We start from the raw sequence: 72089 nt of genomic DNA, 5'->3' as shown, positions 1-72089 counted from the left end.
AAACAAGATGTGTTCGAGAATTCTCGGTCATTTCTGTCTGAACGGGCGTTCATGTCCGAGCGGCTCCAAGCCCCGCGCGCGTGTGTGCATTCAAAACTAAATATTTTCGTTTAAATTCAAAAAATCATAACTAATTCATAAAAAATCCAAATTAGGTTCTATAAAAGCCAAAATTTATTAATTTTTTTGTCTAATTTCCAGTAAAAATAATTCCAGATCGAAATAAAAAATATTTCATTAACATACATTGAGATTTCTAAACTATCATCTAATAAGCACATAAACCATCATGAAACTATCCAAATCATCACAAGACATCGTTTTAATTCATATTTCATGAAAGTAAATCATTACCATGGCTCTGAGGCTAGTTGTTGGAATTATTTTATTAGGATCTCGATTTACTAACAAGTATGTTTCATTAACATCCTAATATGAATTTTTAAAACAATGAAATAAACACATAGAAAGTTTAGGAAACCTTACATTGGGTACAGCGGAATAAGAATGGCTCCTTCCGCTCAGATCTCTAACCCTTGTATCCTAGAAAGTTTAGGAAACCTTACATTGGGTACAGCGGAATAATAATGGCTCCTTCCGCTCAGATCTCTAACCCTTGTATCCTATCTGTCGCAGAGTATCACCAAGATCTAAGCCCGAATGTCCTTCTCTTGATTCTGGATTCTTCACATCCTTCCCCACTATGATTGAGATACCACTTGATGTGTGTGGGCACTCACTCTATCACTCAAGGTATGACAATAAGATGAAGAAAAGAGAGGGGCTGGTTCAAATTCTATAGAAGGAATAGATGGCTCAATTTTTCCTAAAGGCAAGAATTTTCATCATCTTTTAATGTGAGCCATCACTATCTATTTATAGGTAACCACTAGGTTTAGGTTAGGAATTATTAGACATTAAAATAATGAAAATATTAAGTGGAAAATTCCCTTTAAGTGGCCGGCCATATAGTGGGCCCCACTTGGGTAATTTTCCAATTTTGATAATTTTTCCTTATTTTCTCAAAAATGTCATTTTTCCAATTCTAACCATTTAAATGCCAAAACTAATTATTTAATAACTAAAAGTAATTATCAAATAAAATTGTCATTTAATATATTTATTAATTAGACATAATAAAGTCTTTTAATTAATAAATAAAATCTAGAATCTCTTTTCTTCACAATTTAGCCCTTGCTTAGTAAAAATAAATAAACTAGACACTGTCTAATTTTTGAATTATAATTGATTATTTAAAATTAATTATCTGAGTCTTACAAGTGGTATGGTCTCAACTAGTATGGGGACCATGGGCCTATACAACCGTACTTCCAATAAGCCGAACAAGAATTTACCAAGTAAATTCCCTAACTTATTAATTCCTTGTTGCATCCACTCATAGAACTTGGAATTGCACTCTCACTCATATAGAACGCTCTATATATATGTTCCACGATATAGATAAGCTATCAACATTTAACCATCGTTCTAATCTCAATAATCAAAGATCCTCTATAGATGATTTACACCGAGTAAGGATAAATTTACCGTTTCACTCCTCAATGTATTGTATCCTTAAAACACTTAGCTTCCTGTAAATGATATTTCAGTGAACTAAAATATAATCACTGAAAAATGAGCTCTTCTATTTACCTCTATTAAGCCAAGCTCAAAGGAAATTATCGTTTCACTTCTATGTCTTGAAAGAAGCTATAGATTCCATATTATATTTAGCGCTCCCACTCAATCATACTACCATGTTCACAAAATATATGTATCACCCTGACCAGAAAGTAGGCTTAACTAACAAATCAAAGAACATGAATCACTCCTGAGATTGAACCTAAGCATGTCAGGATTAAGATCTTTTGATCTAAGATCAACTAGTGATATTGACTTAGAAAGATACAACGGTAAGATTATAATATCTATACCAAGATCAATATCGGTCCCAGTCCAATGTATACTCCATACATTCGAAAATAGTATACTTTGCCAATGTTCTGGAAAGAACATAACACTTATGCAAAGTGTAAGTACACTTCATCGTTGATTATCACATCAGTGTAAATCCAATGCACTGATAAAGCAGAGACTTTGTCTTTTGAAGAATATAATCACAATCACATTCCACTGTATTTTCATCACTGTAATTGTAAATGACTATATGTTCTGGACTTAACAGATTTTTGTATATATTAAACATAAACATGAAAACTACATGTAAACATAAATGACTTCTAATCTTTTATTGATAACAAATTAGATTAGATTGAAATGGGTTTTATTTTGGGCATAAAATCCCAACATGAAAGTCATACACGCTCTTCTCGACATAAACCAACATATACAACATTGAGGAACATATACAATGTTAAGGTTATATTGTTTCTATTTTTTGATTTCAAATAATTTCAATTTTTAAGGTGAGTTGTTTCTATTTTTTATGATATATGAGGTTAAATGGTAGTTGTTTCTATTTTGTAAATTATAATTTCTGGTTCGAAGTTAAATTATTTCTATTTTGTTGTTTTTATTTTCTATGTGGGTTGTTCCTATTTCGAGATTAAATTGTTTTCATTTTCAATATGAGTTGTTTCTATTTCACATACACATATATTTTGAGGTTAAATATTTCTATTTTCAATGTAAGTTGTTTCTATTTTTATGATACATGAGCTTAAATGTTGATTGCTTCTATTTCGCAAACTTTAGTTTTCATTTGTTTCCATTTTTATGTGAGTTTTTTTTTTCGAGTTTAAATTGTTCACATTTTTAATGTGAGTTGTTTCTATTTTTTATGATATATGAGATTAAGTGTTAGTTGTTTCCATTTCACAAATTATAGTTTCTATTTTAAAGTTAAATTGTTTCTATTTTTTATAATATTTATTTTCATTTCACACACATATATATGCGGTTAAATGCTTTCGATTTTATTGTTCTCATTTTTAATTTTTAATGTGAGTTTTCATTTTTTATAATATATGAGGTTAAATGTTATAGTTGCTCCCATTTCGAAGTTAAATTGTTTCAATTTTCATGTGAGTTGTTTCTATTTCGAGAGTAAATTGTTTCTATTTTCATGTGAGTTGTTTCTATTTCGAGATTAAGTTGTTTCTATGTTTTATAATATTTTGTTTCTTTTTACATATATGTATGCGCTTAATTGCTAGTTGTTTCTATTTCACAAATTATAGTTTCTATTTTGAGCTTTAATTGTTTCTATTTCTTGAGGTTAAATGATTTTCATTTTCAATGTGAATCGTTTTTGTTTTTATTTTTATCATATATGAGGTTAGATGCTAGTTGTTTCCATTTCACAAACTATAGTTTCCATTTCATGGTTAAATTGTTTCTATTTTTTAGTTGTTTTCATTTCACAAACTATATTTTGAGGTTAAATGCTAGTTATTTTTTTTTCACATAAAATGCTAGTTGTTTCCATTTCAGAAATTATATTTTCCATCTTAAGGTTATATTGTTTCTATTTTTTGAGATTAAATTAAATATAACTTAATGTTAGTTATTTCTATTTTTTATGATATTTGTTTCTATTTAACACATATAAGGTTGTTAAAAAAAATATATATGAGGTTAAATGCTTGTTGTTTCCATTTCACAAGCTATAGTTTTCATTTCAAGGTTAAATTGTTTTTATTTTTTAGGTTAAATTTTTTCCATTTTCAATTTTATTTATTTATATTTTTTATGATATTTGTTTCAATTTCAAATATACAAGGTTAAATGATATTTGTTTTCATTTCGAGGTTAAATTATTTCTATTTTTAATGTGAGTTGCTTCTATTTTTTATTATATTTGTTCCATTTTACATATATGATATTAAATGCTAGTCATTTCTATTTTACATACTATAGTTTCCATTTCGTGATTAAATTGTTTCCATTTCAAGATTAAATGCTAGTTGTTTCCATTTCACAAACTATACTTTCCATTCCGAAGTTAAATGGTTTCTATTTTGTGAGATCAAATGTTAGTTGTTTCCATTTCACAAACTATAGTTTTTATTTTGAGATTAAATGCTAGTTGTTTCTATTTCACACAAATGAGGTTAAATGTTAGTTGTTTCTATTTCAGAAACTATAGTTTCGATTTTGAGGTTATATTGTTTCTATTTTTTATTATATTTGTTTCCATTTCACATATATGATGTTAAATGCTACACTACTACAATTTATACATTTAGTGACACAATTTAGTGACACGCACAAAAAGTGCATGTCACTAAATGTTTTAACCAATATTTAGTGACACGCATTGGATGACAGTAAAAAATTTACATTATGTTTCATAATGCGAGTCACTAAAACTTAAGAGTGTAACTAAAAGCTTATTTAATTATCTATTTATTTTTTAAAAATATAAATATACAGTGACTCGTACTGTATAACTCTAAAAGTATTTAGAATCACACAATGCATGTCACTAAAGACTCAATATATAATTAAAAAAATAAATAAATAAAAAAATAAAGGACATGTACTGAAATGGGGCCGGCCACGGTATTCTACCTATAGGTTTTCTTTTTTTTTTTTCTATTAATTTATTTATTAAAGAAAATCAAAGAAAAAGAAAATAAAAAAATAAATATAGTATAAAAAGAATGTGTTGAAACCCTAACTCAATTCCCAATAACTTTTTCTTACAAACAAACTTAAATTTCCTCTCTCTATCTTGTCCAGATCTCTATCTCTCCCTCTCCTTTCTTTTTGGTGTCGCGATGGTAAGCCACAGCTGGCTCTAGCCATCAACAACCCTCCTCTACCGCAAAAAATATTTCTCTCTTCCCTTGCACAACGGCACTGCCAGCCACGATGGCCACCCTAGTGCTCGCACAAACTCGAACGGTGACCAGTGGCCAATCGCAGACCTCAGCCTATTTGTTTGCATCTATCGACGGAGGACGACTTCGGACGTGACAGTTCATTCTCTCCCTCTGGTTCCCGGGGTGAGCTTCACGCAAACCTCTACCTCCGGTCCCCAACGACAGGTTACCATCGTCCACGAGCCATCATCATCAATGTATGTTTCATTAACATTCTAATATGAATTCTAAAACAATGAAATGAACACATATAAAATTCAAGAAACCTTACATTGGGTGCAGCGGAATATAATGACTCCTTCCGGTCAGATCTCTAGCCCTTGATTCCTTTCTGTAGCAGAGAATAATCAAGATCTGAACCTGGATCTCTTTCTCTCCTTCCTTTGATGCTGATTCTCCTTCTTGTTGATTGGATTCTACACGATCTTCCACACTATGATTGAGATACCACTTGATGTGTGTGGACACTCACTCATTCACTCAAGGTTCGAAAAACTAGAGAAGAAAAGAGAAGAAGAGGGTGGCGGCTATGTATAGAATAGGAGGCTAAGATTTTTCTATGAAAGGAATAAGATGCATGTCATTATTTCCTAAACCATCACTATCTATTTATAGTAAGCCACATAGGGTTAGGTTTGAATTATATGTCATTAAAATAATGAGAATATTAAATGATAAATCCTATACAAGTGGACGACCATATTAGTGGATAATGGGCCTCACTTTTGCAATCTGCTGTTTTATCATTTCTGCATCTCATTTTCTCAAAAACGCCAATTTTTAAATTCAACCATTTAAATGTCAATTCTAATTATTTAATAACTAAAAATTAATTATTAAATAATATTGTCATTTAATATATTTATTAATTAGACATATAAAGTCTCTTCATTAATAAATAAAACCTAGAATCTCTTTTCTTCACAATTTTGCCCTTGCTTAGTGAAAATTCATAAAGTAGACATAGTCTAACTTTAGAATTATAATTGATTAATTAAAATCAATTAACTGAGTCTAACATGCAGTATGGTCTCAACTAGTATGGGGATCATGTTTGGAATTATTTTACCAGGATCTTAGATCTACTCACAAGTATGTTGTTTAAACATCCTAAATATGAACTTTCTAAAACGATAAAATAAACACATATAAAGTTAAGAAAACCTTACATTGATGCAGCAGAATTAATGTCTCCTTCCACTCAGATCTCTAACCCTTGATTCCTTTCTGTAGCAGAGTATAATCAAGATCTGAGCCCGAATCTCCTTCTTCTTCAAGCTTTGATCCTTCACAGTCTTCCAATCTATGATTGAGTTACTGCTTGCTGTGTGTGGGCACTTACTCTTTCACTAGGGTCACGAAAAAGCTGAAGGGAAAAGAGAGAGAGAGATTTCGGCCAAGGTAGAGAGTGAGGAAGGCTCAGTTTTCTGAAGAGAGAAATTTCTGTCAGAAAGCTTTGTTGAAAACTTGTGTTTTGACTGAGCCATCACTTTTTATTTATAGGCAACTACTAGGATTAGGTTAGGATTTATTTGGCATTAAAATAATGAAAATATTAATTTGAAAAATCATATTAAGTGGCCGGCCACATGGTGTTATTGGGCCTTACTTAATTTTGCAATTTTATCAAATTTTATCTCTATTTTCTCAAAAATGCCAATTTTCCAATTCTAACCTTTTAATGCCAAAACTAATTATTTAATAACTAAAATACATTATTAAATAATATTATCATTTATTTTAATTATTAATTAGACATATAAAGTCTATTAATAAATAAATAAACCGAGAAAACTCTTTTCCTTACAATTTCACCCCTGCTTAGTGAAAATTCATAAAATTAGACATAGTCTAACTTTAGAATTATAATTGATCAATCACGAATCAATTAATGAGTCTTACAAGCAGAATGTTCTCAACTAGAATGGGGACCATGGATCTATATGCTGAGCTTCCAATAAGTGAACCAAATTTACCAAGTAAATTCCTACTTATTAATTCTTCGTTGAATCCACTCTTAGAACTTAGAATTGCACTCTCAGACTTATATAGAGCATATTGTATGTTTCACGATACCAATATACTATCTCATTTAACCATTGTTATAATCTTATTGTGATTTAAAGATCCTCTATATAGATGATTTACATCGAGATGGGATTTCTTTACCGTTCTCACCCCTCAATGTATTTTGCCCCTTAAAACACTTAGCTACCTGTAAATGGTGTTTAGTGATCTAATAATTAGTCAGTTAAACAAGAGCTCATCCATTTACTTCTATTTGCTAAGCTCGAAGGGAATCATCACTTAACTTCTACACACCAGTAGAAGCTATAGATTCCATATTTATGTTCAGCACTCCCACTCAATCATACTATCATGTTCCCAAAATATACGTATCACCCTGACCCGAAAGTAGGCTTAACTAATAAATCTAAGAACATGAATAGCACTCCTGAGTTGAGCCCAAGCATATCAGGATTTAGATTCTTTTAATCTTAAGATCAACTACTGATATTGACTTGGAAAGATATGTATAACGGTAAGTTTGTAATATCTTAACTTAGTTGCAATATCGGTCCAGTCCAATGTATACTCCATACATTCGAAACTAGTATACTTTACTAATGTCCTGGAAAGAACATAACACTTACTCCAAGTGTAAGTACACATCATCGCCGATTATCACATTAGTGTAAATCCAATAACAACGATGAAACAGGGACCAAAACTTTTGATTCATATGATCACAATCACATTCCACTGTGTTGACGATACTGTAATTGTGAATAAACATATGATCTGGATTTAACTGATTTTGTGTGTATGAATGTAATAAACATATTAAACATATTAAACCATTAGCATGTAAAATTCATGCAAACATCAATCACTTCAAATTTCTTATATTGATAACTAATCAGATTGAAAGGAGTTTTATTTAGGGCATAAAACCCAACAAACTCCCACTTGCACTAATATAAAACAAACTGTGCAAATAGGTCAATCTGATGTCTTGATCTTCAGATCAAGTGTAGTATATTTGAATCCACCCAAACTTCTGGAAACTAGTTCATAAATGCACTTATGAAACATCCTTTACTATATGCTTTACTCATCAAGGGATACTGAAATCTTTACTGTTTTAAAAGTACATCTGAATTAACAGAGGACATATCTCTCATATTTTAAAATATGTAATTGAGATAATACAGTGTAGACTTTTCTTCAGTGATATAACTTTCTGGTATTTTCGAATAGACCAAGTTACAATTCTTCTCTGGTAGAGCTTGAATTATTATACAATAATTCCTCCACCCCCAAAGTAAGCACCATCTCATATAAATCGAAATTAGATGGTGAGATACAAAGACAACTGATACACAGTTCCTTAATATCTGACATATAGATCACTTTCATAAATCCTTCTTGAATATCTTCTAACGTTCCCTATTTGATTACATCTCAAATAGCTCCCACTCAATAGCAGATGTCTGGTTAAATAATACTTTTAACCTCTGATTGTTTAGAGAGTTACCTAGTTGTGACTTTTGTGTTAGTCTGAAACTTTAAGTTTAGACTAAGTCATCAACATAGCAGACTAGTATTTGAAGTGAAAAATACATGCCAGAGATAAAGTAATCAAAATTAAGATACCATCAAATTTTATGAGGATTAAGAATTCTTGGTTCAAGTCAGTCGAATCGACTGAACTAGAGTTCTTTATCTTATTCTCATAATTCTGATAAGCTATACCTATCCATGTAAATGGTTAGATTTGCTTTTCAGTAGTGTTCTTAAGTACCTATCACAAGTATCAACCTAATGAAGATGGGTATAGAACTTTAAAATTCTCCCACTCAATTAAGGTAGTATGAAACTTTAACAAAGAACTTTCAAAGGTATCAAACTTTTACTTATTACAGTAAAATCGAAATGGAACATACAATCAAGATCAAGAATTTATATTGACACTAGCTGACTCATTATATTACTTCTATGTTTAAACAAGATATGTGTTTCATAGGGAATTGTGGAATAGACTCCACCCCTAAGATTATACATATAGGGTACTATGGATAATCTCCACCCCTAAGTATATAGAGATTATGATCCACCCCTAAAGATTGTAAAGATCATGATTCTCTAAGTGTGATAGAGTTTATGTGGAGTTGAATACTATCCAGAGTTCATTAGATATAAAAGATCATTGAACTGCATAGTTTTCTTAACTTTTCTCCACCCCTATCAGATCATAAGATCCTTTTATTAAACAAATTCTTAATAATTGTATGAGAATTAACAATTATTGATAAACATAGAAATAATTTCTAGTGTTTATATAATATAACTCTATGAAGAGTTGTAAATATTATACAATTTGCATCAATAATAAAAACACTTACACATACAAACATATAAATATAATGTGGTAATAATTGATGAAGATAAATTAAATGAAGCTCAATCCCATAAAGTGCAATAGTGAATTTCAAAAAAAAATAAAACTTTATTAATAAAAAAAATGTATTGCAACAATATGAGAAAAACAGGGATAAATATCCCTAACTAAAATTTGAAATCCAAATTGTTTTAAACCAAAACAATTAATTCAAAAATTGAAAAGCTTCATCTTCATCTAGACGATTTCACTCTTGGTCCAGCTTTCTGATCCAACTCAATTGAGTTCAAGTAGCTTGGCCTATAAGAAGAAGAAAACAAATAAACAAAGTTTAGTCCAGAATCATAAATCAAATTGGATAATAATTCACTAAAACTCTTAAAGTTCATTAATGGAAATACCTTGTTTCTTTGCAAGAAGTTTAGGACACTGGGGTCTCCAATGACCTTTTTCATTGCAGTAGAAACACTTTCCTTTAAGTGTAGCATCACCAGAAGGAGCAGCCTTTTTCATGGCTTTTGTTTGCTTCTTGGTGTTCTTCCACTTCTTCTTCGATTTGGGCTTTGAAGCAAAGGCAACATTTGCTTCAGGTTTTTTCGTCCCATTACCATTCCCAGGATGAGGTTTACTCCCTTTCTTCTTGGGTCCTCCAATCAAATTTTCATAAGTTTGAAGGTCATTGACTAATTCATGAAAGTCAATTTCCTTCTTATTCATGACATAATTTGATGTATATGGTAGAAATGCTGGAGTCAGGCTATTCAAGATAAGACTAACTTGAGTAGCACTGTCCATTTCAGCACCATGATCCTGGGCTTCTTGGAAATAACTGGACATGAGGAGAACATGATCACGCACGTTTTGATGAGGTTCCATCCGTGCATTAATGTACTTCTTAGTCGCGTCAAAGCATGACTGAAGTGATGCCTTACCGAATAGCTCATTTAACTTCGTCATAACTTCAGCAACCTTCTCAGTTTTAGAAAACCGAGTTTTGAGGGTGTCAACCATGCTAGAAAGCATAAAGTATAGAGCTTTGTCATTTGCTTTCTGCCAACGCTCATATTTTTCTTTCACAGCTTTGGATGCATTATCCCCAGGCACTTCAGGTGACGGCTCAGTTAAAACAAACAAGGCACTTTCTCCTATGAGAGCAATATTAATGTTCTCATTCCATTTATTAAAGTTAGATCCATTCAGCTTATTTTCAGTCAACAGTGATAACATGGGATTCATTTTGACAAAACAAGATACTACAAAATAATAGAAATCAACAAATAGAAATTAAATAATGGTTTAACACACAAAATTAATTCAGAAATTATAAGCACATAGCAAGTAGGAATGATATGAGAAAATACTTAAAAAATTCAATCCTAAATAATTTCCAAGGTTTTCAACAAACTGATATCAGTGTCCCGTTTAGGCGAGAGTCAAAGCTACCATCCATTGAATAGAGTTGTCAGCTCATCTAAAATGTTAAACATTCTAGCAACCTTTTTTTCGATCAAGATCAGAATCCAGCGTTGTCCCGTTTAGGCGAGGGTCAAGGCTATTCTATCTCATGAGCTTCTACCATTGTTTCGCAATTTGCAAGTCAAATATGATCGCCACCATTAGAGTGATCTATACCATATAAAACACTTACAAACCACTTATCATGCGAGATTAAACGGTGCGAAATTGCTAATGAACGTTCCTCCATTAGGAAGGATTACTCACTAAAACAAACGCGGTGTAAAACCCACAATGGAGATCGAATATCTTAATAATAATAAAGCTCATTGTTTAAAATGTATTTTCTTTATTATTCTAATAGATAAATCTCATTAAATTCTAAATTAAGAATTAAAATTCAAAAAATAAGAATTTAATATAATATTTATAAAATTATACTTAGATGGTGATTGAAATAAAATTAATTATTTCCATCTTAGTAATAATCTTAAATATAAATATTAAGGAAATTAATTTAAGTTGAATTAAATAAATAATTAGCAACTTAAAAATTTCCTTTGAGAATATATTTATTGGATTCGAAAATTTAAAGTATATAAAAATACAATTTTCGAAAATAATAAAAAATAGAAAAGAAATACTTCAAGCAAAAATATCACCTATCTAGATTTTCTTTTGACTAGTTAATTCAATTTCTAATAATATATATATTTTAAATTCATTTATTTTAAATTAATCAATTAAATGAAAAAAATCATTGATTGTAGTTGGTCCAAGAATTAATTAAAATAAATAATTAATTTACAACTCAATCTATTTTTCAAGATTAAAAAATTCGAAAATATTGCATAATTAAAATGCGAATTTCGAAATTGATTAATAAAATAAAGAAAAATATATACATTGAAAATTATTTAAATTTAAGTTGAAAAATTAAATTTCAACCTAAAAATAATTTTCTATTTAATTAAGTGTCATGAAAAATCAATAAATATTTAAGTATCATGATGAAAATCAACTTACATATTTAGATTTTTCAAGTTAATTAAATGTATTAAATTCAAGAAATAAATAATTAAGTGTAGAGAAGGCTTAATTATTAATTTCTATTTAATACTAGGAAAAATATACTTAATAAAATTGTACCAAAATTAATTATTTAAATAATTAATTTCACAAAAGTATAATATTTTCCTATATAAATATTAGAAATAATAAGTAGTCTAGAAATTACTATCTAGAAAATATCTTATTTGACTAAGTATCTTTTCAAAATTTGAAAAATATCTAATTTAAGTTATATAGAAAAAATCTAAAACTTAAATAATTTCAAATCTAGATTTAATTAAATATCACAAATTAAGTTGTAACCACTTAATTTGAAGATATCTTTTAAAGTTAATATTTGAAAAGATATTAACCAAAAAATATCTAAGATATTCCATTTCAAGTTAATATTTGAAAAGATATTAACTTAAAAAATTTCTTAAGAATCTTTAATAACTAATGCCTAAGATTCCTCAACTTGATTTAAAATTTAAATCAAATATTCAAATTAAAGTTAAATAAGAAAAATCAGTTGATACAACTAATTTATATAGGAATATTTAATTAAATAAGCTCCAGAAAGAATCTTAGTTAGTTAAAATTCTATATTTAATTAAATACAAGAAAAATACAAATAGTTTATCTAGAAATAATATCTAAAACTAAAAGTGTTTTTCTTAAAATTAACTTTAAAATATTAAAATGAAAATAAATTTTCATATATTTTAAAAGTTAATTATGTTGCTAATTCAATTTTATTAGGTCAAACTAATATAATTAACCTAGTACAGTTATTTAAATCAGGCAAATGGGCCTTCACAATTGGGGTAGTTCATGTGAGGGGGTGCTGGGTTCAGTATGTCGTACCCACTTCTATGGCACCCAACTCTCACACAAGGCCCAAAAGAGAGGAATTTAAACTTAAAATAAATAACTGTTATTAATTGAATAGGTCCAATAACTAAATGGACCTAAATAAAATCTATCATGGTGTGACATTTTATTTAGCAACAACCTATATGCATCTATATAAAAACAAAATAAACATATAGGCTCACACAGGCACACTTTGGATGGGTCCTATCATGTTGCTAGGTCATACACAGATGAAAGAAGATTGTAAAATTTACCTGTTACAAATTATTAACTTGACCAAGGGAGCCATCAGATCATTAGATCTGGCAAAAAGTAACCATGGCTATTTGCAATCAAGTAATAATAGGTTTTTAAAACTTACACACAAGCTAAAAACACATACTCCTGCAACAAGGTTAGCTGGATAGATGGAAGTAGGATTTATTTAATTTTAAATAAATAATTTCGAAAAATAAATAATTAAAAAAAAATTAATTTTCGAAAAATAAAATAAAATTAAAAAAATTTAATTTCGGAAATAAAAAAAAAATTAAATTTCGAAATTTTAAAAAAATATTTAAAATTAAACCTACTTTTTGAAAAATTAGGTTTCAACCAACCTAAATATCATTTCAAAATTTGCTAACTACTTTTAAAAATTAAATGTTATTTTAAAAATAAAAATTAAATAAAAATTAGAAAAGATAAATAAAATATCTTTTCAGATTTTTAAATTTAATTTAAATAAATAAAATAACAAAATTTAAAAGTTAGCAAAATATCTTATATCTATTTAAAATTACATGATTATAAATATCTTATTTTAAATTTAAATATGGTCAAAATATATAAAAAGATTTAATTTTAAAAAAAATCTTAAAAGATAAGATATTATTAAAAACATATCTTAAAAGATAAGATATTTTAAAATATCTTAAAAGATTTTATAAATATCTTATAAAATCTGACCTTAAATTTAAAAAAAAAACAAGATATAATCAAATTTAAAAATAAGATAGATTTTTAAGCAAGAATATAGATACTAATTCTATTCAAATTCAAATTACACTAATATCTTGAATTAAATTTAAAAAATATTAAATTAATTCAAAATGATAATTAGAATTGAATTAGGAATAGTAATAGTATATATACAAAACCATACAAAAAATCGGAAGTTAATTACATGAAAAAGCATGAAAAATCGAAGAAAAACGAAAACATTCGAAACTGTACGGACAGATTTGCGATCGCAGGAAAAAATCAGCACAGCCCCGATTTTTACAAATCTTCAAAAAATCATAACTAATTCAAATAAAATCCAAATTAAGTTCTGTAAAAGGCTAACTTGCTTAATTTTTTCCATACTATCCAATAAAAATAATTCCAAAGATAAAATCGCAATTATTGTTCACGAAAATTTAACAAACATCAATCAATCATCAAATAACACTCAATACGACATGATACCATCCAAAGAACATACAAACAATAGTTTTAAAGTCCAAATTTCATGTAAGTAAATCAATTACCATGGCTCTGAGGCCAGTTGTTGGGAATTATTTTACCAGGATCTTACATCTACTCACAAGCATGTTGTTTAAACATCCTAAATATGAACTTTCTAAAACGATAAAATAAACACATATAAAGTTAAGAAAACCTTACATTGATGCAGCTGAATTAATGTCTCCTTCCACTCAGATCTCTAACCCTTGATTCCTTTCTGTAGCAGAGTATAATCAAGATCTGAGCCCGAATCTCCTTCTTCTTCAAGCTTTGATCCTTCACAGTCTTCCAATCTATGATTGAGTTACTGCTTGCTGTGTGTGGGCACTTACTCTTTCACTAGGGTCACGAAAAAGCTGAAGGGAAAAGAGAGAGAGAGATTTCGGCCAAGGTAGAGAGTGAGGAAGGCTCAGTTTTCTGAAGAGAGAAATTTCTGTCAGAAAGCTTTGTTGAAAACTTGTGTTTTGACTGAGCCATCACTTTCTATTTATAGGCAACTACTAGGTTTAGGTTAGGATTTATTTGGCATTAAAATAATGAAAATATTAATTTGAAAAATCATATTAAGTGGCCGGCTACATGGTGTTATTGGGCCTTACTTAATTTTGCAATTTTATCAAATTTTATCTCTATTTTCTCAAAAATGCCAATTTTCCAATTCTAACCTTTTAAATGCCAAAACTAATTATTTAATAACTAAAATACATTATTAAATAATATTGTCATTTAATTTAATTATTAATTAGACATATAAAGTCTATTAATAAATAAATAAACCTAGAAAACTCTTTTCCTTACAATTTCACCCCTGCTTAGTGAAAATTCATAAAATTAGACATAGTCTAACTTTAGAATTATAATTGATCAATCACGAATCAATTAATGAGTCTTACAAGCAGAATGTTCTCAACTAGAATGGGGACCATGGATCTATATGCTGAGCTTCCAATAAGTGAACCAAATTTACCAAGTAAATTCCTACTTATTAATTCTTCGTTGAATCCACTCTTAGAACTTAGAATTGCACTCTCAGACTTATATAGAGCATATTGTATGTTTCACGATACCAATATACTATCTCATTTAACCATTGTTATAATCTTATTGTGATTTAAAGATCCTCTACATAGATGATTTACATCGAGATGGGATTTCTTTACCGTTCTCACCCCTCAATGTATTTTGCCCCTTAAAACACTTAGCTACCTGTAAATGGTGTTTAGTGATCTAATAATTAGTCAGTTAAACAAGAGCTCATCCATTTACTTCTATTTGCTAAGCTCGAAGGGAATCATCACTTAACTTCTATACACCAGTAGAAGCTATAGATTCCATATTTATGTTCAGCACTCCCACTCAATCATACTATCATGTTCCCAAAATATAGGTATCACCCTGACCTGAAAGTAGGCTTAACTAATAAATCTAAGAACATGAATAGCACTCCTGAGTTGAGCCCAAGCATATCAGGATTTAGATTCTTTTAATCTTAAGATCAACTACTGATATTGACTTGGAAAGATATGTATAACGGTAAGTTTGTAATATCTTAACTTAGTTGCAATATCGGTCCAGTCCAATGTATACTCCATACATTCGAAACTAGTATACTTTACTAATGTCCTGGAAAGAACATAACACTTACTCCAAGTGTAAGTACACATCATCGCTGATTATCACATTAGTGTAAATCCAATAACACTGATGAAACAGGGACCAAAACTTTTGATTCATATGATCACAATCACATTCCACTGTGTTGACGATACTGTAATTGTGAATAAACATATGATCTGGATTTAACTGATTTTGTGTGTATGAATGTAATAAACATATTAAACATATTAAACCATTAGCATGTAAAATTCATGCAAACATCAATCATTTCAAATTTCTTATATTGATAACTAATCAGATTGAAAGGAGTTTTATTTAGGGCATAAAACCCAACAGATCATGGGCCTATATAAACGAGCTTCCAATAAGCCGAACCGAATTTACCAAGTAAACTCCCTAACTTATTAATTCCTTATTGAATCCACACTTAGAACTTGGAATTGCACTCTCAGTCATATAGAACGCTCTATATGTTCCACGATATAGATACGTTATTAATTATCCATTGTTATAATCCTATTTTGATCAATGACCCTCTAATAGATGATCTACACTTAATAGGAACTAAATTACCGTTACACCTTTAATGTATTTTATCCTTAAAACACTTAGCTCCGTATAAATGATATTTCAGCGAAGTGAACGAGATCTCAACCATTTATCTCTGTTTAGCCAAGCTCGAAGGATATTATCTTTTCACTTCTAAATTCCTATAGAAGTTATAGACTCCATATTTATGTTAGCGCTCGCACTCAATTATACTATCATGTTCCCAAAATGTACGTATCACCCTGACTGTCAAAAGTAGGCTTAACTAACAAATCAAAGAACATGTATAATACTCTTGAGATCGAACATAACCATATCAGGATTAAGATCATTTAATCTAGGATCAACGGGTGATATTGAATTGAATAGATATTACGGTAAATTTTAATATATCTAATCAAAGTTCAATATCGATCACTTCCGATGTATACTATATACATCCGATGCTGGTAAACTTTGCCAATACCCTGGAAAGGACATAACACTTATCCAAGGTGTAAGCATACCTAGCACTGATTATCATGCCAGTGTAAATCCAGTGAACTGACAAATCAGGGAATAATCTTTTGAACATATAATCAAGATTATATTCCACTGTGCTGACAACACTATAATCATTAACAAATTCATATGTTCTGGACTTAAATAGAATTTATACATTGTATATATAATCATGAAATAAATCATGTGAACCATGCAACATAAAATGTTATTTCTGATCTTTATTAATAAGTAAATCAGATTATATTGAAATGGGTTTTATTTAGGGCACAAAACCCAACAAACTCCCACTTGCACTAATATAAAATAAAATGTGCATTTCAAATAATCTCAACACCTGGATATACAAATCAAGTGTAGTAGTATACTCCTCGTAATAGGATCTGTCAGGTTCTATTAACCACAACCTTTTCTCCACCATTACTCTTCCTTAATCACAAAATCCTTGATATTGTGAAATTCCTCTCTATACGTCTACTCTCTTGGGATACTGGATTTATACTTTCGGCAACTACTTTTTGGTTAATCAGGAAGTAACACTTTCCTTTAAGTGTAGCATCACTAGTAGTAATGTTGGAACGGTGCAAAAAATGTATAGAACTTTCCTTAGACTGAATAAGTACCTTTCCTGCAACTTTAACATTCAGTCTCTCTCTTGTAGACTTAGAGACTTCAGATAGGTTTTTACACTTCTCCAAAATCACTACTCCACCCCCAGATTAATCACCATCTCATCAGCAGACCTTCTAGCACTAAGGCAAGTCTAGAAATCTGATTTGGTGTAGTCTAAGAGTATTAAATACACCCTTATCAACTAACATATAGTTCCTCTTCTTAATCTTAAGATTTACTTGATTGTCTTCCAATGTTCCTTTCCTGGAATAATCTGATACCTACTCATTACTCCCACTCAACAGCAGGTGTCTGGTCTAAGGCATACTAAAGCATATCTGAGACTTCTCACTGTTGATTTAAGAAATTTAATAAGTTACTAAAAAATATTTTTTTAAAATTTTCTATTTAAACATTACAAAATTAAATAAAAATAAACTTATTTTTATAAAATTATTTGTAAATAAAGTGAATAGTATCTGAAATATTATATGAGTTACATTAAAAAAAAAGGCAACCTCAAAGTATCTTAAATAATAAAATAACACAATATAGCCTAAAAATATAAAAAAGAAACAAAGAAGCTTCTTTTAATAATAGTCCATTTTTTGGAGACAAAAAATATATGTTTCTTACATATTAAAATAATTATTTTTATTATTTATATATGTATAAATTCTGAAATAATTTTTTTAATAGAAAAGTAACTAATTGATATCTTATTCACATCAAAAGCACTTAAATAGTTGCTTTTTTTCAAAACTCAGAAAAAGCGAAAATTTCTAGAAATGACATTTTTCCAATTTTTTCCAATTTCGGCAATTGTTTTGAATTTCGTTATATATATGCTGACGTGGCACAACGGTATTTGTGCAAATAATTCTCTTAAAAGTATTTTTATAAATAAAATTAATTTTAGGTGTAATATTGAAAAAATACCTAATTTTTAAGGAAATATAATATTTATATTAGTATTATAATTTAAAATAAAATTATTAATTTATAAAATACATATAATTATTCTTAAGATATAGGATATTTAAAAAATGTATAACTAGTTACAATTTAAAAATTATTTCCTTATTTATAAGTAATTAAATTGTGACATCACATATTTTTTTTAATAGTAAATTAAAAATTATTCTTAATATTTACATAGAGATTCTATTATATATGATAATTTTTTTTTTAGAATATTTACAGAAACTAACTAAAAGCTTTTTTTATTTACTTTTTTATTTGTTTCTTTAGTATTTTACATTTATACGGTTGATAGCTATTTTGAGGACAACGGTCTGACGCGTGCCGACCCCACTTGCTATTGGTAGGAGGAGAACGCGCCAAATAGCGCGTTTTGGAGTTTTTTTTTTTTTTTAACATGGTGGATGTGTTTTGGTCAATGTCACATTTATCTTTCTTTTTCTCAAGATTGAAAAGACAAAATAATAAGGCTATATTTTTTTATGAATTAAATTAGTAATTAAAGACAAAAAATTAACGCGTGCTAGTGGTTGAATTAGGCAAGTAGCATAGTATTAGTATAGTAATGATAAAAAATTAAGAAAAATTTACTTTCAAAAATGTTAGATTGACATGCAATGATATTATTCTTAGTTTAAGATTTTGTTATTTATTTTTTTAAAAAAATAAGTTTTATTTATTTGCTTTTTTAAAAATGACATTTATCTATTTTTTTTCAAATGTGCCACAATGTTTTTTTTTATACTAAAATAACTCGATACAAATATTTCAATAAAAACATATTAAATTAATTTTATGCAAATTTTAGAAAAAAATAATTTAATTTGAGATTTTTACATAAATAAATATGTCTTGATGAGTACTTAACAAACTCTTAACTAGCTTATTCCTAATCCTTAGCAATTCAAGTGAATAAAAGATATTACCAAGATAAAATATCAAATAAAATTTTATATATTTTGGGTCTGTATTGGGTACGACGAATTTCAACCTCCCATCTATGCTACGATCCTAAAATGGGTTTGAAAGACATTGCGAAGAAGGGAATGGGTGATGCTGCAGAGCCATCTGGTTCTAAAAAAAGATTTTTCCAGCTAAGATTGAATCTCGTAAGGCAAAGAGAACCAAATCTTTGAGATTTTTCAAGGATGTAAGTTAGGTTGTTTTTCGATTTTTTTTTTAGTTTTTTTCTTGTTGTTTTATTTTTCGTTTGCTGTTTTGTGTTTCAATTTTTTTCTCCATAATGTTTTAGGTTCTCTCCGATTTTGACTTCGAGGATGAAGTTCCTAATTTTGAAGTGAAGCCTAAAGTTAAACCCAAGGGTTGTTTACCTTGAATTTTTTTATTTTTTTAAGTTGAAATTTTTAATCAACCGTTATTTTTCATTTTGTTTTTGTTCTCATTTTTGTTTTTTTAGGGTTTTTTTTGATTTTGTTACTGCTATTAAATAGTTTTTAGCATCACTTAACCAAACTACACTATTATTTTTTTGTCAGTTTGGGTTTTCTTATTAGTTGTTTTTAAGTTTTAAATGCGTTTTTTTAGGGTTTATTGTTGTTTTTGTTCTCATTTTTTGTACGAAGGTTTTGTGTTTTCATAACATTTTTTTCTTATTTTTAATTCGTTGTTTGATTGTTCTTTTAGTGTTCTATTGGCATTTTCTAAACAGTTGTTTTAATGTTTATTTTTAGTAGTTTTAGTGTTGTTTAATTTTATTTCACAGTGAACAATTTTTTTAGTAATTTCATGTTTTGTAGATTGTTGTTAATATGTTTTTTCCCGGTTGTTCATCTTTTAGGCTGTTTATGTCTGGGTGTTTTTAAAATGTTATTTTGTGGTTGCTTTCTGGTTTTTTTTTGGAAGCTTAGATGATGTTTTTTTTTCTCATATTTTATTACCTTCAATTCTTTCTCTGATTCAATCATGGGTCAGTTTCAATGATTTCCAGATCTCCTTCTATTCGATTCTTCACCTCTAAACGCGATTTGCTTTTTTGACTGAATGTTATTTTTGAGTTTTTTTTTACAGCAATGGAGGTTGGATGATTTTTTTTTCTTTCCGTTTTTGTATTTGGATTTTCGGGATTAAAGTTGTTTTCCCTTAAGATCTACATTTTTTTTAGATCTGATTTTCTTGGTTTTGGAAGGAAAATGGTTGACAATGGGTTGTTGGGGTTCGTCGGCTGGGTCACGAAGAAGATGGAGGCTTCCGTTTTCCTTGGCTGGTATTTCTGTAATTAACAACTTTCAGTTTCTATTTTTATACTTAGAAATTATCTCTCCATGTATTAATGTTGTGTATGTATTGTGTTTATGTTTTTTCCCGGTTGTTCATCTTTTAGGTTGTTTATGTCAAATTAATTTACATATATTTAAGTAGTGTTGTTATCTCGTTGTGTTTTAGTTGTTATTTAGTTGTTTAACTAATAGAAAAATAAGTATATAAATATTTATTTATGGGTACATATATTTTTGAGTTGTTGCACACGTATTTTGTAGTTGTTTTTAATTGTTTAAATTATTAGTGTGTTTTTTTTCAGTTCTATTTGACTTGACATAATGTGTTGATGTCTAATAATTTTTTACTTTACCCTAGGGTTGTTGTCCAATTATTTGTTCATTGTTATTTAATTGTTTGTTGTTATTTAATGTTTAATTTAGAAAAAAAATGAATATCTATATATATGTTTTATTTTTTTTATGGGTACATATAATATAAGATTATTTTTATATTATTTTCTTGGGTACTTTAAATTGTCGATACAATATAAGTTTTTTTTATTAGTATTTAGTTGTCAACTTATTTATATATATATATATATATATATAAATTAGAATACATTTAGTTTTTTATGTTTTAGTTGATTATATACATTATTTTTTTTTTATTATTTTTAGTTGACGTCTAAATCAGATCACGTGTTGTTATTTTCATGATTATGTGTACCACTATAAAAAAATATATTATCAAATAACAATAATAAGAGAGAGAAATAATTATTTAATTGAGAAATAACAATAAAAAATACATTATTTTTTATATTTTATTACTTTAGCTTGGTCAGATCACACCGTCTTTTCATAATTTTATTAGTTTAAACATTTTTTGGAGAAAATTAGTATTTTTTTTTAAAAAAAAATGAATAATATAAGTAGTACTAGTGATGACGTGGCAGTATTTGAGGCAGTATTGTGGACTTGTAAGAAGATTGTCCCCCACTCGCGCCTCCCTTTCACATAACTGTTTAGTTTTGTTTTTTTTTTTTTTCCAATTTTATACCTCAAAAATATTTTTGTAATTATTAAACTTTAGAAATAATATGTTTGTAAATATAAATAGTATGTAAATATAAATAGTATAAATGTTTATTTTTCTTTGTATTGCTATAAATGTTTATTTTAAGTAATTGTATCCTAAAATAGAAAAAACCCTGTTTATTTTTAATAGTATTAACCACCAAATAGAAAAAAATCATGGGAATCCGTGTGGCGTAAGTGTAGCGTAAAGAAATATGTTGTATTAATTAATAGTATAATATAATAAATGCAATGTGCAAAAGCATGTAATGCAATGGCATAAACAAGTTTTAGTGTGAAGGGAAGACAAAATCCTTACCTCTTGTATTCTTAATTTGACCAAAGAGAGCGAGACCTGGGAGTCTTCTCAAACAAGATCGAGAGAGACCATCTCAAATCAGGCGATCACATCTATTCATGGAGGCATGCCTATATCTATGCTCATCACGGTAGTTCCTTCCCTCTTCTCTTTCTTCAATTTTATTCGTTGCTTCATTCTAGTATTTCTTAACTCTAGTCCCTTCTCAATTTAGCCCCAAAGTTGGCTAATTTGGCTCATATTTCTTTTGTTCAAATCATAGTAAATATGACCTAGATTTAAAATTCAATAGTGAAAATGTAACTTATCATCTCAAGACAAAACGGGTTTTGTTCGAATTTTAAAAAACAACAGAAATCAATTTTGTTTCTTTCGAAGTAGTTTTTGGATTTTAAATTAGAAAAAACTGCAGTAATATATTTTTTGTTCTTCAGGAATATATGTTGGAGAGGGAGAGGTGATCTACTTCACCAGAGGAAGAGGCCAAGAAATTGGGACAGGAACTGTTCTGGACCGCTTCATTTTCAGCTCCTCACCCTCTCATTCTGAGGATATTCCCTGTCCAAGATGCGGAGATCAGTCGATGGTGAACGGTGTCATCTCTTCTTGCCTAGACTGTTTCCTCTGGGGTGGAGAATTGTATCGATTTGAGTATGGAGTCAACCCCATTTTCTTTGTAGCCAAAGCTCGAGGAGGGACCTGCACGCTAGCCTCATCCGATCTACCAGAAGATGTTCTCTACCATGCCTCTTACCTAATTGAAAATGGGTTTGGTGTTTATGATCTTTTCAAGAACAACTGCGAGGACTTCGCCATATATTGTAAGACAGGGTTGCTTGTGTTCACTAGCATCAGCGTGGGTAGGAGTGGACAGGCTACTTCTTTCTTGGCTGCAGCCGATACCATTGTTTCGTCACCACTTCAGTTTCTGACTTTTGCCGGCTTCCCTGGCCTTGCAGTTGTTGGTTGTGGAATGTACTGTGCTAGCCGTGTGCTTTCTGATATTGGAATTCGTCGAGATGTCACTAAAGTTTCAGTTGAGACGCTTGTTGCTCGTGACGCCTCTACTGAAACTGTCACTGTTAGTAAAAAAGACTAAGGTATTATACATACATACATATATATATATATATTCATGTGGAGACACTGAACCGATTACTCTCTCTCTCTCTTTAAAATGTCAAAGAGGACTGAGCTGGAGTGGAGACTGGCACTTATGTTTGTTTCGATTTGTTTAATTTTCTAAAGGGGAGTTTGTTGTGTGCATGCAGTGCATTTGCCTTTTGATAAAAATGTTCATCTGATATAATACCTGAATTTGTGCATTTGCTGAATTGTGTTAATTAGATTATTAAATCTTCATAATCTGGCTCTCTTTCTTTCTCTACCTTCCTGGGGATTATAAGCATCTAGGTCATAAAACCCTTTAATTAATATTAACTGGGGAAAACGCCATAGGAACAAATTTTTGAGCCAATTGCTCGACTCATTGGTGGGGATAACTATTGACCCAAATCTCCATTTTCTCTTCTTCCAATAAATCGTTGAATCACTCGTTCAGAAGGGTGTTTCCCACGACTACATCTCTATCATATGACCATCATAGTTAAACAATGTGCTTACTTAATTGTCATTATAATATTCACCTGGTTTATTCACGAAAAATTGTACTATAGGACAAAAAAAAAAGGATTTTTTCTATTTTAGGATAAAATTACTTACAATAAACATTTATAGTAATACAAGGAAAAATAAACATTTATACTATTTATATTTACAAACATACTATTTTTAAAGTTTCATAATTACAAAAATACTATTGAGGTATAAAATTGGAAAAAAAAAAACAAAACTAAATAGTTATGTGAAAGGCACGCACGAGTGGGGGACAATCTTCCCACAGGTCCACAATACTGCCTCAAATACTGCCACGTCAGTCACTAGTACTACTTATATTATTCATTTTTTTTTTAAAAAAATACTAATTTTCTCCAAAAAATGTTTAAACTAATAAAATTATGAAAAGACTGTCCGATACTACTTTTGACCAAGCTAAAGTAATAAAATATAAAAACATAATGTATTTTTTATTGTTATTTCTCAATTAAATAATTATTTCTCTCTCTTATTATTATTATTTGATAATATATATTTTTATAGTGGTACACATAATCATGAAAATAACAACACGTGATCTGATCTAAACGTCAACTAAAAATAACAAAAAAAAAATAATGTATATAATCAACTAAAACATAAAAAACTAAATGTATTCTAATTTATATAAATCTTTATATATTAAAAGTGCCTATCTAACGGCAATTCTTGGTTCTTGGTTTAACAGAATATTCTTTTCTCATTCTGTTAAATTTAACAGAATATTCTTTTTTCATTCTGTTAAATTTAACGATACACTTTAACATCAACGTTAACTCCAATAAAAAAAATATATAAAAAACGTTAACTCCAAAAAAAAAATAAAAATATATTAAAATTAAAACGATAGTAAGCCTAATTTCCTAAAAAATTGTAATTTTTTTATTATTTTTTATGAAATTATAAGTTTGATATATGGTGATGATGAAACTAATTCCACTAAAATCTTAAGTTTGTTGATGGCAATGAGAAAATTATGATTTCTTTATTGAAAAAAATGGTGAAATTCGTAGATGTATATTTCTTTTTTGTAGGACTTGTACTCTATCTTTGGCTCCGAATCGGAATGAGGACGAGGAAGAACTAGAAGATTACGCTCATCTGTGTGAGTGGAGGAGCACTACTACAAAATACACTTTTAGTGTCAGTTTGAGTTTCGTTTAATTTAAAAAACTGACACTATAGAGTATCTTTAATTTTTGGTGTCGGTTTAAAACTGACATTTAAAAAGTATAATAGTATCGGTCAATAAACTGACACCAAAGCCAAAACTGAGACTTAAAAAATTTAAAAAGAAAAAATTAAAAACAAAATACTCCTTTGGTCTCAATTTAAAACTGACACTTAAAAGAAATTATAAATCTTAAGTCTCGGTTTTAAACCGAGACCATAGAGGATATAAAAATCAAAACCTTTGGGCTTGCAAAAAATTAAAATAAAAGCGGGATGCTTTGCGAAATATTAAGGCGGTAAAAAAAAGTTTCGTCTCTTCAATTTCAAAGAAAAACAAACATATTATCTCATAAGCTTATCATTCTCAATTCTGGTTTGCGGAATATTAAGGCTGTAAGAATTTTTTTTTTCAATTCTCCATCTTGTTTTTGCTCTGGTCTTTAACTCTAATCTCATTCCTGCTTCACTCTCTATTTGGTCAAAAGATCCATGAGACAAAGGAAGGAACAATTTTTCGAATTTTCCACTGAAATCTGGTATGTGTATATGTTTAGATTTAAGTTTTGGATCTTCCTTTGTCTCCATTACTCTGGTAGGGTTTTAATTTTTTATGGATATTTTTGCCCAATATTCTATAGATTTGAACTGTAATAATCTTTCTCATCGTACATATTATAAATCTTTTTCTTGTTCTTTATTTCTGTTTCATGAATTTTGCATATACAAAACTTCATTGTACGTTCATTGTTAGTGTATTTCAAGTTTTAATTTTGGATATTTATTGTGTTGATATTGATTTGATATTTCTTCGGCAACTTTGACTTTACTTAACACTGGAAGGATCAGCAGCAGTGGATTATATACAACTTATGATTAAGAAGGTGATTTTCTTTTTTGGGTGCTCATTTGAATTGTGGAAGACTTTTAGATTTTAACTAAATGTTAGGAAATTTAGGTAGAGAAAGAAAATAGATTTAGAAATAGAAATTTTTGATGTGGCGAGCTTACAATTTCTTGTCGCAGTTCTCTTTATTTGATTGAGATGTATTACTTTTGACTGAGTATATTTAATTTGAGATCACTTAAGTTAAGCAAAATGTTAGAGTTTTGAGTTGAATGAGTATATTTAATTTGAGATTGTAAAGAAATGAACCTATTTCCCTCTGCTGCATTTTTCCTCTACTGATGGCTGCTGTGGCTGCTGTGTGGTCCAGGTTTTAGGACAGGTGTCCTCTGCTCTGTCATTTGAAGATCCCTAGATTGATTTAGCCGTTATTTTACAATGATGAGGCAATGATTGCCTTTGTACAATTTTATTCCCTGGTTGTTACATTTTGCATACAGCTGTAATCAAGCCATTGGCTTTCTATTGTATTGGTCTTTATCGACCCTGCCTATAAATTGAATTCACTCAGTCTCTTGTAAAAGAGCTGAGATTTCACAAAACCTTTCTGCATTTATTTTCACTTGGTATCAGAGCGTACGGCTTTTCTATCCTCTCACCATGTCTGCAGAACCCCAAAACACAGGAAACAACAACCCTGCACAATCTACCCCAGCTACAGCAGCATCCACAGTAATGGGTGCTGGTTCAAGCTTTTCTCAGCCCCAAAACCCAGTATCAAACCACTTCAGCACCCTCAATCAGCCCTTTTCTCTCAAGCTTGATAGACACAATTATAGTCTATGGAAAACGATGGTCTCAACCATTGTTAGAGGCCATAGACTTGATGGTTTTCTTAATGGAACTAACATCTGTCCACCTGAGTTTGTTGATGCAGGAACTGTCATGGAAAGCTTGGATACTGCTGATTCTCAAGTTATAAATCCAGCGTATGAGAACTGGATCATTAACGATCAACTCTTGATGGGGTGGTTGTATAGCTCGATGACTGAGACTATAGCAACCGAAGTTATGGGAGTGGCTACAGCTGCAAAATTATGGAAGGCTCTTGAACAACTTTATGGAGCTCATTCCAAGTCCAAAATGGATGAAACTAGAACCTTGATTCAGGTTAATAGAAAGGGAAACACACCTATGACAGAATATCTTAGGCAAAAGAAGAACTGGGCAGATCTTCTTGCCTTGGCTGGAGAGCCTTATCCCGAGTCTCAACTCATCACGAATGTCTTATCTGGCCTAGATGTGAACTATCTCACTATAGTTCTTCAAATCGAAGCCAGATCTAAGACATCTTGGCAAGAACTACAAGAGTTGCTGCTGAGTTTTGACAGCAAGATAGAGAGGTTACAAGCTATGTCTTCGAATGGAAAGAGTTTCAACTCATTGATGGATCCCCAAGCCAACTTTGTTCAAAAACCACATGTTGGAGGACAAGGAAGAAGCACTGCCAACCATCCTCAAAGCCACGGTGGCAGGAACTCAGGAAGAGGTGGTGGAAATCGTGCTAGAGGTAGAGGAAGGTTCAATGGCAGATCTGGAGGGCCAAAACCTACTTGCCAAGTTTGTGGCAAGTACGGTCATTCAGCAGCAGTTTGTTACAACAGATTTGATGAGCAGTACATGGGATCTGATCCAAATAACCCGACACACAACAAGAACAGCAACAGCAACAACCCATCAGCCTATATTGCAACACCAGAAACTGTGGAGAGTGATGCGTGGTTCGCTGATAGTGGAGCAAGCAACCACATCACATCTGAATCCTCATCAATGACACAGAAACAAGAGTATGGGGGTAAGGAAAAAGTCACCATTGGTAATGGTACTCAACTCTCTATCTCTCACATAGGAAATGGTATTTTATATACTGATTCGGGCCAATGTTTAAAGCTTAAAGAGATGTTGCTTGTTCCTGAAATTGCTAAGAACTTGTTGAGTGTATCTAAGTTAACCCATGATAACAATGTGCTCATTGAGTTTTATGCTGATTGTTGTGTTGTGAAGGACAAGCTAACAAGGAAAGTGCTTCTTCAAGGGATGCTTAAGGATGGCCTCTACCAACTTCAAGCTCCAAACACAAAGCCAACCCCTCTGTTTTCAAGAAAAATCGAGTCAAATAAGCCTAAAGAGCAACTGTTTACTGGTGTTGCTGTCAAGTCCAAGTCTAGTGTCAATCGGTCTAAAACCAATGTGTCTTGTGTTTCTAAGAGTGATGTGTGGCATAGGAGGTTAGGCCACCCATCACACAAAGTATTGAGTCAAGTTTTAAATTGTTGTCAAGTTAAAATTCCCAAGTATGAAATGAATCATTTCTGTGATGCATGTCAATTTGGCAAATCACATGCTCTCCCTTTTAAACCTTCAAATAATAAAGCTAGCAACATACTTGATTTAATACATAGTGACCTATGGGGACCTTCTCCTATTGTTTCTAACAATGGTTATAGGTTCTACATACACTTTATTGATGATTGCACTAGATTCACTTGGATTTACCCTTTAAAAACCAAAGCTGAAGCAATAAATGCCTTCCTTCAGTTCAAAACCTTTGCTGAAACTCAGTTTGAAAGAAAAATAAAAAGGCTTAGAACCGATGGAGGAGGTGAATACCAAGCACTACAAGACACTGCTTTAGCCCATGGAATTGATTTCCATCATTCATGTCCTCATACCTCAGCTCAAAATGGTAGAGCTAAGAGAAAACATAGACACATTGTTGAAATGGGTCTCACTCTTTTAGCACAAGCACACATGCCCTTGAAATATTGGTGGGAGGCTTTTCAAACATCTGTGTATTTAATTAACAGATTGCCAACACCAATTCTTGACCATAAATCTCCATTTGAGGCTGTTCATGGTAAGAAACCTGATTATGCCTTCTTAAAAGTTTTTGGTGTTGCTTGTTTTCCTTGCATAAGGCCTTATCAAGCACACAAGTTTCAGTTTCACTCTTTAAAATGTGTCAACCTTGGTTATAGTGAAGTTCACAAAGGTTACAAGTGTTTAACTCCCACAGGTAAAATCTATATCTCAAGGAATGTTGTGTTTAATGAGTTAGAATTTCCATTTGAACTTGGCTTTCTAAACAATTACCAAGCTGAAAAACCAGTTATAATTCAAAGTTCCACTTGGTCAGTTCTGCCATCTTTTCAACCTCCTGCTGGTTTTTCTGCTCCCAAACCAGCAACACCCTCATCATCCTCAATCATACCTGAAGAAGCACTCTCCACACCAACACAATCTCAGGTAAATACTCACTTATTTAACTCTCTGCATTCTTCACCTGTTGCTTCACATGAGTCTCCAATTTCAGAAAATGAGAGGGGACTTGCCATCAGCCCTGCTGCTATTTTTCAGGATGAATTCATAGTTCAGTCTGCTGATTCAGAACAGTCAGCAAACACCTCTCCAGTTCCAGTTCAGACTACAGTTCATCCTCAAACAACTGGCCATCCCATGGTTACTCGGGCAAAAGCTGGAATATTCAAGCCTCGAGTATTCATGGGACACACCTACTGTAATACAGAACCTGGTAGTCACTGCAATACTGAGCCTGGCAGTGTAGAGGAAGCTCTCTCTCATCCCGGTTGGAACAAAGCGATGCAAAGTGAAAACAAAGCTCTTAAGGATAATCACACCTGGGTGCTGGTTCCTCCCAAACCAGATCAGAATTTAATAGGCAACAAGTGGGTTTTTCGGGAAAAATTAAATTCAGATGGCTCACATCAAAGGTTCAAAGCTCGCTTGGTTGCTAAGGGTTTTCATCAAAGGCCTGGAATTGATTTTGGAGAGACTTTCAGTCCGGTTATTAAAGCCACCACAGTTAGGATTATATTGACCATTGCTGTCACTCGAGGATGGGAAATCAAGCAGCTGGATATAAACAATGCCTTCTTAAATGGCACTCTCAAAGAAGAGGTTTACATGCTCCAACCTCAAGGCTTTGAAGAACCAGGGAAAGAGCACTTTGTGTGCAAGCTAAATAAGTCATTATATGGCTTAAAACAAGCACCAAGAGCCTGGTTTGACAAGCTAAGATCCACCTTGGTTAGCTGGAACTTCAAGAATTCAAAATCAGACACATCCTTGTTCTTCTACAAACATGGTACTGATGTAATCTTTGTGTTGATATATGTTGATGACATTGTTGTGACAGGGAACAATAACAACAAGTTGAAAGGCTTCATTTCAGAATTGAATAGAAGATTTACTCTCAAAGACCTCGGGTCTCTACATTATTTTTTGGGAATCGAAGTCTATAGGGATGTAACAGGCTTGTATTTGACACAAACAAAATACATAGAAGACTTGCTTCGAAGACACAACCTCACTAACCTGAAGCCGTGTCCAACACCTGCTACTGCAGGAAGGCCAATGTCAATAACAGAAGGTGAACTACTATCTAATCCCACAATTTACAGAAGTGTAATTGGTGGATTGCAGTATTTGTCTCACACCAGGCCCGATATCTCTTACGCCGTTAATAAACTAAGCCAATTTCTAAAAGCACCGACTACAGTTCACTGGAATGGAGCCAAGAGAGTCCTAAGATACTTAAAGGGAACCATGCACAAGGGACTTCATATCAGTTGTGATGAGCCACTGAACTTGACTGGATATTCAGATGCTGATTGGGCATGTTGTCCTGATGACAGACGATCTATAGCAGGTTATTGTGTCTTCTTTGGTAACACACTTGTGTCATGGTCTTCCAAGAAGCAACCGGTTGTTGCAAGATCAAGTACGGAGTCAGAGTATCGTGCCTTAGCTCATGTGGCAGCAGAAATTTCATGGATTGAATCTATACTCAAGGAAATTAGCTTCAAAACACCAACTGCCATTACTTGGTGTGACAATATGGGAGCAAATGCTTTGGCCTCTAACCCAGTTTTTCATGCAAGGACAAAGCATATTGAAGTTGATGTTCATTTTATCCGAGACAAAGTCTTAAACAAAGAGTTGGACATCAGATATGTGCCATCGTCTGATCAAATTGCTGATTGCTTGACAAAGGGACTGTCGAGTTCAAGGTTCAATTTCTTAATCGACAAACTTGGTGTGCAAAATTCACCCCTGCATTTGAGAGGGGATGTAAAGAAATGAACCTATTTCCCTCTGCTGCATTTTTCCTCTACTGATGGCTGCTGTGGCTGCTGTGTGGTCCAGGTCTAGGACAGGTGTCCTTCTCTCTGTCAATTGAAGATCCCTAGATTGATTTAGCCGTTATTCTTGTAATGATGTGGCAATGATTGCATTTGTACAATTTATTCCTTGTTTGTTACAATTTGCCTACAGCTGTAACCAAGCCATTGGCTTTTCTCTGTATTGGTCATTATCGACCCTGCTTATAAATATATTCACTCAGTCTCTTGAATTATTGAGCTGAGATTTCACAAAACACTCTTGCATTAATTTTCACTGAGATCACTAATTCTTTTTAATTCTTCTAGTCATGTGTTTGTTTCCTGAGAAAAAAGGACTAGAAAGATATAGAAAATTTAGTTTTGGAACATTGTGTTTGTTGCATGTTGTAGGAAATTAGAAAAAGTAAAGAAATTTGAGTAAAAAATTTGTGCTTTTCATTTTCCTCTGTTGTTTGATGATTCATTCTGTTGCTCAATATCATCATTTTGAGTTATCATTAGGAAAAAGGGAAAGGATTTTATCTGAGTTTATTGAGTGAAAGGAATGATCTAATATTTAAAGAACTGATTTTTGTTTTCTTTTTTTAAGTTTCATGTTTGCTTGTAGAGAATTTTTGGTTCTGGCTGGATTCACTTCTTATTAGCTTAGGTTGATCAGCTGGTAATGCTGTAAATGTCACTCTTTGCTTTACATGAAGAAAGCTGATGACATAGTAATTGGCTCACATCACTTATCGACTTAAAAGGTGAGTTGAACCTCTTAATAATTTTTTTAATAAGGTTGCAGTCTTTATACCTTTAGGTTGATCTGTTTGTATTATATTTTTTTTAATAATTTCAATCATACACATAGCATGATATATCTTTATCTATTGTTGGTTTAATTGTGTCTGGAGTTTATTAAATTGATCAATAAAGACATTATTTGTTGATGGTTTCATATATTCATAATGAAATGGCTGGTGTGATGTTAAAACACACATATATATATATATATATATGTAGTAGTTCTAGTCCTAAACAGTAGTATAATTAACAAAGACTTATTAATAAAAAACTTTATAAAAGAATTGAAGAAGCCTTCATTATGAATGTTAAAATCCTCACTTCAGCATTCGAAATGGAATTAATTAAGATGATGCATACTTTGGAAATGGATAATACATAGGCATGAATATAACATCTAATAATCACAAGTGCTAATTAACACTCCACGCTTTACACTGATGACAAAACTCAAAACTAAAATCTTCTATGTGTGTAAAATATACAAAATAAATATGGTGGAAGCATCTTAGTTAGAAAAAAAACAAGTAATTAATTCTTAAAATCAAATACACAACAGTGGACCATGAGCATTTGATTCTCATCATCATCATCGTGTTGTTGTTCTGTGTCTCATCAAATAGTACTTGCAATTAATTTTGAGTGAAAACATTAGCTATATTATATATATGACTTTTCTAATGATATATATTTGCATTTCAGTCACAATCTAAGAATTAAGAGTTGAGTTTCAGATGGAAACATTCATATCACGTGTCAAGAAGATGAGAGATGCACCTTGTGGTGTACTTAGTATTGTTTTTTTAGAACTTGCAAGTGTATTAAAGGCTAAAGCCATGAGCTGTTTCAGTTAATGTCGAACAATAAACTATCAATCTTGCTGATTTCTGCATTTTCTTAATTTTGTGATTAATATATATTTGCTTCTTCCATGGTTTAGCTTTCTTCATTTCTTTTTAACTTTGAACGCTACTCCTTTTAAGAATGCTTTTCTCATTTTGTTGTTTAATCCATTTCTTTATGTTCCTCCTTATTTCTAATCTGTTTATGTGTTTAAATTAGTATGTGTAAAGCATGTAATAGTTTTTGTACTAAAACGGAATTGGAGCAATGAGATTGAAGAATGAATGCGATATCTTCACAAATTAATGTGGAGCTCCGAACATAGAAGGGTGAGTTTTGCTCCTAACTTTTCTTGCTAGTCTTTTTTTTATTATTTTTATTCTTATCAAATTTTACCTTTTGATGATTGATTAGAATACATACTGATAGATCAAACTCATTAACAAAAATTCTTGTTACACATTTTTTCTTGGCAAACGTCATTATCATATTGCCATTTTATATTCCTTCATTAAGGACTAAAAAACAATATCCCAAAGAGTGATATATAGATGAATTATTTACTTAAATAAGTTTTTGTCCATCTAGATTCTGATGTATGTATTTTTTTGCTCATTTTCTTATTCTAATTTTACTTTGACATCCTTACAAAAAACAATTTACTTTAAAATGTTTAAATAAAAATTTAATTATGTTGAAAGGACTAAAATGAATTGATGTTGGTTTGATTGTAACAATAATTTTTGTAGCAATCTCATATGATCAACCAATTTGAGGATGACTGCATAAATTAGATTTGGACAGAACAGCCTCTTACTAGTTGTATATGCAATTGATAATAATCTGGTCATGTAGAAAGATTGTAGGGCTTTTGGGGCCATGACATTTGACTATATTTTTCTTCGGACATAAATAAATTGAGGCCTTGGATATATGTTTAGAAAGCCGACTTACATGGTATTATTTATAAATATTTATTTCTATATTTTGATGAGTTGTTTGTGTAGTGTAAACAATGAAAAATGTTGAAGACTCCTTGTTGATGACTTTTAATATGAAAGATGTTGTTTTATGATTCATCTTCTATTACATAAAACATATTAGCTTTAAAAATGGAGTTTCAATATTGAGTATCAAATCATTGAATTAGTTATATACTTTTCTTTCTCTATTTCAGTATTTTTTCACTAACAAAATTCGTATTTTGTTGAACAGGATATATTAATGATAATCAAGCATTGCAAGGAGTTTTTACCGGTTCTAGTCAAATGTCAACTTCTTGGATTGAATGTTGGCAATGCTTTTGAAGCTACTAATTGATTTAATTTTATTATTTAAGTTTGTTATGTAAATCATTAGCAGTGAATAAATAAGTTTATAATTTTGTGTGAAATAAGAGTAGTCTTTTTATTATATGTAATATATACTGTAAATAATATTTTCATTTTTTTTAGTTCTTTTGATTTTAGTATTTTTTTTTTTGACTTTTTAATCCCTTTAAGTGTCAGTTTTAAACCGACACTAAAGGAGTTTTAGTGTCGGTTATAAAACGATATCAAAACTCAATAGTGCCCGTTTAAAACAGACACTAAAGACAAAAACATACATGTCTATTTTAAGTGTCGGTTTAGAACTGATACTAAAACTCAATAGTGTCGGTTTAGAACCGACACCAAAGTTTTGACTTTTTGTCTCGGTGGAATAAGTGTCGGTTTTATGAACCGACACTAAAAGTATAAGTGTCAGTTTAAAACCGACACTAAAAGTGTAGTTTGTAGTAGTGGAGAGACGTCATCGTTAGCAGTGGACGATTTCTTTCTAGGGTTATGCTTGTAGTCTTTGGGTTTTATTGGATCAACGAGACTTCTGATCCCGAGTCAAATATTGAGGTATATCTTCTTCGAAAAAGAAAGAACAAAATTACTATTTTATACAATGTTTCTATGGGATTCGTGCTTTCACTCGGGAAAAGAACGTCAGTTGTTTCTGGAGGTTTTTTTACTTTATTTTTGTTTTTTTGTTTTTCCTTTTCCATTAATAACATGTTTAATTTCTTAGAATGGGAACAGAGACCAGTCTGAAAGGCTTATAAGGCCTGGAGCTATTATATCTAACCATGTCTCAAAAAACCCAACTTCATTTTTCGTACTCTGTTTTTTTAAAAACGATACCTTTTTCTCCGATACTTTTTCTTAGTAATAAATTCAATCAATGGCTTCTAAAACAGAAGGAAAAGCTATCGGCATTGACCTCGGCACCACATACAGATGTGTTGGTGTGTGGCAAAACGACCGCGTTGAGATCATAGCCAACGATCAAGGTAACCGGACAACACCTTCTTATGTTGCTTTTACTGATACAGGGCAGTTAATCGGTGATGCGGCGAAGAACCAAGTTGCTATGAACCCTCAAAACACAGTCTTTGATGCGAAGAGGTTGATTGGGCAAAGATTCTCTGATGCTTCGGTTCAGGCCGACATGAGGCATTGGCCTTTGAAGGTCATTCCTGGCCCTGGAGACAAGCCAATGATTGTCAGTTAACTATAAAGGCGAAGAGAAGCAATTCGCAGCTGAGGAGATTTCTTCAATGGTGTTGGTGAAGATGAAGGAAATTGCTGAAGCTTTTTTGGGTCAGACTATTAAGAACGTTATTGTTACTGTTCCGGCTTATTTCAAAGGTCACACCATCATAGTCAAAAAGGTTTCCTTGGTTGTTCTCAGGTTGGTAAGGGATTGATATTCCAAGGAATACAATTTCTGATAACTGGACTTTGAACCCAGAATGCTAAGGATGTTAAACGGCAAATACAGAAACACGGTGGTATTATTCTAACTGATATTCCTTCTCCTCCAAATTCAAGGAGAAAATGATGGTCAATAAGTAATTGGTACCAGCTTCCTATTATCATATCCTCAGAAAAGGTGAATATTAAATGTATATATGTTTTAATTTTCTACTTTTTCTCTTTGGAATGGTGGATTTGACAAAATTGCTTTTGTGTTTAGACTTAGGTCAACAAACCATCTTTACAATTTGTTACTTCTACTTCTCATAAATCAAAAACTTGAAAAGTCATTTTTATTCTACTTACGAGGTGGTGACTATAATGTAAAATATTATATCTTATAATTACAACATCTCTATACTTTGGTACGTTTGAATTACCTTCGAATACTTGTTTCTTAATAAATTCTTTTATTCCTCTCAGCATCAAACTATCAAGTTCTTGTATGGATGTGTAGCAAATGCTTTAATATTGACAGCCGATTGGGTTACTGATTCGATTGGAGCAAGTTTTATTGTAGCACCTGAGAAGTAAGTTGTACTTCTTGTTCGAATATGATTTTTCGCTTTGTTCATGGGTTGTATCTTGTTCGAAATGAGTCATTGTAAAACCATCTCAGGAAATTGGAAGATTCTTCAAACAACCTGTATTAATTGTTCCGACATATTCTAGAGTATGCATAAGACTTTTTTCTACTTTGATAATTTTAATGTGATCCAACAACAACATATGTAAAATCGGTGTACTAAAAGTTAATATCATATGGTGGCAAAATGAAAGAGTAGAGCTAATAAAAAATCAAGGAAAGCAAATCTAATTTTTGCCTTAATTATTATCATGATTTAAATTTTTTGAATGTATATCACATCCACTGCTTTGAAATATGCCATAAACCGTACTGACTTATGTGAGCAAGTTTATATATGTATGAATCTCTTTATGGCTGCATCAATCAAATTTATTCTTTTGCAGATACATGATTCTACCATGGCAATACGTACACAGTACCAGCATTGAGAAGCTAGATTATGACGATAACAATAATAGTATTTTTGACAAAGTTGGAATCATGCTTCATGGGAAGCCTAATTTTTGTACCAAATTTTCTAGAATAGTGAAGGTATGTTTCCATGTTAAGATTTTATTACTTGCAGTATTCTCAATGCTATTTCCATGTCTTATTATTGGCAAGAGAAATACATGTCTGAATGCATTTTGTATCTCTTTAAATAGGACAACAAGAACAACCTATATTATAATGAACGGCTAATGAATGAGAAATAACATGACATGCAAAAATTTGTTATACTGGTCTTTCATATGGCTTTTAAGGAATGCCTCCTAATTTTAAATGTATTCTTCATGCACTAGACCAGACTATCATCACAATCTTAACCATTCCCTGTTTCTGCATTTCCTAGCATGGTGGCGGGAAAGTGTTTAAAACCCTTCATTGGTTGGTCCATAGCCTAGACAAGGAACAGATAAATGTGGGAGTTATTGTTACCGAGGATAATACGGCATCACGCCACTTAAGGCAATGTGCCAATGAGCGGCAGATACCAATGATGGTCAGTTCTTAATATTTATTTAGAATAATATTATCCACCTATGCTAAAATGATGTATATTTTTTTAATTACCATCTTCCATGACATTTCGTTGCTTGTATGTTACTATGGGTAAATTTTTACACTTAACACTCATCTTGGGTGGTGAAGATTTTGATAACAGGCTTGTGAATCACTTTGTTGCAGAGTTTAAGAGAAAGCACAAGAAAGATGTTAGTGGCAATGCTAGAGCTTTGAGGAGATTGAGAACGGCATGTGAGAGAGCAAAGAGTACTCTTTCTTCCACAACTCAAACCACAATCGAAATCGACTCACTTTATGAAGGTATTGATTTCTACTCAACTATTACTAGAGCAATTTATATACATATATATCCTTTATTGTAATGAACTTTGTGTTGTGTCAGATTAGAGTCAATAATACTAATAATAATAATCATGCTTTTGCTTACTTGCTTGTGTTTGAAATTGAAAAGGAAAGATGGAAAGATGGAGATGAAAGTAGCTCTCCTTCTGTCCTTCATGTTTGGTATTAGGAGTGGAATGAAAAGGATGTAGAAGAAATTAATTGTTAATATTACAATTAATTGAGAAGGCCTAAAATACCTTAATTATCTTGAATCAATTATATATTCTAAAGGGAAGTAGCTAACTAAAAATCTGCATTTCTCATTTTGTTTTTGGTGATTTCTCAAGTATCTGGCGTTAAACAATTGAAGTTTTCCATTACTTAATCTTACCCACAAGGAGGTGGGTGGGTCTTTCTACACAATACCAAAAATCGTCATGGATATAATCCAAGAAAATAGGGTTCTAGGTCTTGCTAAATTAAGTGGAGATGGTAAAAGCACCAATCAGTTGGAAGAATACCCACTGGGTTCAAGTGCTATAGCTCCTTAATATCAATCATCAAATGGATCTCAAGAGTCAAGAGTAAGCTTACTCTTGTGCGATAGAGTAAGGCTTGGAATATATGCTTCACCCTTGTTGTGTTTGTTATTGGTTTCATCACGTTGATCCAACAACGTCAATTGTAGACCTAATGCGTATTATTTTGTTATGACTTAAATATACCTAATTATATTTTACTAACCAACTATGATAACACACATATTACTTTAATAAAACAAATCATTCGCATGATCATATATTTAGATACAATCTAAATAAAACAACAAAGAACTAAACTCTAAATAAAACTAATATTTACGTGCCTCGGTACGTAACTTCTAACTAGTATATATATATATAAGTTGACAACTAAATACTAATAAAAAAAACTTATATTGTATAGACAATTTAAAATACCCAAGAAAATAATACAAAAATAATCTTATATTATATGTACCCATAAAAAAATAAAACATATATATAGATATTCATTTTTTTTCTAAATTAAACATTAAATAACAACAAAAAATTAAATAACAATGAACAAATAATTGGACAACAACCCCAGGGTAAAGTAAAAAATTATTAGACATCAACACATTATGTCAAGTCAAATAGAACTGAAAAACAACACACTAATAATTTAAACAATTAAAAACAACTACAAAATACGTGTGCAACAACTCAAAAATATATGTACCCATAAATAAATACTTATATACTTATTTTTCTATTAGTTAAACAACTAAATAACAACTAAAACACAATGAGATAACAACACTACTTAAATATATGTAAATTAATTTGACATAAACAACCTAAAAGATGAACAACCGGGAAAAAACATAAACACAACACATACACAACCTTAATACATGGAGAGATAAATTCTAAGTATAAAAATAGAAACTGAAAGTTGTTAATTACAAAAATACCAGCCAAGGAAAACGGAAGTCTCCATCTTCTTCGTGACCCAGCCGACGAACCCCAACAACCCATTGTCAACCATTTTCCTTCCAAAACTAGGAAAATCATATCTAAAAAAAATGTAGATCTCAAGGGAAAACAACTTAAATCCCGAAAATCCAAATACAAAAACGGAAAGAAAAAAAAATCATCCAACCTCCATTGCTGTACAAAAAAAACTCAAAAACAACATTCAGTCAAAAAAGCAAATCGCGTTCAGAGGTGAAGAATTGAATAGAAGGAGATCTGGAAATCATTGAAACTCACCCATGATTGAATCAGAGAAAGAATTGAAGGTAATTGAAAAACCGTGTTTTTGCAAATGTCAGTTGTATATAAGAAAATATAAAAACTGAAAGCGTTTGCAGAAGCAGAAAGTAATTCTGCTACAGCAAAACAGAACAAGCAGAATATAAAATATTTGCAGAAAAATAAATAACTTGACACAAGAGATTTATACGTGGTATCAGTGTTCTCCCGAACACTCCTAGTCCACGGGGCCACGCCCAGAGAATGTAAACAATTAATAAAGTATCAATATTACGAAGACAATTGACTTAAACAAGTTTAGACTCTCTCTCTAAAGTATTGCCGCAATCCTTTGTAATCCACTTTATGAATCTGACTTCTTGAAACACCTTCAAGCCCGAACTCCCTTCGTCTTTGAAATGTGAGTGCTTACTTCCTCCCGAAGTAAGGCTTCAACAAGTCTTCTCCCGAAGACCAAGTGCTTACTTCCTCCCGAAGTAAGGCATTATCAAGTCTTCTCCCGAAGACCAATCTCTTGTTCAATCAAGTAGTTCTTCACAACCTTTAGGACAGAGTAAGAACAGAAATAAACTACTAGAACCTAGATGAACAACTAGGCTCTCACAAAATAAAGAAAACTCTCTTCTCTCAAAAGATAAATGCAAAAAATGAATAATGGAAGAGCTAATTCGAATGACTACTCTCTAGGCTCTATTTATAGAACATAGAAACCTTAGAGACAGTCACAAGATCGAATCTACAGCTGTACAAAAACTTTCCTAAGAAAACACGATCTGCATCATCAGATTCGGATGCTGACGCAGCAGATCAGACCAGAAACGGAAAACTTGCTATAATCGGGGCTGATCCTCTATTAATGCTTGATTCCTGGCAAAAACAGATTAGATATTCTGATTGTATCAAGATACAATCGAAATCAATAAGGAAAAGGCAATAATCAAAGTTTTCCTAAAAAAGACAACTTTCCAAAAGATAATTGCTTTTCTTTTAAGAAGTTTCCAAACAAAGGAAAGTTCAGCTGAAAAGTGAAACTTTCCTAACAAGGAAAAGAGCAACTATAAACTGAATAAACAAGGTAAGAAATCGGTTTTGAATGCACAACAATCTTACCATAAAAGAAAAAATATTTTGTGAACTAACTTGCCAAAAAAAAGACATTACAATCTCCCCCTTTGGCACTTTAGATGAACAAAATATTTTTTAACACAAAGTACCTGCAAATTAAAGTTAGCAAGAACAAATAACAACTCCCCCTGAGTAGCACACTCGAAATTGTAAAACAACAAAACAACATGCTAACTTTTAACCCAAATAAGTTCACAAGTACCAAACACAACTCCCCCTTGAAAAAGGGTCCAGAGTTGATAAAAACAAATTGAATGCTCAATAAAATGCACATTAATTAAATTATATTTTGACAACTAAATTCCCAAACAAGGACCTAACATTCTCCCCCTTTGGCACTTTAGATAATCAAAATATTATTAATTAACAAACACCTACAAAACAAAGTTAGCAAAACAAACATAAAAAACTCCCCCTAAGAAGCACAACATTAAACCAAAATAAAAAGCTAACTTTGACCAAAGACGAACACAAGCACAAACACAAACCTCAACTCCCCCTAGACAGTTGAGTATACAATTAAAAACCCAATTACTCCCCCTTTTTGTTTATCTATAAGGGCCAAAGACAAAAAGAAATGAAAATATAGAAATATGTCCAAAAAAAACAAAAAGAAAGAAAACTTATGCCCCATAAAGTTTCATCAATGAGGACAGCTGCTTGGACATCTCTTGCTGAACCTCCTCCATGGCAGCAAGACGATTGGAGCAGCAAGAGGAACATTTGAGGGGGCTTGTTCGGATTCCACCATTTTCCTTAGATGCCCTAGGTTTTTAGTTTTAGCCATGAATTTCTGAAAGTAAGAATGAGAAATAAAGAAGCAAGAACACCAAGAAATAGGGATCGGGTACCTAGGTTATGAAAATAAAAGACAAAGGAAGTTGGTTTATATAATCATGTGAGAGAGGATCAAAAGAGGAACCAACTTAAAAAGAGAAACTACCAGCCCAAGAACACAAAAGGAAACCGCCCCACTATCTTGCAAATTTTTTTTTTCTCCTTTCCCTTTTTTTTAAAAAAAGAAAACAATAAAAGGAAACTAGAATTACCAACCATATTTCCAAAAATAAGTCAATCTTTCAAGATTAAAGACACATTACCATATAAAAGATTAATCTTTAAATGGAAACAAATCAAAATAAATCAAAGAAGAATAAATGTTGATACTTACCATTTAAGCACAAAATTTCGTTAGCCCATGAATCAAGTCACACGCCTCCCTCTCCTTTTTATTATTTTTTATTTTTATTTTTAAGAAACCGAAAATAAAATAAAATGTGTACAATAAATATATGAGATTCTACACAAGCAATGGAATAAAAAATCATTGAAAATTGACAAAATAAAATACATGTTATGCTTTTTAAAGAAAATAACTAATTAGTATCTCAGAAACAAATCATACTTAATTGATGTTGAGGAAAAAGATATGCATGTTACTAAAAATTGTGAATCAGGATTATCAATTTAATTCAGTAGAGGAGACTTACAAATTTGAACACACTTGTCTGACATAAGTGTGTGCAGTGAAAATAGGATCATTGTCCTTGGTAAGATTTTTCATTTTCGCCTTTTTGAAAATGATCCCGCAACTGGATGCTATCACACCATACTGAAGGTAGCCCTTTTCTATGGTAGTGCATCCTCATCATAGTTGCTAATTACAATGTTCCAGCTTACTCAACAGATGGCTTTCACACCTTAGTATGGGTAGCTCTATTCCAGCAAGGGGCCTGACAAGTCTGAAATAAAAATTGCTCAACTCTGTATAAGGACATTATTTAATCCTAGACACAAATAAAGAGTAACATGAACTTTTTAACACAACATCACAAAGTATGATAAGAATGAGATCCTAACTAATTATAATCCAAAAGCATAAACATGATTTGTCAAATTACAAAAAAAGAAGATTAAATGCTAAAGAAGAATCACATAACAATATTGTACAAAAATATGAACAAGAGAGATTTAAACAATACAAACTCCCAAAGACTTTCTGAGGGAGTCAAACCGACTTGCATCTAGGGCCTTTGTGAAAATATCAGCTAATTGTTTTTCAGTATCAACATATTCTAATTGCAAAGATTTATTTTCAATAAGTTCCCTGATAAAGTGATGCCTTATATCAATGTGTTTTGTTCTAGAATGTTGAACATGATTTTTAGAAATATTTATGGCACTAGTGTTATCACAAAAACTAATCAAAACACTCAATTCAAATCCATAGTCAATCAACATTTGTTTCAACCATAATAGTTGAGTACAACAACTGCCATCAGCTATGTACTCAGATTCGGCAGTGGACAAAGAAATGGAATTTTGTTTCTTGCTATGCCAAGATACAAGATTATTCCCAAGAAAGAAACACCCTCCACTTGTGCTCTTTCGATCATCAGCATTGCCTGCCCAATCTGCATCACTAAAACAAGCAAGATTAGAATTAGTATCTTTCGAGTACCGAATTTTATAATCAAGAGTGCTATTAACATATCGAATAATCCTTTTCACAGCTGATAGATGAGATTCCATAGGATTACTTTGATATCTAGCACAAACTCCCACACTGTAACTAATATCAGGACGACTAGCAGTTAAATACAAAAGACTTCCAATCATGCTACGATAAAGTGTAGTATCTACCTTTACTCCATTCTCATCTTTTGTCAATTTCAATGTGGTGCTCATTGGAGTACTTACCTGCTTAGCCGATTCAAGACCAAATTTCTTGACAAGGTTCTTAGCATACTTACTTTGAGATACAAATGAACCTCCTTCCATTTGTCTCACTTGAAGACCCAAAAAGAAAGTAAGCTCACCAACCATGCTCATTTTAAATTCACTTTTCATTTGATCAACAAAAACCTGCACTTCATGGTTAGATGTAGAACCAAAAACTATATCATCAACATAAATTTGAGCAATGATAAAATCTGATTTTATATGCTTGATGAAAAGAATTTTATCAACACTACCTCTTTGATAATCATGAGAACGTAAAAATTAAGTTAACCTTTCATACCAAGCTCGAGGAGCTTGTTTCAGACCATACAAAGCTTTTTCAAGCTTGTACACATGGTTTGGAAATTGAGGATCTTCAAATCCTTTTGGTTGCTCAACATAAACTTCCTCATTCAAAATACCATTTAGGAAGGCAGAATTTACATCCATTTGAAACAATTTAATATTCAAGATACAAGCAATACACAAAAGTAAACGAATTGATTCTAATCTTGCAACAGGAGCAAAAGTTTCATCAAAATCAATACCTTCTACCTGTGTGTACCCTTGTGCTACCAAACGAGCCTTGTTTCTCACAATTGTACCGAACTCATAACTTTTATTTTTAAATAACCATTTTGTTCCAATTATATTTATACCTTTCGGTCTTCGGACCAAAATCCATACCTTGTTGCGAACAAATTGGTTGAGTTCCTCTTGCATGGCATTGAGCCATTCCTCAAAGGTCATGGCTTCCTTCATATTTTTCGGTTCATATTGAGAAACAAAACAAAGAAAGATGATCAGATTAACATACCTTCTGCGAGTTACCATGCTTGCTTCAGGATTTCCAAGAATGAGATCTTTTGTATGATTCAATTTGACTCTGGTGCTCGGTTCTTTCTGAATAGAATCAGTGATGATGTTTGGATGAGTCAAGATAGACGGTTCTGGTTCTCCAGTCTCAGTTGCAGCAGCAGATTCGTCATTTGCAGCATCAGAAATGGGTTCTGCTGCATCAGGATCTTCTTTTGCTGCTTCTGGAGGAGCATCCATGAGACTATCTATCTTGGCTTCTGTGGAAAACTCTGAAAAATCTTTAAAATCATCAACAACCACATTAGCTGATTCCAAAACAGTTTGAGTTCTCATGTTATAAACACGATAAGCTCTACTGTTTAAGGAATATCCAATAAACACACCAACATCACTTTTAGCATCAAATTTACCAATATGCTCACCATCTCTATAGACATAACACACACATCCAAAAACATGAAAATGACTTACATTGGGGCGCTTACCTTTCCAGATTTCATAAGATGTTTTTGAAGTACCTGGACGAATAAACACTCTGTTTATTATATAGCAAGCTGTGTTAATAGCTTCATCCCATAAGCACTTTGTCAACTTCTTGCTATTTAACATCACTGTTGCCATTTCCTACAATGTTCGATTCTTCCTCTCAACAACTCCATTTTGTTGAGGAGTTTTGGGAGCTGAAAATTCATGAGTTATACCTGTAGACTTGCAAAAATCATCATACACAGAATTTTCAAACTCCTTACCATGATCACTTCGAATTCGAACAATTTTCCCAATATTACAACCTTTCTCAACTCTTAATCTCAAACAAAGAGTTTTAAAGGCATCAAAAGTGTCAGACTTTTCTCTTAAGAAATCTACCCAAGTAAAACGAGAGAAATCATCAACACAAACAAAGATATATCGTTTACCATTCAAACATTCAACTTGGATTGGACCCATAAGATCCATGTGAAGCAATTCCAATACTTTAGAGGTATTGATATCAGACACAAGCTTGTGAGTGATTTTTAATTGCTTCCCAAGTTGACACGGTTCACACTTACCAACACTTTCCTTACCAAGCTTGGGAAGACCTCGAACAATACCTGCATTTGACAATTTTTTCAGGTTTTTATAATTAATGTGCCCAAGCTTGGCATGCCACAAATCTGTGGTGTTGTTGATAGCTGAATGACAAGTAAACACAGGGGTTAGAGTGTAACAGTTATCATTGGATCAAAATCCTTGCAAGATACATTCATTATCATCATTAAGAACATAGCAATGATCACTATCAAATGAAACAGTAAACCCTTGGTCACAAATTTGACTAATGCTAAGTAAATTAGCCCTCAGTCCTTCAACTAACATCACATTTTTCAGTCTAGGTAACCCTTCAAAATTTAGAGTTCCCATACCAACAACTATTCCAGATAAGCCATTACCAAAGGTGACTTCTCCACATTGCATAGGCCGAATGTTAGTCAAAAAGTCCTTGTCACCTGTCATATGTCTAGAACAACCACTGTCAAAATACCACATTTGAGATGCAGCAGTTTTATCAGAAAAACCAGCTAGACAATTCTTTTTCACCCATATTTGTTTCAAACCTTTATGTTTCTTTTGAGATTTTTCCAAATTATCAAAATAATTTGTTTTAAACAGATTTTTCAACGTGAAACATTTAGGTCTGATATGTCCTTTTCTACCACAAAAATGACAAGTGGGAACAAATCTTTTTACCTGAGATCTTACTCTTTTCAAAAATCCTGGAGATTTTGCCGCATCAGACACAGCTCTTGCTGCAACAAGCTGTGAAACTGTTACAGCAGACTTTGTAGCCTCATAGAGGTTCGTTGAAACACTAGATTTTACAAACTTCGTGACTCAAGAACTTTCCATTCCATTTGAACCAAGACCTGTGAAACCTCTTTGACCTGCATTCTGAGATTTTTCAAAAATAGAAGATCCAGGGTTAAGCATTTGAACATTTTTCTTAAAATTTTCAAGTTCCTTTTTTAAGAGAGTGATTTTTTCATCTTTATCACAAACACTTGTCTCATACTCTTTTATCTTCAATTCACACAATTCAATTTGATGAGATAATTTTTTATTCAATTTATTCAACTCTCTATTTTCAGAAGCAACCTGAATCCATTTTTCATACATGACTTTGTATGATTCAGCAAGAGACTCTTCACAGATTTCAGACTCATCTGAATCTGATTCCTCATGATCGGTGGTATTATTCAGACATACCATTTTAGCTTTCACCTGTGTATCACACACCACATTAGTCATAACAAATGTTAGGGCAACATTTTCAGAATTATCTTCATCACTTTCGGTTTCATCATCACTCCACGTGACATTGAAACTTTACTTATTCTTTTTCAAAGTGTTTGCACATTCAGCTTGAATATGCCCAAAACCTTCACATTCCCTGCACTGAATTCCCTTTTTGTTAGAGACAGATGGTTTAATAAAAGTATTACTTTTTGAACCTTTCGAAATGTTCTTTTTATTTCCCATCTTTTTCATATATTTCTGAAAATTCTTAGTTAATAAAGCAATCTCATCATCACATTCACTATCAGAATTTTCATTATCAGCAACTTTCAAAGCAATACTTTTACCTTTATTAGCAATGGATTTGGGTTTGTCCTTTTGTTTAATCTGTTGATTTAATTCAAAAGTACGTAAGGAACCCATCAATTCTTCCACCTTCATTGTGCTAAAATCTTTAGCTTCCTCCATTGCCAAAAGTTTAGTATCGAACCTTTCTGAAAGAACTCTAACAATTTTTCTCACAAGAAAAGAATCATCAAGCTTTTCACCAAGAGCAAAATATTCATTAGCAATATCAGATAATTTTTCATAGAATTCAGTTAAGGTTTCATTATCAGACATCCTAAGCTCATCAAATTTAGTTTGAAGCATGATAAATCTAGATCTTTTCACATCAGAAGTTCCCTCAAACTGGGTTTGAAGGATCTCCCAAGCTTCCTTAGCAGAAACACAAGATGATATAAGTTTAATGTAACCCTCACCTACACGGTTAAAGATAGCATGCAAGGCTTTGCTATTGTAGGCAGAAAGTTTATCATCTTCAATTGACCATTCCAGTTTAGATTTTATAGTAGTACTACCTGAAGAATCTGTCTCAACTGGAAGAGACCAACCTGATAGAACCATTCTCCAAGCTTTCTCATCTTGAGATTTGATGAAGGCCCTCATTCTAACTTTCCAATAAGGATAGTTAGAGTCATTAAGCAACGGTGGTCAAGAAATAGAACTTCCTTCTCCAAAAAATGACATTTTAACACAAAAACGTTATAGGACCACACTAAGAGTTTAGTGTCCCGCTCTGATACCAATTGAAAAACTGTGTTTTTGCAAATGTCAGTTGTATATAAGAAAATATAAAAACTGGAAGCGTTTGTAGAAGCAGAAAGTAATTCTGCTACAGCAAAACAGAACAGGCAGAATATAAAATATTTGCAGAAAAATAAATAACTTGACACAAGAGATTTATACGTGGTATCAGTGTTCTCCCAAACACTCCTAGTCCACGGGGCCACGCCCAGAGAATGAAATCAATTAATAAAGTATCAAAATTACAAAGACAATTGACTTAAACAAGTTTAGACTCCCTCTAAAGTATTGCCGCAATCCTTTGTAATCCACTTTATGAATCTGACTTCTTGAAACACCTTCAAGCCCGAACTCCGTTCGTCTTTGAAGTGTGAGTGCTTACTTCCTCCCGAAGTAAGGCTTCAACAAGTCTTCTCTCGAAGACAAAGTGCTTACTTCCTCCCGAAGTAAGGCTTTATCAAGTCTTCTCCCGAAGACCAGTCTCTTGTTCAATCAAGTAGTTCTTCACAACCTCTAGGACAGAGTAAGAACAGAAATAAACTACTAGAACCTAGATGAACAACTAGGCTCTCACAAAACAAAGAAAACTCTCTTCTCTCAAAAGATAAATGCAAAAAATGAATAATGGAAGAGCTAATTCGAATGACTGCTCTCTAGGCTCTATTTATAGAACATAGAAACCTTAGAGACAGTCACAAGATCGAATCTACAGCTGTACAAAAACTTTCCTAAGAAAACACGATCTGCAACATCAGATTCGGATGTTGACGCAGCAGATCAGACCAGAAACGGGAAACTTGCTATAATCGAGTCCAATCCTCTATTAATGCTTGATTCCTGCCAAAAACAGATTAGATATTCTGATTGTATCAAGATACAATCGAAATCAATAAGGAAAAGGCAATAATCAAAGTTTCCCTAAAAAAGACAACTTTCCAAAAGAGAATTGCTTCTCTTTTAAGAAGTTTCCAAACAAAGGAAAGTTCAGCTGAAAAGTGCAACTTTCCTAACAAGGAAAAGAGCAACTATAAACCGAATAAACAAGGTAAGAAATCGGTTTTGAATGCACAACAATCTTACCATAAAAGAAAAGATATTTTGTCAACTAACTTGCCAAAAAAAGACTTTACAGTAATAAAATAAGAAAAAACAAACATCATCTAAGCGTCCAGAAAAAAACCAGAAAGCAACCACAGAACAACATTTTAAAAACACCCAGACATAAACAGCCTAAAAGATGAACAACCGGGAAAAAACATATTAACAACAATCTGCAAAACATGAAATTACTAAAAAAAATTGTTCACTGTGAAATAAAATTAAACAACACTAAAACTACTAAAAATAAAAGTTAAAACAACTGTTTAGAAAAGGCCAATAGAACACTAAAAGAACAATCAAACAACGAATTAAAAATGAGGAAAAAATGTTATGAAAACACAAAACCTTCGTACAAAAATGTGAACAAAAACAACAATAAACCCTAAAAAACACATTTAAAACTTAAAAACAACTAATAACAAAACCCAAACTGACAAAAAAATAATAGTGTAGTTTGGTTAAATGATGCTAAAAACTATTTAATAGCAGTAACAAAACCAAAAACAAAAAAACAAAAAAAACAAAAATGAGAACAAAAACAAAATGAAAAATAACGGTTGATTAAAAATTTCAACTTAAAAAATGACAAAATTCAAGGTAAACAACCCTTGGGTTTAACTTTAGGCTTCACTTCCAAATCAGGAACTTCATCCTCGAAGTCAAAATCGGAGAGAACCTAAAACATTATGGAGAAAAAAATTGAAACACAAAACAGCAAACGAAAAACAAAACAACAAGAAAAAAAACTAAAAAAAAATCGAAAAACAACCTAACTTACATCCTTGACAAATCTTGAAGATTTGGTTCTCTTTGCCTTACGAGATTCAATCTTAGCTGGAAAAATATTTTTTTAGCACCAGATGGCTCTGCAGCATCACCCATTCCCTTCTTCGCAATGTCTTTCAAACCCCTTTTAGGATCGTAGCATAGATGGAGGTTGAATTCGTTGTACCCAATAAAAACCCAAAATATATAAAATTTTATTTGATATTTTATCTTGGTAATATCTTTTATTCACTAGAATTGCTGAGGATTAGGAATAAGTTAGTTAAGAGTTTGTTAAGTGCTCATCAAGACATATTTATTTATGTAAAAATCTAAAATTAAATTATTTTTTTCTAAAATTTGCATAAAAGTAATTTAATATGTTTTTATTTAAATATTTGTATCGAGTTATTTTAGTATAAAAAAAAACATTGTGGCACATTTGAAAAAAAATAGATAAATGTCATTTTTAAAGAAGAAAATAAATAAAACTTATTTTTTTAAAAAAATAAATAATAAAATCTTAAACTAAGAATAATATCATTGCATGTCAATCTAACATTTTTGAAAGTAAATTTTTCTTAATTTTTTATCATTACTATACTAATACTATGCTACTTGCCTAATTCAACCACTAGCACGTGTCTATTAATTTTTTGTCTTTAATTACTAATTTAATTCATAAAAAAATATAGCCTTATTATTTTGTCTTTTCAATCTTGAGAAAAAGAAAGACAAATGTGACATTGACCAAAACACATCCACCATGTTAAAAAAAAAACTCCAAAACGCGCTATTTGGCGCGTTCTCCTCCTACCAATAGCAAGTGGGGTCTGCACGCGTCAGACCGTTGTCCTCAAAATAGCTATCAACCGTATAAATATAAAATACTAAAGAAACAAATAAAAAAAGTTTTAGTTAGTTTCTGTAAATATTCCAAAAAATAAACATTAATACTTTTTACTTATTTTAAAAACTATGAAATATAATTCGCACGACTAATTTAATTTTTTTAGTATTATAATAAATAATTATTTAAAAATATAATTCGAATATATAGTAAAACTATGAATATATTATCTTATTTCATATTATCAATCTATCTATATATCTATATATATAAAGGAAAAGTATAAGACAGTGATATAGCGCTTTAAAATTGCTTTATTCTACCTTATTCTTTTTCTTATTTTTTCACATTTTTTAAGTATTATTAAATAATAATTAATCAATTAATTAAAAAAAATCACGATTAGGTCTATAATAGTTAAGTAAACTATCTATATATACCACCACATAATCTCAATAAACATAATTACTTTTTATCATTCATTCAATCTCTCTTCTCTTCCTTTCACACAATCTATAGAAATTATTTTTTGACGTTTTCTTATTTTTATTACATCTATTCAAATTGACATTAATTGATGGTATTTTATATCTTTATATATTAAATGTAACGCCCTAATGCTAAGGCACGCTACAGTGCTTTTTCAATAATTGTGCAATCTTTGTTAACCAAAGAAATTTCTCGAAAAACGTGTCAAATTAAAACTTTTGCATTAAATACTAAACTTTGTATTTTAATAAAATATTTACAAGTGCCGGGATCCCGATTTTTAAAACTTTACAAACTTTACTTTTCAAGCATACAATCCAAAATATACAGATTTACAGGTCGCACAGCGACTTTCAAAATACAACTCCCAGATGTCCCGAGACCGAACACTCCAGGTCGCGCTGCTTGACATGTACAATCTCACCCGAGCTCAGGTTCACTCCTGTTCAGCCTTCGCCTTTCCTTTACCTACACATGGAAGCAGAAACTGTGAGTCAACAGACTCAGTAAGAAATGCATATAACATATCATATAATTTCCGACCTGTAAATAGGCGCCCATACACCTATTTACAGAGCTTAACAGATGAGTATGAACGTTCAATACCAGGGTACAACCACTATACCACATACACATCGTACCTCGCTGTACGAGTGTTGGTAGGGTTTATCCCGATCACTGAGTAACACTGAGTGATGTACCACACACCTTAGCATTTTCCTATGCTTGTGTTGGTATCACTGTATCGTACTCAAATCAACAACAATCACTGTACCAATACACTCTATAACTTAATCATACAAGTGTTGGTAGTGTTTAACATAATTCAAGCATGCATATATAAACACATATACACACATTCAGATAATCACATCATACATTATACACAGTTCTTACCTGTTTTCCGAATTCAAGTGTGTTGGCCGACCTGAACGGAATTCACGTGCTAGATGGATGCCCTAATCACAACAATAGTAATACAGATGAGTGACTCGCTAAATCACTTTCCGGGACTTAAAACTTGAAACTAAAAGTTTCCCTATCGATAAACCTCATGGCAATACCCTAAATATCTCAAAATTGGCCAAAACTAGGGTTCTGGAAAATCCCCCAACAGGTAGACCGGTTCCCAACCGGCATCCCGGTTCTGGGTCACCAACCCAGGTCGGCCAGGTTGGTACAGACCACCCAGAACCGGAATTCCGGTTCTGCTGCAGGGAACCAAAAAATTATCCCCCTTGATTCAATTTAATCCCAATCTTTACCAAACTCTCCAGTATACCTAAACAATGCATACACAATGATTTCCAGGCAGTAATTCACAGAATAAACCAATACAACTCAAGTTGCCATTAATGAACAAAGCTTGAGTTTCAAAGCTCAAGCTTGCTTAAAACCATTCACAAGCATCAAAACCACTAGCTAGGGACTTAGATAAACTCAATTTAACCCCAGAAATTGAACCCCAAACATTTCAAAACCTAACAGCCACTAAACCTAAACATTCATAGTGAAACTAAACTAAAACTTCAAAAACTTAAAGGGGAGAAGAACTAGGGTTACCTTGCTTTGATTCCTCTTGAATCCTTAGCTGAAAACACAAACTTTAAGCTCCCAAAACCCCTTGCCCCTTGCTGCCTTCGAAGAGAGAAAGAGAGAAGAGAGAGCTTCTCTTGATTTTTCTTTGTTTTTCCTTTATTTTCCAAATGAAAATGAGTTAATTACTTAACTCCTTCTAACTTAGATGCTAGGTGTCAATTACTTGGGCAGCCACCTCACTCATCCATAAACAAAAGACTAAAATGCCCCTAGACTTAAAACTAGGGTATTTCTAAAGCTAGGGGTAAAATGGTCAAAATCCATAACCCCGCTCAATCCCGATAATTAATTTTCTCTAAAATATTCCCCACTATAAAATAGGGTTCTAAACTTACTCATGTGATTATCTAGCCATCCATCGCATTTTCCGTTGTCGCCGAGCAAAAATTACAAAATTAACATATTTCACATATAAGCTAAATAATACCCCTAGAGTTTAATAAAATCTCCAGAATTGAGAAATTATAACTCTAATATTTATTTCTAAATATTGGAGTCCACTTTCAAAATTAATTCACAAATAATAATAAAATAATAAAATAATAAAAATTAGTGCTAATTGCCTTTTCTAATCCACATTACTAAAGCGGTCATTACAATTATCCCCCCGTTAATAGGATTTCGTCCCCGAAATCTAACCTGAATAGCTCTGGATGTTGAGTCCTCATATCTGACTCTAATTCCCAGGTGGCTTCTTCCACCTTACTGTTTCTCCAGAGCACCTTAACCAGTGCAATAGTCTTGTTGCGAAGAACTTTCTCTTTTCTATCCATAATCTGAACAGGTTGCTCTTCATAAGATAAGTCTGGTTGTAGTTCAAGGGCTTCATAACTCAAGACATGAGTCGGGTCTGACACGTATTTCCTTAACATAGAGATATGAAATACGTCATGAACAAATTTCGATAATGCTGGTGGTAAGGCTAGCCGATACGCTACCTGCCCGACCTTCTCGAGTATCTGAAATGGCCCAATGAACCTAGGGCTTAACTTACCCTTCTTCCCGAAGCGCCGAATACCCTTCATTGGTGAAACCCGCAGGAAAACATGTTCCCCTGCCTGAAATATGACATCTCTGCGCCTCGGATCAGCATAACTTTTCTGCCTGCTTTGAGAAGCAAGCATCCGAGCCTTGATTTTATCAATAGCTTCATTGGTCTTTTGCACCAACTCTGGACCCAGGTACTTCCTTTCTCCTGTCTCGTCCCAATGAATAGGAGAACGACATTTTCTACCATATAACATCTCATAGGGAGCCATCCCTATTGTACTTTGGTAGCTGTTGTTGTAGGAGAACTCAATTAAAGGCAAATACTTACTCCATGAACCCTCAAAGTCCATGACACAGGCTCGCAGTAGGTCTTCCAAAATCTTGATAGTTCTTTCTGACTGACCATCAGTTTGAGGGTGAAAGGCTGTACTAAACTTTAACTTGGTACCCATAGCCTTCTGAAGACTCACCCAAAACTTTGATGTGAACTTTGGATCCCTATCTGACACAATAGATTTAGGGGCTCCATGGAGACGAACTATTTCCTTCACATACAATTCAGCATACTGTTCCACTGAATAGGTAACTTTCACTGGTAGAAAGTGAGCCGACTTTGTAAATCTATCCACAATAACCCATACAGAATCATACATCCCTGTAGTTCTAGGTAATCCAGTTACAAAGTCCATTGCGATGTCCTCCCACTTCCATTCTGGAAGGATCAAAGGTTGCAATAACCCTGCCGGTCTCTGATGTTCAGCCTTAATCTGCTGGCAGGTTAAACACTTGGACACATAGTCCACTACATCTCTTTTCATCCCATACCACCAGAAGTAGGGTTTCAAATCCTGATACATCTTGGTGGTTCCCGGATGCAACGAATAAGGCGTGGTGTGAGCTTCATCAAGTATCTCTTTCTTAAGCTCATCAACACTAGGAACACAAACTCGAGCTTTATATAACAACATTCCACTGCTCGAGATTGAAAAACCTCTAGGCCGGCCAGCCACTACTTCATCTCGAACTTTAACTAGCTCGGGATCTTCCAGTTGTGCCTTTCTGATTCTCTCCAACAGATCAGATTGGAGTGTTAAATTATGTAATTTCCCGACCACGAACTCAATTCCTGCACTAACCATTTCTGAGGCTAGTTGAGGAGCTATCATAACCGTAGTACACACTTGACCGGGACCTTTTCTGCTCAGAGCATCGGCCACAACATTGGCTTTCCCGGGGTGATATAGTATTTCACAGTCGTAGTCTTTAACTAACTCCAACCACCTTCTCTGCCTCATATTCAAATCTTTTTGGGTGAAAAAGTATTTAAGACTTTTATGATCCGTATAAATCTCACACTTTTCACCGTAAAGATAATGTCGCCAAATCTTTAAAGCAAAAACCACAGCAGCGAGCTCTAAATCATGAGTTGGGTAACGCTGCTCATAATCCTTCAGTTGACGAGAGGCATAAGCTATGACTACGTCGACTTGCATCGAACGCATCCCGCACTCGTCTGGATGCATCACAATACACAACAAATTTCTCTTGATCTGATGGCAAAGCTAACACCGGAGCTGTTATTAAACGTTGCTTCAGCTCCTGAAAGCTTGATTCACACTTATCGGACCACACAAATCTCTGATTTTTCTTGGTCAATTCGGTTAGGGGCATAGAAAGTTTAGAAAATCCTTCGACGAAACGTCGATAATACCCTGCTAACCCGAGAAAACTTCGAATTTCTGTCACAGACTTGGGCCTCGGCCAATTCTTCACTGATTCTATCTTGTTTGGATCAACCATAATTCCATTTTTCCCAATAATATGACCCAGAAAGGACACCTCGGACAACCAGAATTCGCACTTTTTGAACTTGGCGTACAGCTTGTGATCCCTAAGTCGCTGTAACACCATTCGAAGATGATGCTCGTGCTCCTCTTCTGACTGAGAGTATACAAGAATGTCATCGATAAACACTATAACGCAGTTATCGAGGAAATCCTTGAACACCCTATTCATGAGATCCATAAAGGCTGCAGGAGCATTGGTCAATCCGAACGACATTACCAGAAACTCATAGTGCCCATATCTGGTTCTAAAAGCAGTCTTCGGTATATCCTCCTCCCGAATTCTGAGTTGATGATAACCAGACCGTAAATCAATCTTCGAAAACACTGTCTTTCCCTGAAGCTGATCGAACAGATCATCGATTCTAGGCAACGGGTACTTGTTCTTAATCGTCAGCTTGTTTAGTTCCCGATAATCAATACACATTCTGAGGGAACCATCCTTCTTTTTCACAAAAAGAACCGGAGCTCCCCAGGGCGACACACTGGGTCGAATAAACCCAATATCAAGCATCCCCTGAAGTTGTAACTTAAGCTCCTTGAGTTCTGCTGGAGCCATCCTATATGGAGCTTTAGAAACAGGTTCGACTCCAGGTGCCAAATCAATTACAAAATCAATCTCTCGCTGTGGCGGCAATCCCGGCAATTCCTCGGGAAACACATCAAGAAAATCCTTCACCACCCGAACTACCTCAGACCCAAATGTTTCAGGTCTGCTGGAGTCAAATACTACTGCTAGAAATCCTACACAACCATTGCATAGTAAATCCCTAGCTCTCAACACAGAAATAACCGGGATCCGAGACCCCTGAACCGATCCAACATAAACAAATGGGTCTTCACCTTCCGGCTGAAAAGTCACCATTTTACGCCTACAATCTATACTGGCCGAATACTTGGATAGAAAATCCATTCCCAGTATAATATCAAACTCAGTTAATTTCAATTCTATAAGATCAGTACTCAATTCCCTATCCTCGATCCTAATCGGCATAGACCTAATGCGCCTATTAGAGATAACCAATTCCCCGCTAGGCATTAGGGTTCCAAACCCCCTTTCTAAAATGTCACAAGGCCTACCCAAAAGATCAATCACTCTTGTAGCCACATATGAACGTGTAGCTCCCGAGTCAAATAATACTGTAAATAACAAGTTGTTGACGGGAAGCTGACCTGTCACAACAGAAGGACTGGCTGCAGCATCAGCTTGGGTAATGGCAAATACACGAGCAGGAACCGGTTTCACCTCAGCTTTCGGCTCCTCTTTCTTTGCCTGGGGGCAATCTTTCTTGAAATGCCCCACCATGCCACACAGGAAGCATGTCTTCCGGTTACACTCTCCCGGATGATGTTTCTTGCACCTTGGACACTCAGGATAAGAGTAACCCTGGCGTCCTCCTCTACCTTGGTTCCCACGGAACCGCTTGCTTTGCCCCGAGCCACCAGAAGCTGGAACAACTTTTCTTTTCTGCTCAGTGGTGGAGTCACCACCATCCCTACCATACACAGGAGTAGGAATAGTGGGGGTTCCACCAACACTCGGAGTCACCCGGGGCTCCTGAAGAAATTTCACTGCACCCTCGGCTCTCAAAGCCTTCTCAACCATATCTGCATACGTGGTTGCTTCAGTAGTGGTAATAACCAGATCATGTCGGATTTTTGCACTCAAACCCGCTAAGTATTTTTCTTTCTTACTGAAGTCCGTGGGCACAATTCCTGCCGCCAACTTAGCCAACCGATCAAATTTCGTTGTGTACTCAGTGACTGACATTCCCTCAGTCTGAACTAGATCAGTGAACTCTTTCCGCTTTGCACTGCGGACCGCTTCATTGTAATACTTGGAGTTAAATAACTCCCTAAATTCCTCCCAGGTCATCAGCGTGACGTCCCGAGTGAGGGTTATCAATTCCCACCACACGAGGGCATCTTCCTGAAACTGGAAAGTGGCGCAGGTCACCCGATCATTTCCAACCACTCCCATAAAGTTGAGAATACGCTCAATCATCGAAAGCCATTGCTCGGCCTTCATCACATCAGGGCCTCCCAGAAACACTGGAGGTGCCTGCTTTCGAAATCTTTCGTACAACGGTTCCATACGGTTGCCAACAACAGGTTGTTCTGCTGGCACCGCTGGAACTGCAACGGCCTGAACTTCTTGAGGAGGCACGGCAGGAGGACCCTGCTGCCTCAACCTCTGAATCTCTTCATCTTGCTGGCGGATTCTATCTTGCATCTCCGCAAATCTTTGCTTCCAATCAAGAGGAGCTTGAGGTGGATTTACAGGGCGACCACCCTGAGCTCTGCCACGGCCACGGCCGCGACCACGAGGATTTTGAGGATTCCCCTGACCGCCTCCGGTCTCAACCATGCCACCCTGACTTCTTGTATTTCGCGGGGCGTCCATTTAATAGGACTTAGCCTGCGAATCCATAAGCCAGGCAGGTTAGACAGCGATCAAAATTAACACCGCTCTTAATAACTAAAAGGCAACACACTTTCTTTTCTTTTTTTTAAAAAAATATATTTAATTTAAATCTAATATGCTTCCTAACATGCTTTCACATCACACTTATTTAAAATACTAAACAAGTACGGGCTTACTGAACCGTGAACCGAGCTTTCTCTGATGAAGATTGTACATGTCAGAGCAAACTTCGGTAGACAAACCTGGCGGCTTTGATACCAAAATTGTAACGCCCTAATGCTAAGGCACGCTACAGTGCTTTTTCAATAATTGTGCAATCTTTGTTAACCAAAGAAATTTCTCGAAAAACGTGTCAAATTAAAAATTTTGCATTAAATACTAAACTTTGTATTTTAATAAAATATTTACAAGTGCCGGGATCCCGATTTTTAAAACTTTACAAACTTTACTTTTCAAGCATACAATCCAAAATATACAGATTTACAGGTCGCACAGCGACTTTCAAAATACAACTCCCAGATGTCCCGAGACCGAACACTCCAGGTCGCGCTGCTTGACATGTACAATCTCACCCGAGCTCAGGTTCACTCCTGTTCAGCCTTCGCCTTTCCTTTACCTACACATGGAAGCGAGCGTGAGTCAACAGACTCAGTAAGAAATGCATATAACATATCATATAATTTCCGACCTGTAAATAGGCGCCCATACACCTATTTACAGAGCTTAACAGATGAGTATGAACGTTCAATACCAGGTTACAACCACTATACCACATACACATCGTACCTCGCTGTACGAGTGTTGGTAGGGTTTATCCCGATCACTGAGTAACACTGAGTGATGTACCACACACCTTAGCATTTTCCTATGCTTGTGTTGGTATCACTGTATCGTACTCAAATCAACAACAATCACTGTACCAATACACTCTATAACTTAATCATACAAGTGTTGGTAGTGTTTAACATAATTCAAGCATGCATATATAAACACATATACACACATTCAGATAATCACATCATACATTATACACAGTTCTTACCTGTTTTCCGAATTCAAGTGTGTTGGCCGACCTGAACGGAATTCACGTGCTAGATGGATGCCCTAATCACAACAATAGTAATACAGATGAGTGACTCGCTAAATCACTTTCCGGGACTTAAAACTTGAAACTAAAAGTTTCCCTATCGATAAACCTCATGGCAATACCCTAAATATCTCAAAATTGGCCAAAACTAGGGTTCTGGAAAATCCCCCAACAGAGTAGGCCAGGTTCCCAACCGGCATCCCGGTTCTGGGTCACCAACCGGTCGACCGGTTGGTACAGACCACCCAGAACCGGAATTCCGGTTCTGCTGCAGGGAACCAAAAAATTATCCCCCTTGATTCAATTTAATCCCAATCTTTACCAAACTCTCCAGTATACCTAAACAATGCATACACAATGATTTCCAGGCAGTAATTCACAGAATAAACCAATACAACTCAAGTTGCCATTAATGAACAAAGCTTGAGTTTCAAAGCTCAAGCTTGCTTAAAACCATTCACAAGCATCAAAACCACTAGCTAGGGACTTAGATAAACTCAATTTAACCCCAGAAATTGAACCCCAAACATTTCAAAACCTAACAGCCACTAAACCTAAACATTCATAGTGAAACTAAACTAAAACTTCAAAAACTTAAAGGGGAGAAGAACTAGGGTTACCTTGCTTTGATTCCTCTTGAATCCTTAGCTGAAAACACAAACTTTAAGCTCCCAAAACCCCTTGCCCCTTGCTGCCTTCGAAGAGAGAAAGAGAGAAGAGAGAGCTTCTCTTGATTTTTCTTTGTTTTTCCTTTATTTTCCAAATGAAAATGAGTTAATTACTTAACTCCTTCTAACTTAGATGCTAGGTGTCAATTACTTGGGCAGCCACCTCACTCATCCATAAACAAAAGACTAAAATGCCGCTAGACTTAAAACTAGGGTATTTCTAAAGCTAGGGGTAAAATGGTCAAAATCCATAACCCCGCTCAATCCCGATAATTAATTTTCTCTAAAATATTCCCCACTATAAAATAGGGTTCTAAACTTACTCATGTGATTATCTAGCCATCCATCGCATTTTCCGTTGTCGCCGAGCAAAAATTACAAAATTAACATATTTCACATATAAGCTAAATAATACCCCTAGAGTTTAATAAAATCTCCAGAATTGAGAAATTATAACTCTAATATTTATTTCTAAATATTGGGGTCCACTTTCAAAATTAATTCACAAATAATAATAAAATAATAAAATAATAAAAATTAGTGCTAATTGCCTTTTCTAATCCACATTACTAAAGCGGTCATTACATTAAAAGTGCTTATCTAACGACATTTCTTGGTTTAACAGAATATACTTAAAAGTAAAAGAATATTCTGTTAAATTTAACGATTAGTTTGATCTCACGTTAACAAATAAACCCAATAATTAAACCCAAAAAATTAAATAAAAAAAATCATCTTAGCCACATATCTCTCTAACAAACCTATGAGCATAGGAAGCAGAAATACCACTTCTATCTTTGTGTGATTGCAGATATACCACTTCTGTCATTGACCCACTTTTTAGCTTTATAAAATGGAAATGTTCATATAATATTAACACTTTACAGAATATTTATAGATATAAACTTAAATTACAATGCTATGTTAAAAAAAAAACTAAATAGAATAATCTACTACTCCAATAATAAATTTATTTACAATTTTATAATTACACTAATGTTATTTTTAATACATTATTAAATAATATTTCAAATATAAATATTTAATTTTTTTCAAACAAAAAATTTGTAATCTTTAAAAATAAAATACATTCAAAATCTTAAAAAAAACCAAAATCTTAAATAAAACTAGCAATACGTGGCTCGGCACGTACATTCACCTAGTATATATATATATATATACTAGCAAAAAATTACGTGCAAAGCACGTATACTAAATTTTATGCCAGTTTTTTTTTATGTTAGTTGAAAGTGATACAATTAAAAATTAAAGAAAAAATATTATTAGTTATTAGGTGAGATTATTATTATTATGTGTATCTAAATATTATAGTTTATAATGTTGTCAATTAAAAGTGAATACCGAATGCAATATATTAATGTTTAAGAAAGCTTGATGATTTAAATATGTTCTTAAGTTAATCCAAAAAAAAAAATTAGAAATTGATGTTCTAATACTTAAAGAAATATTACTTAAATGGGTGTAAGATAAAAAGAAAATTAAAAATCAATCTCTAAATTATTAATAATTGAAGATAGCATTTGTCCAAAAATTGTAGATAAGAAAACTAATGATAGTCATTGGTGGATTTCAATCTTCATTTGCTTCGATAGAGACAATAGTGTAATTTTTATATTTTGCACTTTTTATTCTAGGCTGGTCTCCATATATTTGGATTGTCTATTTTTTTTCGTTGATAAATTGAATATGGTAGTGTCGACAAAGCGGCGGTGTTCATGCAAACCGTGATATATTTTCATTTAAAATGATTAGACATGGTGTGCATAGCTTATTTAATTAAAAAAAATCAACTTATGAAGGCATGTAAAACTATTTTATTTTTTTTAAAATTACACCTCTGCAGTATATTTCATTAGTTAGGCAACAGTACACGAAAAATATTTTTTTCCACAATATCTGCGAACATGACAGCATATAGGCTATTTGTATTATCATCAAGTTCAACATATGCTATAGCAGTGTAAAATGCATAATAAGATTGTTAGAATCTTTTTTTTTATTATTATTATTTTAACTTAATTTCAATAACATCATATGTTTTTTGTAATATACCGTGAAATCCTTCTTGGCCGCATGTTGGCTTGTCACATATTATTTTTTTCATTGCGATTGTATAAATCTATTTTTTTTATGACATGCGTCACATGACATGTAATAAAAATTCCGGACAATATCAATTATTTTTATTGCCGCCTCAATCCAAAAATATTTTTTCTACATCCAAATCAAATGGTGTTAATAATAGTAAGATATTAAAATAAAAGTTTTATAAAGTAAATATTGTAGTAGTCTTTACCTCATTCAGTTGCAGATTTTTCTTCAACTCTGAAATTTGGATGTTAGTCACTATTTCGCTAATATATTTAATTGTGCTTCTAATTTATGAGCACGTGATCAAAAACAGTACTATAATGTACTCTCTGATTTGGTTTTTTTTTTTTTTTGCATCTAATGCCTCAAGTTTAATTATGATAAGTTTTGGTAGATTTTAGTAAATATTTTTCTTTTCTGGTTTGCACATTCCTTTTTGTCGCAGCATCCACTATGGCAACATAATTATAATAATGCTTTATGTTGCTTTTATTTTTATTTAACAGAAGACGAAATTATAAATTTTATAGCTTCTTAATTATACTGTAGGTGCTAAAATAAAACTTTTTGGATTTACTGAGATTTATTTTATTTATTTTATTATATATAAATAAAAAGTGATTCATAAATTTCCCATAAACTATTTTATTTTTAATAATAAATCATTTTATTTTTAATATAAATAAAAAGTCACTCATGAATTTCTCATAAATCAAGAATTCGGTTATATAGGCACACTTTATATAGAATAGATATTGGTTTGTGACCCTAAAAATATATATTGATTTGTGTTTATATGTATTGATTTATGTTTATATGTAGATTTTTCAAATATAATATACATAAGTTTTTATATCTAAATCTTTATTATTACTATATATAATATAGGTATTTAATTAAGGCTTAAATGTCAACTCTCATACTATTCTATTTTTGGATATAAAATTTGATTTTCTTTTAATACTTTTTTTCTTTTTTTTTTCTAAGTCGATTGATGGAAGCAATCTCTCTGACTTAATGCACAAATCGTGGTCCTGCCCTAAAGACATAGAAGAGAATTCTACATTCCACATTCGGCTGTGACAACTTTTCTTTAAGAGTATTGTAAGTGAACCCATACACCTTTGATTTCTTCTTATAAAGAAGCAGTAATTCTAATTTAAATGGATTGCTTTCATGGTAAAAAGAGGCAATTTATAATTTATATATTCTAATTTGTCTTAATGATAAGTGATGTTAATTAAATTTTGATATTGATATTCTATATTCTTAATATTTTTTAACAATTCATTAGACAAAAATCAAATAAAGTAAATCTTGCATGCTGTGTGGAAGATTAATTTTTTGATGGAGATCCTTTTTAACTAAATCAGCCATAAAATAATTAAGCTAGCACTTTAGCACTCAAATTACAAGAGTGACCACAAAATACAAGTCTATAATATGCAAATATAATTCTAACATCAACTTAGTTGGATGAAAGAGACCTCTCCTCTTTGTTGGTACTTATTTTTTCTGAACAATTAAAGTGATTATGACAAAAATATATATGTCAATAAAATTCACACTTTAAAGTTATTATAAGTTTATGAATTTTTGTTAGGAATGTTTATTAACTGTTTTTTAAGAGAAAATTTATTTATAATATTTTGCACATGTGAATCATTATATTATTATTATTATTATTATTATTATTATGTTAATTTAAAATATGCATTTACGAATCATTGATATTTTTAGTTGTTTTTAGTTTGAAAGATTTTTCTTAAAAATTTATTCAATTGTTTTGAAATTAAATATTTTATTTTTATCATTTTAAATAATTTATTTAAATAAATAATATAAAATATGTCATAACTAATAGCTAATAATTTATCTATACTAAGCTAACCGTAAAAAATAAATTGAAAGGTAATTGATCACAAAAAAATGTACAAATACATCATTTCACTATAATTATCCAATAAAAACGTAATAATGAATATATAATAATAAAATTATTATTATTATTTTTTTAACCTTAAAAAATTATTATTATTATTATTATTATTGAAAAACTTTTTAACTATCCTTATTAATCATGTATATTTAGATAAAAAATACCTAAAATTGTTTCAAAGCCGTTTATTTATTTTTCCTTTTCACTTTTTTTTTATTCTACTCTAAAAAAATGTAAAATTATTAATTAATTATAACTCTAATATTTGTCAAAATATCTACAACAATATTAGATATCAATTAAATTAAATTATTAATTAACTAATTTAAAATATTAATTATTTTTTTTTTAAAAAAAAGTACATGTATCGTCATATTTTTTAAAAAAATATCTATGACAAATGTATTTTAGATTATAGTTTTTCTTACCTATGTTTGGATATTAATTATTATTATTATTTTTTTTTAAAAAAAAATATCTATAACAAAATTAACCTTATTCCATTAATAATATTTTAACCAAAAAATATCATGTATGTAATGTTAGATTTTTTTTTTTTTTGAAATAATGTTAGAATTTTTTTAAATATTTATAACTAACAAATTTTAAGACTGTAAATATTAATTAATTAATATAAAATAATTAATTAATTTTTTTGTAGGATATGTTTGGTATAGTTGTCATAATTTATAATTTATTGGGCGATAATCTTTCATTGATCCTTGGTGTAGATCACGTCGGGGTTTGTTAACCCTTTATGATTTCTCCCCGCGAGTGTAGATGGGTCCGAGAGCAAACTCCTCTCGACCGTCCAAATTTGTTTAAAATATGTTTAACTAAATAATTATAACACTCTTTTTCTCAGTTTTCGTCTTTTTGTTCTTTCGGATAGTTTGTTTTCTCTGTTGTTTTTGTTTGTCTTGCTTGTTGTTTGGCTGTTGCCAGTAATCAAAATAAAAATAATAATTATAACACTCTAATTTTTTCCACATCACTCTATTTAATTTTTCTTTGTTTTTTAATATTTTATTCATTTTCCCCTTATAAACTTAATTTTTATTAGGCAGCTTACCTTCACTTATAATAATAAATAAGAAGTAAATAATCAAATCAAAAATAATAAATATTTTTTGGTTATGATATGTTGGCTTCAAAATTAATTGTATTTTGTATCATGATTTATGTTAGGCATTTTTGCAAAAAATACTTAAAATTATAATTTTTTTTTAACATTTTTACGAACCATGTCTTCCTTTTATGAATTTTTTATAACTACATTTTTATGTAATCTCATGAAAGCAACATATAATCAATATAATACAAATATAAAGTAGCATAAAAATAACATAGTATAATGTTATTGTGAAAGCAATTTGTAAAAACTATCATCCGTATTTTTTGTAAGAAAAAAAGTTTAAATTTGTACAAAAATTGGAAAAAGTTATAAATTTGTATTTTTGTAATTTTCTATACAACTAATTAATGTATGAATTTCTCACTCTAATATATGTATATTTATATCAATTTATAAAATAATCATAAATTATACTATTTTTTTCAATTATTATAACAACCGCGCGAGGCGCGGTTATGTTGTCTAGTATATATATAAAGGAGAAGTATGAGGCGGTGACGTGGCGGTCTAAAAATGCTTTAAAGTCATCTTTCTTTTTCCTCCTTAATTCTCTCTTTTCTTTAATATTTTATTAATTTCATATATATTAATTAATATAAAATATATTTTTTTCCTTAATTCATTTATTTTTTTTAAAAAAATATGATAACAACAAATTATTTAATTATTAGATTTTTTTTTGCCACGTTTTAGCTTCTTTAATTAAAATTTTAAAAAATAATATACAATTATTATATTTTTTTCTTAATTCATTTATTTTTTTTTTAAAAAAAAATGATAACTCAAAAAAATATTTAGTTATTAGATTTTTTTTTGGCCACGTTTTGGTTTCTTTTTTTTAAAATTAAAATTTTAAAAAATAATATACAATTAATATATTAAAAAATCTATATCCTATCATATATATATATATATACAAAGTTATTTTTAATTATTTTATTATTTTTTAAAAAAATCTTCTACTACCACAGAAAAATTTATTTTCTAATTATTTTTTTTTAAAAAATCTTCTACCAAACTCTAAAAAAATATAGATAATAATTATCTATATATACATAATATTTCTAAATGATGCATAAATTGCATCGCTTTTCCATATATATATATATATATATATATATATATTCATCTTTCTCATTTTTATTCTCTCATTTGATTACAATATAGTTCATATAAGATGGTAATTTTATTATTATATTGTTCTTGTTGCCCCTAAATTCGCCCAAAATACGTTAACCAGTCAAGTCGGGACACGTGGATCAGATAACTTGTAAATATGTGATAAGTCTTTGTATGCCACAAGGAAGCACCCTGGGCATAGGTCCCGGAGGAGGCACCCGGAGTACAAGGTACTCCCGGAAGCTCGCATAGCATGAAGCCTCTCCGGGATGTGTCAGGCCTCTCCTGAGCAATCAAGTCGCATTTAATGCCGCATGGGAGGAAGCGTGTTGGGACTGTAACACGCAATAAATTCTGACGGCACAACCCCCAAACAGCAGCGCCACAGTAATGATCATTTAAGTCTAGCGACGGCTACTCTGCGAAGAGTCACGTCAATCACAAGGCAAAAAGGACATTCCTCATAAAAACCCTACAGCACCTAGGGATTTGACCATGCATCACCCATGGTATATTCGTTGGGAATACCCAACTTTATGGATACTTACAGATACATTTGTAAGAACAATTCTAGGGATTACCCCACCAAAACACTATAAATACCCCCTCAAAACTCATTTAATGGGGTCGAGAATCTTGGGTTGCATATGAGCAAGAAGAGCAAATACTCACCAAGAACATTCTCCGTATTTATGAGGATAACATTCCCTCAAATGTGGAATCTGTATTAAATACATCCATTAATAACAAAGACTCGTGGACTAAGGCTCATTAACGCCCTAACCACGTAAAAATCCTCATCTCGCTTTCTTACAGCTCAATACTATAATTATATTTTAATAGTTGCCGAAAATCTCGGTCAACATTTTGGTGCTTTCATTGAGAGCTGAGGAAAGCTACTACACAACAAGCATTTGACTTCACAAAAATGGTGGAGACAAGAAGTACACGTCAGCCTCGCCCTCTGGAAGATGCTCAAGATCCAAATGAGGAAGATGTAGCCTCAAGAGCGGCAGAGGAGTCCGAGAAAGAAGAAGAAATAGTCCCCGACGAGGACTACGAGGGGAACCTCGACGAGTATGCCTATGACGAAGGAAGTTACTCAGAACTGGTGCTTCTCAGACAAAAAGCTATCGATCATGAAGCCGAGATCGAAGCTCAGAAAGCACAAAACCAGAAAATGCAGGAAGTGATGCTAGCCATGCAGAAAGCCATGGAGGCAGCTGGCATTCATGTGCACCCCAAGGCACTGACCGCTGGGCTCAACAGGGAGCCAGCGACGTCTTCGCCTAATTCCCAGCAGCAGAAATCTAGGGAACCTAGCCCTATCAGGTACCCTGCTGAGGAAAATCAGACAAAAAACCCTACTTCTACACCTGGGCGAAAGAAAAAGGTGCAGGATCCGCGAAGGGTCCGCTCGGATTTCCTTAAAGGGAAAGGTCCGCAGAGGGGCAAGCCCCAAAAAGGGAGTCTTGGCCCTCAGGATCGACAGGACCGGAAAAGCGTTTCTGTGCACTAGGAACCAGGGGGTAGAGGGAGAAGAGGACAGAGATGTCCTCCCATTGATCTGAGAAATCAAATCAATGGGAATCAAGGTGACCTCCGGGACCACCTTGACCAAAAAAGATATGGGCCCGTGGTTTCCACGAGTACGTTAAATGAAGGGATTATGGCGGAACTCGCCATACTTCGAAAAGACATTGCTCGAGTCTCCCAGAGGCAAAAGGGAGACGACTCCGACTCGGACAGCGAGGATCGGGAGCCATGTGCCAAGCACATCCTCGAGGCGGAGCTCCCTAAAAACTTCAAGATGCCTGAAATGGCGGCATATACCGGGAACTCCGATCCCAGTGACCACCTGTCACGGTTCAACCGTGTCATGACAGTCATGCGGGTCAGCAATGATGCTAAATGCCTGTGCTTCCCACTCACTCTGAGTGGGTCAGCGGAGGAATGGTTCAAAAAGCTGGAACCAGGGTCCGTGGGCTGTTGGAACAAGCTCTAGACCAACTTCCGGAGACAGTTTGTCGCCGCCAGAAAGGTTAACTTGGAGGTTAGTGCCTTGACCAATATCAAGCAGCTGCCCACCGAGACCTTGAAGAATTACATCAAGAGGTTCCGAGAGGAAGCCTCGAAGACCAAGAAGGTTGATGACGGACAACAGCTTGCACTTCTCCAAGCCGGAATCCGCACTGGGACTCCCTTCTAGAACGAGTTGCAGCAAGAAGGTGCTGCTAGCCTCCAGGACTTCCAGAAAAGAGTCCAAAAGTATATTAACCTCGAAGAAGCCCAGATCGTGGCTTATGGAGGCTATTATCCCACCGGGATAGCAGGGTACATGCCCGGAGTATCGCCCTCGGGTGCGCACGGCTTGCGACTCCACAAGTGAGTGGCATACAGTTCTCTGCTACTCCCGGGTATAGCCAGGGCCAAACTTTGGCGCCAGCATCTTCTCATTATGGCAACCCGTCCGGGGTGAATGGACAAGCTCCTTCACAGGCTGCCCCGACTGCTAGCTTAACAGGCCCTACCCAGGGGTCAAGGAGCAAAAGGTCCTCCAAAGGCAGCACCCGAACGGGAGAAAAGCGCCAGAAGAAGGGGTACACACCCCAATATACCCAGTACACGGAGCTATCGGACTCTCAGAAACGTGTGTACTTTGCCACTAGGCAAAATACGCACTACCGGAGACCACAATCGTTGTACAAAGACAGCTCCCAGAGAGATCCGAGCAAAAGATTCGAGTACCATAACGACATTGGTCATAGCACCAATGAGTGTAAGAATCTCAAAGACGAGATTGAAAATCTAATCCGTTTGGGCCACCTCTATGAGTGGATCAAAAATAGGTTGCCCCACCTTAATCCGGGACAGGTGGCTGGGGGTATGCCTCCGGGAACACCAGGGGGTACAGCAGGAGTGTTGGCTCCAGCTGCCCCCGCAGGTGACGCCCACCATATTCCCGGGCTACCGCCTCGGCCTAATGGGCGGGTAGCCATGATCTCCGGAGGTCCCCATATCGGAGGGAACACTCGTAAGGAGCGAAAACGGTACGCCGAGGCCGCGAAGCACAATGAGATATGGGAAGTTACTCAACTCCCAGCTCAAAGGCCTCGGCTGATGGACCAACCCATCACATTCACGGAAGAAGACGCCAAGACGGTGCATTTTTCTCATCACGACCCGCTGGTCATAGAGACCCCCATCGCAAATAAAGTGGTGGCCAGGGTCTTCATTGATAATGGGAGTTCCGTGAACCTGCTCTTCAAAGAAGCCTTCACTGCGATAGGGTTGACCGACCGGGATCTCTTGCCTAGTGGGTCGCAACTCACGGGGTTTAACGGGACGACACTTATCTCGATGGGAAAAGTAAGGCTCCCGGTTACTCTGTGCCCGGATACTCCCAAGAGCACATTTAAATATTGCACCTTCGTGGTGGTAGACTGTCCGACAGCCTACAACGCGATCCTCAGCCGGCCGGTCCTAGTGGACTTTGGTGCAATCACTTCAATCCGACGCTTGTGCCTAAAATTCCCTACCCAGGAAGCCGGAGTCGGAACTGTGAGGGGAAATCAAGGAGAAGCCAGACAATGTTACAATGTTGCCACCCACCTACCCGTACTTATGGTCCGGAAGTCCCCTGAGATAGAGAAGGCTGAAGAGGATGAGTTGGATCCTCGCATAGGATCCGAAAGGGTAGTGGAACCAATGGAGGACGTCGAAGAAATACCAGTGTGCGACGACGACTCCACCAAAGTACTCCGGATAGGGAAGAACTTGGATCCGGAGGAAAAGGACAAAATAATAAAAACACTGAAGGGCGCCATCGACATCTTTGCATGGCGCCAAGAAGACATGACCGGCATAAGCCCTCATGTCATCACACATGTACTCAATGTCAACCAGGACATGCCTCCTGTACAGCAAAAGAGACGCCCGCTCGACTCGGTGAAAGTTGAGGCCTTAGAGAAAGAGGTGGACAAATTGTTGTCCAGTGGCATGATCCGCGACGTATACTATCCGGAATGGCTGGCCAATCCGGTCCTGGTGCCCAAGCCGAACGGGACTTGGCGAGTTTGTATAGACTTCACTGATCTAAACAAAGCTTGTCCAAAGGACTGCTTCCCGCTACCCAGGATCGACCAGATGGTAGACGCCACGTCCGGATTTAAACTGTTGTCTTTCATGGATGCCTATGCTGGGTACAACCAAATAAAAATGCATACGGCAGACCAGGATTGCACTAGCTTCAGGACCGATAAGGGGGTATACTGCTGCCTAGTCATGCCTTTCGGACTGAAAAACGCCGGAGCAACCTATCAAAGAATGGTTAACCGAATGTTTAAAAGCCTCCTGGGACGAAACATGGAGGTATATGTGGACGACATGCTCGTCAAATCCAAAGCATGCAACAGCCATGCAAGCGACTTAGAAGAATGTTTCGAAGTCGTCCGGAGATACGGTATGAAACTCAACCCAAAAAAGTGCACCTTTGGGGTCAAGTCAGGAAAATTCTTGGGCTTCATAGTCAGCCAAAGGGGGATTGAAGCAAACCCGGAGAAAATCCAAGCTCTCCTGGACATGCCATCCCCCAAAAAGCATAAAGACGTGTAGAGCTTGACTGGAAAGGTAGCCGCACTGAGTCGCTTTATCTCACGATCCACGGACAAGTGCATACCCTTCTTCAACGTGCTAAAGAAATGCCAAAAGTTCGAATGGTCGGACGAATGCGAGGAGGCATTCAAGAGGTTAAAAGACCACATGGCCAAACCCCCTATCCTATCGAAACCCGTCCTTGGAGAAGACTTGTTTCTTTACTTGGCCGTCTCCGAGCACGCTGGCCGCCGCCACGGTCCGGAGGAAGAGAAAACTCAACATCCCGTGTACTATGTCGACAAGCGCATGATAGGGGCCGAGACAAGGTACCGGTCATTGAAAAATTAGTATTACGCACTCCCGATGGCGTCAAGGAAGCTGAGGCCATACTTCCAAGCCCATCCAATCAAAATCCTAACCAATCATCCGCTCCGGCAAGTTCTCCAGAAACCTGAAGCATCCGGAAGACTCCTCAAGTGGGCGATGGAGCTAAGTCAATTCGACTTACACTACGTCCCCCGGATTTCCATAAAAGGCCAAGCCTTGGCAGACTTCATTACCGAATGCAATGAAGCCGAGGCAACAACAAATATGCCGGTACCACCAATCCCCACCTGGAGGGTATTTGTAGACGGAGCTTCTAATGAGAACGGGTCAGGAGCCGGAGTGGCTATGATATCACGAACTGGACTGCGGCTCCAGGCAGCACTCTGATTTGACTTTACAGCTTCAAACAATGAGGCCGAATATGAAGCCTTGATAGCAGGGCTGAAATTGGCAAAAGTTGTAGGAGCCAAAAGAGTAGAAGTCTACAGTGACTCTCAACTGGTCGTAAACTAGGTTTCCGGAGAATACCAAACTCGCGGCGAGCGGATGGCCGCGTACGTAACAATAGTCCGAGAACTGCTCCACGAGTTCGCGGACTATAAAATAGAAAGAATCCCCCGAGAAAAGAACGCTCACGCGGACTGTCTGGCTAAGTTAGCCTCAGATAGCGAAATCGAAGAGCTAGGGGTAGTACCAGTGGAGCGCTTGGCAGAGCCAAGCATCAAAATAAAAGAGACCACAAACGGTTGGGCAAGAACCCAGTTGGATGGTCCCCATCATGAAATACATAACCACAGGTGAGTTGCCCCAAGAGAGGGCACTGTCTCGAAAGATTCAGTATCAGGCTCATCGTTATGTAATGATGGACCGAATTCTCTACAGGAGAGGACTCAGCATGCCTTATTTAAGGTGTGTATCGGACCCTGAAGCTAGACAAATCATGCTAGAGGTCCATGAAGGGTTCTGTGGAGATCATACGGGAGGACCCAGCCTCTCAAATAAAATATTGAGGCAAGGGTACTTCTGGCCAACAATGAAAAAAGATTGTATAGACTATGTCCAAAAGTGTGACTCGTGCCAAAGGTACGCGAACATACCGAGAGCTCCTCCAAACGAGATCACCCTGATGACCAGTCCCTGGCCCTTCGCGGTCTGGGGAATAGATCTCATCGGGTCTCTACCTACAGGGAAAGGAGGGGTAAAGTATGCAATAGTAGCAGTAGACTACTTCACCAAATGGACAGAGGCTGAGCCTATGAAGACAATAACTGCCAAGAAGGCATTGGACTTTGTTATCAAAAACATAGTGTGTCGATACGGCTTGCCTCACAAAAATAGTCTCAGACAATGGAAAGCAATTTGATTGCGAGGAATTTACTGACTTCTGCAACCAACACGGAGTAGTGAAAATCTTCTCCGCGGTAGCCAGGCCTCAAACAAACGGCCAGGCGGAAGCGGTCAATAAAATCCTAAAGGTCACCTCGAAAAAGAAGCTGCTGGCCTGCAAAAATAAATGGCCTGAAGAATTGCCAAGGGTATTATGGGCCTACCAGATGACCCCCAGAACCACAACCGGTCACTCGCCTTTCTCAATGGCGTACGGTTGTGAAGAAATGGTCCCGGTAGAAACATTATTCCCATCCCACAGGAGGACGACTTACGATCCTGCCACTAATCAGGCACTGCTCCAAGAAGCTTTGGATCAAGTCGAAGAACTCCGGGATGAGTCTCAAATACGGATGGCTGCTTATCAAAAGAAGGTGACCAAGTATTTTAACTCTAAGGTTAAAAACAGAAAATTCGCTATTGGGGATATGGTCCTAAGAAGGGTTTTCCCAGCCACCCAAGAACCCGGAGTGGGGGTACTTGGACCAAATTGGGAAGGACCATATGAGATCGAGGACGAGATCGGTTCCGGCACTTACAAACTAAAAAGAATGGACGGAACCACCGTCCCAAGAGCCTAGAATGCTGATCACCTCAGAAAATATTACCAGTAGCGAAATAAAACTTAGACTTTGTTCAAAGGGTTTG

General features: G+C 33.6%; 1 protein-coding gene, 1 long non-coding RNA gene and 1 pseudogene across 3 annotated transcripts; all 3 read left to right on the top strand.

Annotated features, from left to right (window-relative positions):
* The first annotated feature begins 19394 nt into the window (after nucleotides 1–19394).
* LOC133034277 (protein LEAD-SENSITIVE 1-like) lies at nucleotides 19395–23318 on the top strand. The gene is made up of 5 exons (XM_061109330.1): nucleotides 19395–19487; nucleotides 19631–19700; nucleotides 20407–20414; nucleotides 22009–22123; nucleotides 22428–23318. Exons 1-5 carry the CDS (start codon nucleotides 19395–19397, stop codon nucleotides 23090–23092), a joined length of 951 nt encoding a protein of 316 aa, XP_060965313.1. The 3' UTR covers nucleotides 23093–23318.
* Nucleotides 23319–24450: 1132 nt separating this feature from the next.
* On the top strand, nucleotides 24451–33970 carry LOC133034942 (uncharacterized). 2 transcript variants are annotated; one of them, XR_009686244.1, is made up of 4 exons: nucleotides 24451–25703; nucleotides 31460–31616; nucleotides 32719–32828; nucleotides 33715–33970. It is a non-coding gene; the product is annotated as an uncharacterized LOC133034942 (long non-coding RNA). The 2 variants fall into 2 exon arrangements; XR_009686243.1 differs by having other exon boundaries at nucleotides 30893–31616.
* A 305-nt stretch (nucleotides 33971–34275) lies between these two features.
* LOC115705976 (heat shock cognate 70 kDa protein 2-like) lies at nucleotides 34276–37946 on the top strand (annotated as a pseudogene).
* The last annotated feature ends 34143 nt before the right edge of the window (nucleotides 37947–72089 follow it).

This window comes from Cannabis sativa, chromosome 2, assembly GCF_029168945.1.
Source record: "Cannabis sativa cultivar Pink pepper isolate KNU-18-1 chromosome 2, ASM2916894v1, whole genome shotgun sequence".
Lineage (NCBI taxonomy): Eukaryota > Viridiplantae > Streptophyta > Magnoliopsida > Rosales > Cannabaceae > Cannabis > Cannabis sativa.
Note: the sequence above shows the minus strand (reverse complement) of the source record. Positions and strands in the feature narration are given on the sequence as shown.

Bases quoted from the DNA above. Each gene is read 5' to 3' on its own strand.
- LOC133034277 (XM_061109330.1), top strand. From the start codon at position 19,395: ATGGGTTTGAAAGACATTGCGAAGAAGGGAATGGGTGATGCTGCAGAG. The intron at 19,488-19,630 runs GTAAGGCAAAGA...ATAATGTTTTAG, and splicing joins TCCAGCTAAGATTGAATCTC to GTTCTCTCCGATTTTGACTT. The intron at 22,124-22,427 runs GTAGTTCCTTCC...TTTGTTCTTCAG, and splicing joins CTATATCTATGCTCATCACG to GAATATATGTTGGAGAGGGA.